The sequence below is a fragment of the Miscanthus floridulus genome, chromosome 5, assembly GCF_019320115.1.
Source record: "Miscanthus floridulus cultivar M001 chromosome 5, ASM1932011v1, whole genome shotgun sequence".
Lineage (NCBI taxonomy): Eukaryota > Viridiplantae > Streptophyta > Magnoliopsida > Poales > Poaceae > Miscanthus > Miscanthus floridulus.
This window is the reverse complement of record NC_089584.1, coordinates 60,915,078-60,987,166: the sequence shown is the minus strand read 5'-3', so window position 1 is coordinate 60,987,166 and position 72,089 is coordinate 60,915,078. Positions and strand designations below refer to the sequence as shown.

Sequence of the window (72,089 nt, the reverse complement as noted above, 5' to 3'; positions counted from 1 at the left end):
CTACCAAAGCGCAAGCTTACTGATGGAGTAAACATGGGTGTTGTGGTACGACAACATCTCTCTATATACATATAATACAAAAAACATAAGGAAAAAATCATTAGAAAAAACGCATATGAAACACTACACCTTGAACCAGCAAGAACCAGCAAAAAGCAATAGAATGTTGCCTAGGCCATATCTTAGCCTCGATTGAGATCCTGACTAGAATAAAATGACAAAGAAACAAAAACTCACCTCAATAAGGATGATCACTGTTGTTCTATGGGCAATAGCTGCTAACGAAGTTGTAACACTGCCTCCTTTCCTTGGCTAGCAACTTGCATGTTATAAGTAAAAGATACTAAGAAGGATATTTATACTCGACGTAGATGCTAACAAATGTTAGAAGACATGAGTCCCCGTTGCGTTACTAATTACTAATAAAATACATTCAGAATACGAGCCATTAGAGTAGTAGTCATAGGGTTGGCACATTTTCCAACTCTGATTATGAGAAAGTCTGGAGCGTTAAATACACAGAGCCATGAACTTTCTTGTTATTAGAGCAGGAAAATACGTCAACCCCTCGACTACTACACTGGCAAATCGAGTAGTAATGGCAATGAGCAATGGGAACATACTCTAGCGATGAGTCTAGCGAGTCGGCGAATCGCCAGAGCACTAGCGAGGAGGAGGATGTTTTTTCTCTTTCTCTGGAAACTCAAATTCCCTTAGAATCCATGACTTTTCTAGGATGAGAAATCCAATAACCCATTTAGTTATTTATGGAGGGTTTTCCATCCCTGGGACCGCCTTCCCCTTGCTTCCAAATTATAGGCCTTAGTTCAAACAGTCGTAGATGCAGTCACACACATAAAAAATGGCAGATGCAGCGCAACAAGCTACAGCGAGTAGCTTTTTTTTGGTAATTTTTAGGTGTCACATTCATGCATCTTTTAATTATTTATTTATTATCATCCCCTTTTAGTTTTATGTTTATTTATATTATTATAAAAAACCAAAAAGGCAACAACTAACTCATCGGATATATAAACAGCTACACAGGAGAAAAAAAAGACGGATATTAGGTAAGTAACATTTTGTCGTAATCATTTCCTATTAAAACACGGAATAAATTCTGGTCTATGCTGAGCACCATGCCTAGCAGTCATGCCAACACGCCCCAAAAATTTGGTTTCGCACCGCGCCAAGCAGTCCCACCAAGACACACCAAAAATTAGACGTCTCTCTTTTGACCTCCACGTAGAAAATAGGTTTACCATGCCATCGATTTCAGACAAGGGCATTTGTGGTAATGTGATAGCCACATAAAAGCACAAATAGTAGCTCAATGATGGTGCAAGCCAGATCTGGATCCCCTACCTCAAAAACTACCATGACTGACCGGATTTGAACCCTAGCCAGAGCCAGATCTGTTAACCCTACGTCAACGCCGACCGCACTAATCCACGACCACGATGACAAGATTGGATTTGAACATGGACATGGAGGAAGAGGTACCCAAATTCCTTTTATGATGTGTGATCTACTGTAGAGGCTGAACTAAGGATATGTAGATAGCGATGGGGTTACATATTTTCAATAATTGAGTGTAGCTAACATGTGCTTTATTGGATTAATGACTTCCATATAAACTATAGTTATGTACTAGTTAGGTTCTTATTTGCATACTCTTTCTCTATTGTGTTGACATTCCATAAAAGCTTTAGTTAATAAATGCCTTTGTAATCTAGAAAGATGGAAGAACTTGGAATACATGTGGGCCCAAAACCTGTGTCTCCAAAGGCAAAAAAGTAAAGCACAAAGGGTAGACACGGTGAAGATTTAGAATATATCGCTAAACTAGGGGGGTAGTTGAGGAATTTGATGTTACAGATGAAATAGATTTTGATTTAGAAGATGAGTCAGTACCCCTAGCAATTGAGGTGCTTGTTCTATCTTGTATTTAGTTCGGAGGGGTACGTAGCAATGCAATGCTTTACTATTTGGATAGCAATTTGTACAAGCTTGCTACTTAAGTTTGTATCTCCAATTTTAGTGTCCGAGTCGAAGGAGCCATAGAGGAGGCTCTACTAGTAGGACAAAAGGTAGCGCTGCCATGAGTCCTGGGCAAAGGCACTCCAAGTGAGTGAATTCAACATGACCAGGAGAGTTTGACCATGGAGTTCATACTCGAAGGGCTGTCACTAGCAAAAGGGTGGAGGTATCAACAGTAGGTGAACATAATTCTCCATCACCATGGATACTTGTACCCAAGGATCAATTGAAACTTCATGAATTGACTGGAGACATTTGTCGGGACAGCTCCCTACCTAGCCCTATGAGAGTGCCCACGGCTAAATGATGATAGCCATGCTAAAAAGGAGCCCTCTGAGCTACCTAGCCTAGTGAGAGACTACCCATGGCTAGATGATGATAGTCATACCGAAGAGGAGCCCTCTGAGCTACCTAGCCTTTTGAGAGACTTCCCACAGCTAGATGATGGTAGCCATGTCGAAGAGGAGCCCTCTAAGCAAACTCCCATCTTCACCCACCCGTAGAACAATGAAAGTTGCCTAGGTTGGTATTACCTTAATTTGCACTAACTATTTGATATCCAAGTTACTTTTCTAACAATCTAAATGAATGAAAACATTGTAGTACTATTGATGGTAGTTAACAATAATTATAAACCATCAATATAACATGTATAAGGGCATAAATATAATCACCAACGAAGGTCTAGGGGTTTAAACTAACAAATTCCATGGGTTTTGGTGAATCTATATTTTTTACAGGGTTTATTTAGAAAACCATCAAGGTGGACCTACATGTCAGATTTAATATCGCTTATCTGTAGCGAAATAGACACTAGAAGACTCTAGAAGACTCAAGAGGACTCCGTGCCAAGGAAGAAAGGTAGAGGCTACAAGGTGGGGCTAGCCAGCTGTTGATGCAAAAGTGGATCTGCAAACACAAAGGGCTAATACCTGAATCGATATCCAAGGCGTGCCAGTCGATTTGACCTGTTAATCGACAAGGATGAAGATACGAGCACTTTGGTCCTGACAACAGCGATACGCCCGGAAGTCACGGCCAAGAGGTACTCACGCGGAACTCGAGGATCGCCGAAGGTCGCACTGAAGCGATGCAGCTCGCCGAATCAATGAGAACTCGTAAAGAGAAAATAATGCAAATTGACGAAGTCGCCGAAAAGTAAGTAGATGCAAATGGGAGTAAAAATTGGTTTTGATATTGATTGATATATCTAATTACATTGCCCCTCACTCCATATTTATACCCTGATCTAAAGAGACACAACCAAACACAACTAGGACACCAAGCCCATATCTAAGGAAACACGTGACTCTTACATGAATCATACTCTAACAACTATAGAAAAGGAAATCAACTCCTATCTATTTCCCTGTCCGCCTCAATTATGATGGAAATCTCACCGTCCTCCTTCCCATCGGCATACCCCCTATTTCATTGGCAATAGTCTTCAAGTCTTCCCTCATCAGCATACTCCTTGTTTCATCGGCAGTACTCCTCAAGTCTTCCTTCATCGGCATACTCCCTGTTTCATCGACAGTAGTCTTCAAGCCTCCCTTCATCGGCATCACCAGCTATCGGCAACCATCTTTACAAGCTGTCTTTCATCGGCTATCAAAGTATACAGTAACTTTCCCCTTGCCGATTAGTCCACTCCGATCATTTTAACACGTGCAAAAAACGGTGTCAACACATGCCCCCCAATTTCGGAGTATAAAACCATTAATGCTCCAAAATTTACTCCAGATTACCGTAACTCATTCTCCAAGCCAAAACCTGATCTGTTATCAAATCTAATCAAATCTAATCCTGATTCACGCACTTCAGTAAATATCGCACAATTGCCAACCACTCTTGCCTTGATTATGGTTAAGATACCGAAACAATAACCCATCGGCAAGATCTTAACATGATAATGCTGTCATTTTCAGAATAAAAATATCCTGTACCGATATCTCTTCCAAGTCATGATTACTTGCCATCAACCCATCTGTACAATCCCCTGATTATCGTGCGAACAGTTACCATATCCATCTGAACCACTTCGACCTACATGTGCGCGGCATAGAGATAAGTCCAAAATACCCCTACTCCAAGCGGCTTATAAATAGATTCCTCCGGAACACTCGTCTTCTACCCTCAGACTCCAATCTTTAACATTTTCTCTTTCTGGCAGCGACTCCGACGAACCACTGCATGACCTCAACCAACAAGAACCCTTCTCCAGCGTTACCTCAAGTCTCCGGCTCGTGCCCTCATCTTCCTCAAGATAATGGCAATCAACTTCGATGTCCCCGCGGTTCGCTCCACTTCCATTGCCTTTACTTTGATTCCCCTAGTTTTTGCAAATCCATACAGTTGGTGATTTTTCCTTTCTTTTGTTCTCCGGACCCTTCAAACTTAGGAACTGCGGAACAAATTAGTTATTCCAACCGATCAGCCGCATGTCCAATGCCTAGGACCAATGGGCAACCCAGATCCAACCGATCTGATTAATGCAGAGGTTAACATAATCCCCTTTAGAGCCCAAAATTTCTCTCTAAATTTATGGAAAGACACATTCCGATCTTGGCCCAAAACCACCAAAGGGTGGAAAGATTGGTACTTGAGGGTTAATAGATCGATGCAAGTATACTGGGTAGAACAGAAGTTAGACCAATGCATTAGGTTATCTATTGCCGATATGCAGAAGAATGAATCGATGATGATTGCAGCTGCTTACTTCTGGTCAGACACAACAAACACTTTTATGTTTGGACATGGCCCAGCTACTCCTACACTTGCCGATGTCCACATGCTCACTGGCTTGGATATTTCAACTGCCGATGAAGGCTCCATTTATGGTAGAAAATCTGAATATAGGGTGAATACCCGCAACATCGGCGGTTGGACGGGATACATTCAAGAATACCAGAAGACTGGGACACTTAACCAGAGGGAACATGCCACATTCTTGAATATGTGGTTAGAAAAATTTATCTTCTGTGGTCGATCAGTAGGACCAACCAACGCCTTCCTCCCCGCAGCTGAACTTTTGGCTAATGGTGTAAGGTTTCCTCTTGGCCGATACCTTCTGAGCTCCACTTATCATCTTCTTCATCAAGTGTCTCAGAAACTTCTGCTTGGCGAACCCATCGGCAACCTAGGAGGCCCATGGTGGTTTATCAACATGTGGCTGAATGCCCATATGCACAAACGTTTGCAATGGGACTTTTTTGCCCAACAATTCCCATGAGAAATTGCTGAAGACTATGTGCTTGGGGATGATGAATCGGCAACACGCTCACCCCTCAATTTTGGTGAAGCCATAATTGTCCTTCCTAGAACAGAGGCCAATGAAGACCAGATTGGTAGATTCTTCCAAAACTTCTACAATGGTCTTTCTCATGATCATAGGGCCTGGGTACCTTATATTGACGAGGAAAACAGATTTCCCCTTCTTTTCAACTTTGCCGATAACACCCTGAATCAGGATAAGGAACTCATGATGGCCATCATTACTCCTAGGGCAATTCCAGTAAATACATTTGGTAGCAGGAAAAACACCAACATTTCATATGAATTTTACAACCCATCGGCAGTATCCCGTCAATTGGCTTTTGGGCAACTGCCAATCAAACTTTGCTTTGCCGATGTGATCAAACCTAGGGAAACAATCACCTGTGGAACAGATTGGAACAAGGTAGTACAACTCTCCCCCGATGCCGATACCATAGATGTTGATATATCCACCTGGACGCCAGTATCCTTCATCACCGAGTCATACAAGCAATGGTGGCGAGAGTGGAAGGAACAACTGTTTGCAACTTCTGCTCACACATATCGGCACATGATCGACCCTGAATATGCCATTCCTGACGACGCAGTAAGTTTCTTTTAACTCCTTTTTGCTTTTTCCCTACATATATCAGTAACTGACTCTCTTATGACAGGCTAACAACCCAGCACCATCAGTGAGCAAAAGTGGGAAACCCTTCGATCTTCAGCCTGTTTCCCCGATATCACCGATCGGCTACAACGCCCCCACCTTAACTGCTTTGACCCACCAGAAGATCCGTACCAAGACCATCACCTCTAAGTCCAAATTGGCTACAGCTAGGGCCACTCCATCGGCTGCTGCTACAACCTTGGTCAAGGCATTCAAGGTAACAACCTTGTTTATTTCTACTTATACCGATTACAAACTGTATTAACATTAATCATCAGGGGGTAAGAGCTGCCACTGGATTGTCATCGGCAATTCCTCCGATATGAAGCACCACTTCTTTTGACAAACCTTCAGAGGTATTCTCTTGACTTCTCATTTTATCCGTTAAATATCATACCTTACACTTGTTTTGCAGCAACAATTGGGTACATCGGCAAGCGTACCAGACGTCCAAGCTTCACAACCAACAAGTGCCGATGCCCCCCAGCCAATCATTGCCGATGCCCAAGCAAAGCGCAAAGCTTTAACAGATGCCAAGGCACAGCCAAAACGACAAAGATCCATGCCGATCCCTACATCTGCCCCAATGTCATCGGTCATCATACCTCAAGAGCCAACCACTGATGAAGTCACAGAGGACATCCCATCGGCAAGCTCAGCCGATCCCTCACACGGCACACTCCAGGTTGTTTCTTCCAGTCAAGCATAGGAAATTGCCTTGAAACAGGTAAACCGATTAACCTAGCTGATTTACAATATTCATACTTATCCTTAACCGACCTCCTTTTCTTTCTCTCAGGAACAAGACTCCCCAAACAGCCTATTCTCCTTCGCTATTGACATCTCTAACGATGATGGAGAGGAAACAAGTTCTTCCCTTGCACTGGGAACAATATCGGCAGAAACTAAGTCCAGGTTGGAAGCTCTCCTGAACTTGCTACAGCAGGATACCGCCCAACTGGTAGATGACTCGGACCCCGCAAAGGCAATTTTCAAAACAATCCGTGGCCAGGTCCCTGCCGATGTTGAAGAAGTACTCTTCCCAGCAGCCCATTTAGAGAGTCGCCAACTACAATATCAACGGGCTGCTCAACGTATTGCCGATAGAGCAGCTCAGGCTCAACTCAAAGAAGAGATGCTACAACTAAAACAAATTGCCGATGAGAAGCACAAGGGCATCGGCAACTTGCAGACTTCGGGTGCTGAACTTAAGCAGAAAATCTTGGATTTATCAGCAAGGAAGATGGCCCTATTGGCTGAATTGAAGGAAATTGATGCAGCCTTAACTCATGCTCAACAAGAAGAAAGCCATCTACCCAATGCCATCAAAACCCTTCAGCAAGAAAGAGATATCCAGGCTCGCAAAGCTTTGGCCATGAAGAAAAAACTCAAGCCTGTGGAGGGTACTACCGATGACGATATCAAAGAAATGGAGGAAGCCGAGTAGATTCGCCTGTGTGCGATATTAGCTATCCAATCCTTGTTGAACTTGTAATCTTGTTTATTGTATCGGCACTTTATGAGACATTGACATCCTTGCATACTTCTAGCCGATAGGACTATTATCGGCACTTATACTTTTATGCATCCATCCAGATACTAGGGTAATATTTCTTTAAATATTTTCCATTTAATGCTCTAGGAAACACAACCCCTTTGAGGGTTTCTAGAATATATGCATTACCAGGAACAGACTGATTTATCTGATATGGACCTTCCCAATTAGGAGACCACTTTCCAAACTTTGAACTTTTAGTCCCAATCGGTAAAACCAATTTCCAGACCAGATCTCCATCGGCAAACTCCTTTATCTTCACCTTCTTGTCATACCATCTGGCTACTCTTTTCTTATTTTCTTCGATGCTAACTAAAGCCCTTAACCGATGACCCGCCACATCTTCCAACTCATCCTTCATAATAGTATTATAATCATCGGCTGTCAGCTGATCTTGAGAACGTATTCGCCTAGAGCCAACTTTAATTTCCCAAGGCAATACTGCATCGTGTCCATATACTAACTGATAAGGCGTTACTTTGGTTGCACCATGACATGACATCCGATATGACCATAAGGCTTCATTTAATACTGTATGCCACCTCCTAGGATTTTCTTCGATTTTGCGCTTAATGAGTTTGATGATCCCTTTGTTAGAAGCCTCAGCTTGACCATTAGCTTGAGCATAATATGGAGAAGAATTTAAAACTTTAATTCCCATACCTACAGCAAACTCATCAAATTCTCCTGATGTAAACATAGTTCCCTGATCGGTAGTGATAGTCTGAGGAATACCAAATCGGTAAACAATATGCTCTTTCACAAAATCAATCATATTAACCGATGTCACCTTTTTCAAAGGAATTGCCTCAACCCATTTTGTGAAATAATCGGTAGCAACCAGAATAAATTTATGTCCCTTACTCGATAGCGGATAAATCTGACCAATGAGATCAATAGCCCATCCCCGGAACGGCCACGGTTTGATTATAGGGTTCATAGCCAATGCAGGCGCTCTTTGAATATTACCAAACTTTTGACATCCCTGACATCCTTTAAAATATTTAAAACAATCTTCAAGAATAGTCGACCAATAGTATCCATTCCTTCTGATCATCCACTTCATCTTAAAAGCCGATTGATGCGCACCACACACTCCTTCATGAATTTCACCCATCAAAGTTTTCGATTCATCACTGCCAACACATCTGAGTAAAACTCCATCTATAGTTCAATAATATAATTCATCATCGAGGAGCACATACTTAGTAGCTTGGAACCTTATACGTCTCTCAACCTTTCTATATGGATCCTTTAAATAATCGACAACCTCCTTCCTCCAGTCATCGGTATCAATTGCCAATGTTAGCACTTCCTGAATAGGCTGATACCCTGAAGCATGCTGAGCTAGTCGATTAGCTTCCTCATTATGCAACCGAGAGATATGTTCAAGACGAAAATCTCTAAATCCTTTCAACAATTGCAAACATCTTTCATAATACGAAATCAAAGCTTCACTTCGGCATTCATAAATTCCAGCCAATTGATTTATAACTAGCATAGAATCACCAAAAATTTCAACAGCATCGGCACGTATCTCCTTCAGTAATTCTAACCCTTTTATCAAGGCTTGGTATTCAGCCTGATTGTTTGTCGATGTAGCAACAATCGGCAATGAAAACTCATATTTCCTTCCTTGAGGTGAAATCAACACAATGCCGATACCTGCTCCTTCACCGCATGTGGAACCATCGAAGAAAAGTGTCCAAGGGGCAATCTCCAGAGAGTCCACTGTATTATAATGCTGAGTAACGAAATCAGCCATAACTTGCCCCTTAACTGCCTTGGTCGATTCGTAACACAGTTCAAATTCTGATAATGCTAAAATCCACTTGCCGATTCTACCACTTAATATCGGCATTGACAGCATGTACTTGACTATGTCGTCTTTGCATATGACCGTACATTCGGCAGATAACAAATAATGTCTCAATTTGACACAAGAAAAGTATAAACATAGGCATAATTTTTCGACGGCCGAATACCTTGTCTCAGCATCCACTAATCTTCTGCTCAGATAATAAATAACACGTTCTTTCCCTTCAAATTCTTGAATAAGAGCTGAACCAATAACAGTATCATCAGCTGACAAATACAACCTGAAAGGCTTCCCGTGTTGAGGTGGAACCAGCACTGGAGCATTTGTTAAATATTTCTTAATTTCATCGAGGGCTAACTGCTGCTCAGCTCCCCATACAAATTCCTAATCGGCCTTCAATTTAAGTAATGGACTGAAAGCCTTGATCTTACCCGACAGATTAGATATGAATCTTCTAATGAAATTAATCTTACCGATCAAAGATTGCAATTCAGTCTTATTGGCAGGAGCAACCACCTTGTTAATTGCATCAATAGACTTCCTACTGATTTCGATGCCCCACTGATGCACCATAAAACCCAAGAATTGACCTACCGATACACCAAATACACATTTATTAGGATTCATCTTCAATCCATGCTTCCTTGTACACTCCAGTATCTTTCGTAGATCGGCTAGATGTTTTGTGATATCTCCAGACTTAATCACCACATCATCAATGTAGATTTCCACTAATGTGTCGATGTATTCATGAAAAATAAAGTTCATAGCTCTCTGATAAGTAGCACCAGCATTTTTCAAGCCAAACGTCATGACTACCCACTCAAACAACCCTACATGACCTGGACATCTGAAAGCAGTCTTGGGAATATCTTCTTCAGCCATGAATATTTGATTGTAGCCTACATTACCATCCATAAAGCTGATAATTTGATGTCCGGCTACAGCATCAATCAATAAATCAGCAATCGGCATTGGATAGTCATCCATCGGTGTGGCTTTGTTGAGATTCCTAAAATCAATACAAACACGAAGTTTTCCATTTTTCTTATAAACAGGAACCACATTAGAGATCCACTCTGCATATTGACACTGCCGAATAAACTTTGCCTTAATTAATTTAGTTATTTCGGCCTTAATATCAGGAAGTATATTAGGGTTGCATCGGCGCGCTGGCTGCTGATGTGGCCGAAATCCAGATTTGATAGGTAACCGATGTTCAACTACCGATCAGTCTAATCCAGGCATCTCAGTATAATCCCAAGCAAAACAATCTTTATACTCCTTTAACACATCAATTATTTGCTGCTTACACTTGGAATCTAACTTAGCACTAATAAAAGTAGGTCTTGGCCTATCGCCATCACCGATATCTACTTCTACTAAATCATCTGCCGATGTGAACCCTTGACCTAATTTTCCATCATCGGCAAACCTATCCATTAAAATTCTTCTTCAGAACCGACTGCTTGGATCGGTGGAATTTCATAATCAGCAACTCTAAGGAACTCTTTTTCCCAAGCTTCTCCTGATATGCATTTAGTTCGCTCATAAGTATCTAATTCTGCCGATGCGATGATATAAGAAGAATCACCAGGGACAACCTCAATCTTATCCCCAATCCACTGTACGAGGCATTGATGCATTGTAGAAGGAACACAACAATTAGCATGAATTCAATCCCTCCCTAGAAGCAGATTATATGCACCCTTGCCGTTAATAACAAAGAACGTCGTCGGCAAGGTTTTGCTGCCGATGGTCAATTCAACGCATACTGCCCCTTTAGCCGGTGACACATTGCCTTCAAAATCTTTCAGCATCATATCGGTTTTGGTCAAGTCTTGATCTCCCTTACCAAGTTTCTGATACATCACATAAGGCATAATATTAATCGCAGCCCCTCCATCAATAAGTACCTTAGACACAGGCTGCCCATCAACTCTGCCCTTCACAAACAAAGCCTTAAGATGCTGTCTCTCGTCATCGGTAGGTTTCTCAAAAATAGCCATCATTGGATCTAGTGTCAACTGAGCTACTTGATCAGAGAGAACAACTTCTTCCTCATTATCAGATAGTGCCAAAAATTCCATCGGCAACATGAATACCATATTAACATCTGCCGATGGACCCTTATTTTTGTGTTTTACCTGCCACTGCTGATGACCGGACCTCTCATTGGAGGAATTTTCCTCTTGGTATAAATCCTCCTGACGCTCACGTTGCATCCTCCTTCTCTGTGTCTTTGTTAGACCCTTCGGGCACCATCGAGGAAACTTGGTTTTCCAAACCGGCTGATAACAGGTCCTAGTCGATTCTACACGGCGTATATTAGGGTCCCTGTAGAATATTTCCTCATTGGGAACTCTTGCATTTGCCATTTCCTCAAGCTCCTCTTGATTCCTTGGAAAATATCCAGCACGTTTACCAAGCCTTTCATGTACACTAAGTCTGCCCCCCAGCCGATCATGCACTGATGCTCTGCTTCTGATCGGCTCATTGATAAATAAACCCTGATTGCCAGGTTGAAATCTTCTTTCTGACCGATTAACCCCATAATAACCATTGCACTCAGGGCAATTTTCAACAGTTGGCAATTTAATACCTTCTTCCTAGCAATGGATAAAAAACGGGCACCTCCAATGATCTTTATGCCAATGCCACTCTTCTCGACGTCTTTCTTCTTGCTGTTGTCGATATCGATCATTATGCTGACGCCAACCCTCCTGCTGCCTTCGATGAGTAATCACAATGCCAGGTCGAGGAGGTTTTTTGGAACTACTGCTTTCTCCCAGCAAACCCTTACTTTTTGCATCATCAGTAGTTATCCGATGTTGGGGATCCACTGATGCATTTTTCTCAACAGCCTCGAACGTCAATACCTTGGTCTTCCCTTTGGCCTCCAACGTATTTGCTGGAAAAGGGTGTTGATCAATTTTCATCGGCCTTTGGGCATTGGAAGTACCAAACTTAATTCTCCCAGATTCAATAGTCGATTGTAACTGTTGCCTAAACACCTTGCACTCATTTGTACTGTGTGAAGTTGCATTGTACCATTTGCAGTACAAGATCTTCTTCAACTCTTCTGCTGATGGGATCACATGATTAGGTGACAGCTTAATTTGGCCCTCTTGAAGCAGAAGATCAAATATTTTGTCAGCCTTGGTGATATCAAAGGTAAACTTTTCTGGCTCTTTTTGACCAAAGGGACAAGATATCGGCTTTTTATTCTTAACCCACTCAGCTAAGCCGATAACTGGTTCTTCATCAGAATCAGAATCTCCTACTTCTTCAACAAATGATACCTTTTTACTCCAATTCTTTTTAGGTTCAAAAACCCTAGTATCTTGATCAGAGATCCTTTGCATAATATGACTGAGGCTTTCAAACTCCTGAGAAGCATATCTGTCTTTAAGAAGTGGCAATAACCCTTGGAAAGCCAGATCGGCAAGCTACCGATCATCCAGCACCAGATTGTAGCACTTATTTTTTACATCTCGTAGTCTTTGCACAAAGCTCTCTACCGATTCATCATTGCGCTGTCTCAATCTTACTAAATTGGTAAGCTTCTTTTCATGGATTCCAGCAAAGAAATACTTATGAAATTGTTTTTCTAGATCAGCCCAGGTAATAATAGAATTTGGTGGTAATGAAATGAACCACGTAAACGCCGATCCAGACAAAGATGATGAAAATAATCGAACTCTTAATTCATCTCTGCTAGCTGCCTCTCCACATTAAATAATGAAGCGATTGACGTGTTCCATTGTTGATGTATCATCCTGCCCGGAGAATTTAGTGAAATCTGGTACCTTGTACCGATTTGGGAGAGGAATTAAATCATATGCAGGAGGATATGGAGTCCGATAAGAATAAGTATTGACCTTGGGCTTTATCCCAAACTGATCCTTCATAATTTCTGCTATCCTATCGGCCCAAAAAGCATCAGCTTCCTGCTGACGAACTGGCTGAATTTCTACAGGAGGTACCTGCCGATATCCTTCCACATATCTTTGTGGCCCACGATCTCCAGCAATCGGCATATTTGCCGTCACTTGTGGTCCATTAACCTGTTGGAAAGGATTCATCGGCTGAGCTGCCGATGCTTGATTCTGGACACCAGCTTGCATATAACCTTGTTGAATCCCTGCAATCTGTTGATTTTGCTGAACTGTATGTTGAACAGGTAACTGTCCTAACCAACCATTATTAGAACCCATCGGTACAAAACTTACCGATGGCTGGTAATTTGCTGACATTGTTGGATAATTATAACCAGCTTGAGGCATAAACTGAACCCCAGTTTGACTCATAACAGGGGCTTTCTGCTGCATCGGCAGTAAGCTTGCCAATGGATTTGAACTGGGCGTTTGAACCAAAGGCATCTGGAAACCCCCTGGAGTTGGTTGCATAGTAGTTGCTGTGGCATATTGAGGCACTTGGGCCATCGGCGAAATAGCCGATGGTATAGGAGCTTTTCCTACTACATCAAACACTTGAGGTAATCCAGGATTGAAAGCAGATGACTCCGGAGGCATACCATATTCCCACCAATTAGTAGGAATCTAGCTATTCTGAGACATAGGGCCTGACATAGCTGATGCCGATAGATCTGTACTAAGCTGAATTCGTCCTCCTGGTAGTACCGGATCTGATCGTATCGGTGTAGATTGAATATTATGTAAGCCTGCCGATACTGGAGAAGAAGTAACTTCTGTACCCACAACGGCAGAGGGAGCCGATGAAGTATTGACAGATGTCGGCTCTGGTTGGTGATAGGTAGGCCCAACATAATGCGGTGACGCTTGTCCTTCCTTGAGAGTTCGAACCACAGCATTATGAACAGTATTGGACAACACATTGGAATGATTAATCAAAGCATGATTTACTACAGAATTAACCATCTCTTGAAGTTTACCAGGATTGGAGTCAAAGGTAACCTGCCGAGGCAACGACAAATCTTGCTTTTGGATGACTTGTCCACTCTTGTTCAGGCTAAACGATTTCAGACAAAGCTGCCTGTATTCTTCTACGGCCTTTTCCATAGCCTGCCTCTGTTCTTCCTTAAGATCTTCTTCTGATACCGCGATAATGTTCCCCGCATCGATCTCGGAATTGAACATATTGATTGGATTGATTTGTCCCACTGGGCATGCCAAAAGATGTGTTGATGCAAAAGTGGATCTGCAAACACAAAGGGCTAATACCCGAATCGATATCCAAGGCGTGCTAGTCGATTTGACCTGTTAATCGACAAGGATGAAGATACGAGCACTTTGGTCCTGACAACAGCGATACACCCAGAAGTCATGGCCAAGAGGTACTCATGCGGAACTCGAGGATCGCCGAAGGTCGCACTGAAGCGATGCAGCTCGCCGAATCAATGAGAACTTGTAAAGAGAAAATAATGCAAATTGACGAAGTCGCCGAAAAGTAAGTAGATGCAAATGGGAGTAAAAATTGGTTTTGATATTGATTGATATATCTAATTACATTGCCCCTCACTCCATATTTATACCCTGATCTAAAGAGACACAACCAAACACAACTAGGACACCAAGCCCATATCTAAGGAAACACGTGACTCTTACATGAATCATACTCTAACAACTATAGAAAAGGAAATCAACTCCTATCTATTTCCCTGTCCGCCTCAATTACGATGGAAATCTCACCGTCCTCCTTCCCATCGGCATACCCCCTGTTTCATCGGCAATAGTCTTCAAGTCTTCCCTCATCAGCATACTCCTTGTTTCATCGGCAGTACTCCTCAAGTCTTCCTTTATTGGCATACTCCCTGTTTCATCGGCAGTAGTCTTCAAGCCTCCCTTCATCGGCATCACCAGCTATCGGCAACCATCTTTACAAGCTATCTTTCATCGGCTATCAAAGTATACAGTAACTTTCCCCTTGCCGATTAGTCCACTCCGATCATTTTAACACGTGCAAAAAACGGTGTCAACACCAGCCCCACCTACAGACCGCCCGACCCCCTGGACCCACATGTCAGCCCCTCCTTCGAATATCGGTTCTCCACCACCTGCTAGGTTGCATCTATGCTGTCCTTTAAGTCAGTTTGATCCAAGGACTCATGTTGGATGCTCTAGGCTATATATATCAGCCCCTGCCACCCCTAGGCATAATCATAACTCCAATCATCAAGTCATTTGAAATGACGGAAACCCTAATCATCCTTAGAGCTCCACCATATTCTAGGGCATAGCTAGTTAGGCTAGGTCTAGAGGGAGGCAAGCAGGCTTCGCATGGATTCCCGATCTTGTCAAGAGCGTGGTTTGGTATAATCTTTATACTCCCTCTCTTTTGTACCTCCATTATTTTATATTAATTACAATTGTTATGACAATATTAGTATTCATCTTATTCATGTTCTTTGTTATAATGTTCATCATCTACTTTGATTATATGCTTAGTATAGTTAGATTATCATCATGTTCATGGATAAGTTCGTATAGCGCTCACTCTAAGGTACCATGGGTGAGTGGTTGACATTGTGTAAGGGGGTGCTTATACGTTGTTTACCTACAGATACACCCTATATTATTGGTCATGTGGTAGATCGCGGATGTGACACTCCCATTGAGTCCTTTGTAGTCCACTCCCTGAATATAGGCACACATAGGGTCCGGTTACGAAGGAGGAACAAGCTCTGTTCTTAATCTTCCTTAGTAATATCACTTACGTGTAGATATGAAGATGATCTTAGCAATGACTACTAGGTATAATTGCACTAATCAATGTATGCTTTGACTTGTAATTAAGAATGACTTAGGAATTATTCCTCTAATATTCTATCTGACCATGCTAAGGCCATAGAAAGGAGTGCTCTGAGTGATTTATTATTATCATTGATCAATACTTATCATATATCTTATCCTATGACTTACCCCTATTATGAGTAGAATATTGGTTATGGTTTATTTGTCCATCAATAGTATAAGTTATGAATACATGTCCGTGTCAGACCTTCCTTGTGGTAAAAATATAAATAACGATACCTAGAATACTCCTGGGTGAAGTGCTACAATGGTATAATTATCTGTATCTATTCTTCCTAGTCACATAAATAAATAAAGAACTACTTAGTATTATTATAGTAGTAATGCTATATAGTACAAACAAGCATTTCTGGCACCGTCATTAGGGATGACAACCTAGTACAAGTGATGCTAGGAAATGTAGTCATATTACTGGTGACTACTTAAAACAAGTGACAAGTTAATAAATACCAACAAGCATTTCTGGCACCGTTGCCGGGGTAGGAAGCTAGGCAAAGGAAGTATTGATAAACTTATACTTATTGATGTGATCGAAATAACCATTGACCTCTGCTCAAGCAGAGTTACCCTTGTTTTGTCTACTTGTGTATCTTATGCAGGGTAATGTATGACCGGTTTTGACCTTCTAGCAAACTACGTTGAAGATCTAGAAGCATTAATCTAGAGGACTAAGGCTGGACTGAAGAAAGTTCTAGCTTTAAAGTCAGAGAACAACCATATAAGGCGAAGCTTATAACCTGAATTTGAAGCCATGGCTAACAGGACTCTATGTGAATTCTCTGCTCCAACTATAGCCAACATCCGTACTAGACCGACAGTCAATGTCGAAGACAATGGATTTGAGCCCAAGCTAGCCCTCATCAACATGGTGCAAGCAAGCCAGTTTAGTGGAAAGGCGCATGAAGATGTGAGTGCACATCTCCAACACTTCATAGAGATCTGTAGCACTTTCACCATCAAAAGAGTAACCCAAGATGCCATATTACTTTGCCTCTTCCCATTCTCACTCTTGGGGAAGGAAAAGCAATGGTTTTACGCCAACAAAGATAGAAATACTACATGGGATAACTTCTCCACTACCTTTCTAGCAAAGTTCTTTCCCACAAGCAAGACCAATGCTCTACATGGGAGAATCTCAAGCTTTTAGCAACAACATGATGAATCTATCCCTAAGGTGTGGGAATGCTTTCAAGATTACATTGCAGAATGTCCTCATCATGGGATGGAGAACTGGCTACTCATGCAGACTTTCTACCATGGGTTGACCAACAATACTCATGAGACTATGGATGCTGTTGTTGGAGGTGCATTCCTGTCACTACCATACCAGCTGCAACAGCTCTTGTGGAGAAGATGACCTCCAACCAAAGTTGGAATGAAGAACGTCTTTAGACCCACAAGAGAGGTGGAGGTATGCATCAACTCAAGGAGGTAGACATGTTATCTGCCAAGATGGACCTACTGATAAAGAAGTTTAAAGATCGAGCCAATGAGAAGCAAGAAGTCATGCACATTCATGATTCTCGCATGACATATGAAGAGTGTGGAAATACTGAGCATTCAGGGAACAGCTATCCTAAAACCCAAGAGGATGTGGACTTTGTCAACAACAGCTACTACTTTCATCCACAGCAGAATCAAGGATGTAACCAGCAATAGAGATCGAACTACCAAGGTAACCCTCAAGGTAATAATTGAAATAATTTCAACCAACTACCCTTGAGAGAATTAATTGTTGGCCAATCCAAAACTTATGGAGGGATTATATAGAAAGGTAGCTACTAATGATAAAATTCTAGAGAACATAAATAATAGAATGAATAGCTTTGCTTCTACCATTAAGAACCAGCATAGCTTTAATAAAATGATAAAATCACAAATAGCTCAGTTGGCAGCTATTGTTCCTCCATCCAACAAAGGTAAGATTCTGGGGCAACCAAAAGATCTAGAAACTGCAAATCTTGTCGATATTCATAATGTAGCATGATATTATATACAACCATCGACGTGAAGGTGGACAGACTATACCTTGCCTAAAAAGAAGAGCGATCTAGGGAGACCTGTCATCCCCATCGTCATTGGACCTCACATTTTCTAAGAAGCTATCTGTGACTTTGGAGCAAGTGTCAACATCATGCCTAATCTAATTTATGATCAAATTAATGGAGATACTTTGTTGGACACAAATATGCATTTATAGCGTACAGATCAGTCAATCTATTACCCCAAGGGAGTTCTTGAAGATGCCATTATTCGAGTGGGACAATCATATGTTCCCATAAACTTTGTGGTTTCAGAAACAGTTGGAGATGTAAGGGCACCCATTATTTTGGGTCGACCTTTCCTAAGCATAGCAAAAGCCATCATCTACGTGGATAGTCCCAAGATCTGCTTCACAATCAAGGATAGAAAGGAGAAGTTTTCTTTCAAGAATCACATCCTGTAATCTCCTAGACATCCACAAATGCCATACCTGCCCGAAGAGACAATAGTGACCAAGAAGAAGAACAATAGAAGGAGGAAGAACAAGACTAGGCAGCCTCAAGAAGAATCAGTTAATATGATCAACACACTTCGATCAGAGTACAACCACCTCCTTGCTTCACCATTCCTTGCTAAGAAGGATGATCCAGGTGTCCCACGATCGAGTGTACCATTGGACAAAGAATATTCCATAAGACCTTCTGCGACATTGGGTCAGGTGTTAACATAATGTCCAAGGTAACATATGAATCCTTATTCGGTGATGAACCCTTGTTCCCTACATATATGCAATTGCAGATGGCGGACCAATCAATCTGATTTCTGGAAGGAATAGCAAAAGATGTTATGGTAAGAATACATGATCACTATGCCCCTGCCAATTTCATGGTTCTAGACATGGGTGAAGAAGAAGATGATACGCTCATCATTCTTCCTCAACACTACCAATGCAATCATCTATGTTGGATCTGGACAAGTCCACTTCCAATTCCCTAGAGAGAAGGTATGTTATTATTTTAATAGTTATACCACTTATGAGTAGCCAAAAAAGTCCCACTCTAGGACGAGACGTCGATGATCCTAAAACCAAAAGAATCAATCCCCAAAGAAAAGTTGGGAGGAAGATAAGGAACCTAAAGAAGTTATAAAAGAGAAACCTACTCTACGTAAGTCAAGTCCACAGACCAAGTAGGTATGGAAAAAGAAGGTGACATCACCATCAGAGACACTATCACAAGATGTGTAGCCATGTAGGTCTCCATCGCTAAGACCGGATGATGCACCTGAAGAATAAAGGGCTTTTCTCTAGTCAAGTCTGTCCGGAGGACCTAAAAATTCCGAACCCTCACCGTGAGGTAACATCGATAATTATCCATATTTACTTTCTAGTACTGCATGACTTACTTTTCACTTCAGCATATTTACTTTTCTGCATTAGCATTGCATTTAGAAAAGAAAGATAAAAATGTTTCATGACTGCATTACATCGTTGCATCATAAAGCCTAAGCCCCATGTGAAAAATTTTCTCAATGTGTAAAAGCCCAAGAGAGTATTCACTATGGTGGAATAAAAAATATAAATATATATCATGCATGCACATTTTCTTTTTGTATTATATAAATAAGGAAATCTAAAAATATTAAATAGACATCCTACTAGAACTTTGCCAATTAGAAAATCTATCTAAACCCCTAAGGACAACAAATCTCTGAATGGCTGACCGCTAACCCCTTATCCTAATCCATGTCATGAGTTTTGGTGTTCTTGTTGGAGTATTTTGTAGGATGATTAAGAGTAAAGCCATCCATCCGAAGTATATTTTTCTGAACCGCTACTACACCCGCTGCATAAGGAACCCTACTTCTAGACGGATGAAAAAGACTTCTGCTGGTAGACTCACTCTAAGAAAGACCACGACAACATCCAGCTTGGGGGAGGAGCATCCCCCATGTATCTAGCTAAGTATTTCATTCCCTTTTGGTTTTACTACTTTTAAGTCTGCTTCATATTTGCTAAAAGAAATAAAAAGATGCATAACAAACAAAAGCAAAATGAAAATTTATCTTAGCTAGTTATATACATAGTAAGGTGTGATCTTAAAAATGAAAAACAAAATAAAAAGTGTGTTTCTAATTTTCTATTTTTAGGAGCTGAATAAATGAACTCTAAGGATAATCTCTTGCAATGGAAATGATGAATAGTTGCTCTATCGTAATTCCTTTCAAGTACCTAGTTTTCAGCCTTGAATTCTCCCAAGTTTTGGATATGACTGTTTTGATATAAGAATTTACTCTGAACTTGAAACTCGTGGGTATCATATGCTTGATCTAAGTCTAGGTAATTGACAGATATTATATGAGAAGGTCTGAGCTGCTTTTTATCTTGTTCCAAGTGATACTAAAGTTCTAGAGATTTATCTTTTGAAAATATAAAAATGTTACAAGATGAGCTCTAGTATGACAAAACTTGAATTCCTACCAGAGCCATATATGATATTTAGATTAGGAAAACTTCCACATATTTGCTGCTTGCATTGCATTGAGTTTAGTCAAGCTTTGTTGACCATTATGAGAGGTTTGTCATGCTCTTAAAATCTATATCACATACACACCACCCACGTATGCACTACTCCTACACTAGGGGTAGGCGCAACAACATGCCATTTCATCTAGATCCACCCAAATAAATTTTACTCCTACACTAGGAGTAAACACCAACAAATATTCTTGATAGGATATCCACCAAATAAATGCTCTAAGTTCTTATTGCTATCTCTCAAAAGTTTTGTTGCATAAAAGAAGCATGTGGCTATGCAAAAGTTATTCATAAAAAAAGAGAAAAAGAAAAAAGAGATGAGAAAAAATGTACAAGTGTCCAAGATATTTAAAACAATGGGTACTTAGATGGCCGCCAAAAAAAGAAAGAAAAGATGAATAAGATAGCCCATGTTTTCTTGCAAAGTTGTTTTTAAGTTTCAAAAGAGAGATACGTTTTCAAGGAGCATAGTAGAAATAGGTTAGCCATCATATATATCCACCACATACACCCACACACATGCACTTCTTGATTTGATTGTATGACTCAACTCACTTGGATCTGAGGTTTGACTTTACAATATATGTATTACAAGTATGCTCTTTTATGCTTTCTTCACTCCTATGAGCTCCACATAAGCTTTAGTTGAGGAAGAAAGAAAGGCATGACATCACTTTTGCCTTGGTGAGGATCCATAAATACCACACATATTGAGAGACTTGAGAGTGTCAGACAATGGAAGCTCTGAGTTTTATTTTGAAAATCTATAAAAACTATGGAATAATAGTTGAGCAAAGAACTTGAGACAGTGCTTGACTTGATCATTATGTCTTTCAATTGCTCAAGAGCCAAGTGAAGGCTAAAAAGCCCTATGGTTGAAGGTGATATGGGTAAGTTTGAAAGTCATATCGGTTCATTCTAATCTGGAGGAGAATTCTTGTTTGAACGCATGTGTACTTTTGAGGAGTTGTGTTGATATTTTCAAAATCCTTAACCTCCTGATCTATTTACTAAGTTTAGCTTTGCTAAGGGACTAGCAAAGGTTAAGCTTGGGGGAGTTTGTTGATGATAGTTAACAACCATTATAAACTGTCAATATAACATGTATAAGGGCATAAATATAATCACCAACAAAGGTCTAAGGGTTTAAACTAACAAATTCCATGAGTTTTGGTGAATCTGTATTTTTTGTAGGGTTTATTCAGAAAACCATCAAGGTGGACCTACATGTCAGATTTAATCGTGCTTATCTGTAGCAAAACGAACACTAGAAGACTCAAGAGGACTTTGAGCCGAGGCAAAGAGGCAGAGGCTACCAGGTGGGGCCGACCGACCCCACCTGCATGCTGCCTGACCCCCTAGGCCCACATGTCAGCCCCTCCTTTTAATGTTGGTTCTCTAACACCTCCTAGGTTGCATCTACGCCGTCCTTTAAGTTGGTTTGATCCAAGGGCTCACGTTGGACGCTTTGAGCTATATATCAGCCCCTACCACCCCCAGGCATAATCATAACTCTAGTCATCAAGTCATTTGAGAAGATAGAAACCCTAATCATCCTTAGAGCTCCACCATATTCTAGGGCATAGCTAGTTAGGCTTGGTCTAGAGGGAGGCAAGCAGGCTTCGCTTGGATTCTTGATCTTGTCAAGAGCGTGGTTTGGTATAATCTTTATACTCCTTCTCTTTTGTACCTCCATTATTTTTATATACTACATACAATTGTTATGACAATATTAGTATTCATCTTATTTATGTTCTTCGTTATAATGTTCATCGTCTACTTTGATTATATGCTTAGTATAGTTAGATTATCATCATGTTCATGGATAAGTTTGTATAGCGCTCACTCTAAGGTACCATGGGTGAGTGGTCAACATTGTGTAAAGCCTGGTGCTTATACGTTGTTTACCTGTGGATACACCCTATATTCTAGGTCATGTGGTAGATCATAGATGTGACACACCCGTTGAGTCCTTTGTAGTGCACTCCCCGAATATAGGCACATGTAGGGTCCGGTTACGAAGGAAGAACAAGCTCTGTTCTTAATCTTCCTTAGTAATATCCCTTATGTGTAGATATGAAGATGATCTTAGCAATGACTACTAGGTATAATTGCACTAATCAATGTATGCTTTGACTTGTAATTAAGAATGACTTAGAAATTATTCCTCTAATATTCTACCAGACCATGCTAAGGCCATAGAAAGTAGTGCTCTTAGTGATTTATCATTATCATTGATCAATACTTATCATATATCTTATCCTATGACTTACCCCTATTATGAGTAGAATATTGGTTATGGTTTATTTCTCTATCAATAGTATAAGTTATGAATATATGTTCGTGCCAGACCTTCCATATGGTAAAAATATAAATAACGATACCTAGAATACTCCCGAGTGAAGTGCTACAATGGTATAATTATCTATACGTTTGCATATTCCTTTCATATATATATATATATATATATATATATATATATATATATATATATATATTCATAACTATTTTTCCTAGTCACATAAATAAATAAAGAATTGCTTAGTATTATTCTAGTAGTAATGCTATGTAGTACAAACAAATATTTTTGGCACCATCATTAGGGATGACAACCTAGTACAAGTGATGCCAAGAAATGTAGTCATATTACAGGTGACTACTTAAAACAAGTGACAAGTTAATAAATACCAACAAGTACCATTGCCAAGAAGTGTGAGGAAGCCAAGGCCTCTAACTCATGGAATTTTGCTTGACAAAATGAGCAAATCAATGGGAGGATTGAGGATGCCCATCTCTGTTGTCGAGGGGAACAGAAGGCCACATGATCTAGTGCAAGCTGCCAAGTTTGCCTCAGAGGCAGGTGTAGTAGTCTGGCATAAAATACCAATTTTGACACATTAGAAACATTGCAAGAAGCCCTCCGGTGTCATCCATTATAGGAATTGTGTGGAGAGGCTAACTGTATGTATGGGTATCTTCTCTTGACATTCAACTCTACTTTGAACAACTTTAATGGATTTACTTTTCATTCATACTACTCTGTGCAGTCAAGGCTAGACATTGACAAGGCTCACCCACCAACACAAGAAGCTTGCTGGAATGTATTGCAGTGTGGGGTACAGCAGGCACGCTATAGGTTGAAGCAACCCTACTTCAATGGCGTCCCTGCTAATTAGATCCATACGACCTCTCCTGTCCCTTGCATGAGTGATGCACAGTGGTGTGAACATGTCAAGACTTGGTCTAGTGCTAAGAACAAGGTGTGTGTGAACCTATCAATTTCCTATCTAGTCTTGCTATGGTCTACTTGTGCTGCAGTCTAACACAAACGAAGCTAAAACATCTAAGATGAACAAGTGAAACCATGCAAAAGTGAAGTACCACCAGTCTATAGGATCTCGCTCCTATGTTGTCCAGCTGCAAAAATTTGTAAGTGATGGTTGTGTTTTATTGTTACTCTTGCCTTTGTATATATATAAATAGAAACTCGTGTGCAATGTGAATAGAAGGAGAACAAGAGAAAGGTTGTAGAACACGATCAAGGACTTGATAAACATGGTCAACCTAATGAAGATGTTAATGATGTGGAAGTCTTCAAGGACTTCCATACCAGTACAAAAAAGGGCCTAAGCAATGCTGCAAGAGCAACCGTTGTAAGTACCTTCATTTGCTTTCCTTGAAATCTAATGAACCCATTGCCATAAAAGAAGGAAACACAGCAGGAGCCAAATGTGGCAACATCATTTAATTTTGTAGTTGCAATTTTACACCATTCTATATGGTACATGTACATTGTGCTTATATAATCTCTATTAGAAGTAGGCTACAAAAGACCTATGCATTGTGCTTATGGAATCTCTGTCAGCAGTCATCTAAAGAAGTCCTATGCATTACTTGTTATGAATTAATCTCTTGGGTTTTTAGTTGAAGTCCTCTTCCACTATTTGTAACCTAATGTTTTACTGATTGAATTTCATAGGAAGCTATGGAAGCTATGCAAGCAAAACCTGTTGCTGATGGGCAACAACCAATGACTAGTGCTGATGCTATTTCCAAGGTTCTTTGCCTCTACTAGGGCAAGCGCCCCTCCTAGGCAAGCAGCAAAAACCTTTTTTGAAGAATGTTGGTATCCTAAGGAGCTCCACCAGAGCAGAGACATCGGTGGAGATGATGTTGGTATTTATTAACGCACACAGAGAAATCCATTAGCGCACGAATACCGATGTAGCTTTCACCCAGAAGTATTCTAGGGTATCGTATTTATCCATAGGGAAGCAATGGTAAAGAAGGTGACAATTAGCCATCATGTATCTAATAACTAGTATATCAACTAGACTAAAGTGGGGGTAAGTGATATATGATAAGAGTTCTGGATAATGACACACATAGGAGAATTCATTGGTGAGAGGACAAAGGGGGAGTACAAGGTTCCTATGCACTTCTCGATAACTATGGTTCTATTCTAGTACACATCAGAGGGGATAACTAAGGAATGGATAAAACATAGTGATCACACAATAACACTTTGGAGCAATAGTACCTTCTTGACCCTCGAATGAGGTGAGAAAGAATGGTCGGGGGAAGGCTACCAAAAAGCTCTATGAAAACACCAATCTGAACATGGTGGATTACAAAGGCCTTATAGAGCTATCACCTTTGGGGCTACCACAACTATCTATGGGATTGGGGGCAAACTCAGGTAAACACTAGCCTAGACACCATGTCTACGCTAACAATTACTACTCTAGTCATGATCTATAACTAAAGCACTCAATGCGAGTGGAGATCCCATTCTAAGGTGAAATACAACTATAATAACCACACTTTAGCTAAACAACTAAGGCATGAACTAGATAAACATGAAAGGCATACAAGTAAATAGAGAAGATAAATATATTAAAGCAAGAATCTTACAAAGGAAAGTTATAAGAGCATACCAGATCTTCGATGACTCCTCTGGAACCCGAGATAGCTCAACTCTCCTTAGCTCCCAACTCACTATTCTACTTCTACATCTTGAGAAAGTAGAGAGAGCTTCTCTTATGGTGTGTGTTACAAGTGAGGGATCAGGGTCCTATTTATAGCCTAAGGTGGAGTAGGGGCTACTCCAGCGCCACCTCAGCGATCCACGTGACGTCCTCTCCTTGCCCTTAGATCAAATCGCCAATGAAACCAACTTAACCAATGCTTGGGATGGCTTCCACATGTGCATCTTTGCATGTTGTCCAAAGGAGAGGTGGTGGAGCCAAAGTGGGGCTCCAGGCGGCGTCCTTGTAGGGCTGACCGGCCCCCTATGATAGGTTGGGCCTCCCCCTTTCTTCTAGAAGCTTGACCACATGTCATGAGTGGTTTGGGTGGCTAAAGATGTTTGTCACATTGGTTATATTGCCATGATAGGTCAGCGATCCATGTGATGCTCCATTCGAGCCCTTGATGTTGAACCGACATTGAATCAACATTTCTCAATGCTCTAGGCCACCTTCCCATGGATCAATGACATGGCACCTCACTAGGTGGGGCCAGGCGGCACCACCATGGCATAGAGAAGTGCCCCTTATGGGCACTACCTCTCCTGGCCACGTGGATGGCTTCTAGAAGGCTTGGTTTTGCTCCTCTTTGACTATTTTGTCCTTGCAAGCACAATTCTCCAAATACATGTGGAACCAAGTAAAATCTAAACATAAAATGTTGCTTCTTGCTTGATTTTATACATTTTATGACCAAGTGTTGTTGGCAAAAGAGGGTGTTAAGAGCCATCAACAAGCTCCCCCACACTAAACCTTTGCTCATCCCGAGCAAAGTGAGAAAACAAACATCTAGGTGTCATTTCATATGAAACAAGACTTCAAAAAGATGTGATGCTAACATAAAAGATATACCAAGTCATACCTCATACCTTGTGGATTTTGAAGTGTCTACCATGTCACCTTGAGCGGTTGAAAAGTGGAACGGCATTGACACCAAGTCATCACTATCCCCTATGAAGCATACTTAGAGTTTTTATAACCTTTGCAATTGAAAACTTAGCTCATACTTCTCCTCAAATGGTACTCTCAAATCACTCAATGGTGTTTGTATCCTGACCAAGGCATTAGTGTTTTGCCTTATATCCTACTTCTAATAGGCTTATGTGGAGTTTTGAGTAGAATAAAAGTAAAGCACACTTGCATTGCATATATTGCTAAGTCAAACAAAGGATCCATGGAGAAAAATATCATACCCCTAGATCAAGATGTGCATGTGTGTGAAAAGATGATGATCATGATTACTTCATAACATGATATGATTCTTTCTCCACCTTTTATTTGAGAGCATGGCTATGTTTCTCTCTCTTTTTCTTATTTTCTTTTTTCTATGGACCTTCTTGTGTCCACATTTTTTTTCTTTTTTTTTATTTTTCAATACTTTTTTATAGCCCATGCCTCATTTGCAAGCATTGTGGAGAAAGATCATGCTTGAAAACATGGAGTATTTATTTGGTGGAAATGGAAAGGCATGTATCTGCTTACTTCTAGTGTAGAAGTATAGCATATATTTGGTGGAGTGTATGTGATCTTGATCTTGGGAGCATGATAGAATTCTCAACACAGGTCAACAAAGTTTGACAAAGCTCAATACAAAAACAAGTAGCATATGTGGAAGGTGTTCAACATATAACATGGTATTTGGCTTTGGTAGGAAATCTCACCATTGAGGAGAAGTGAGGCTATTAATTTTGATGTTTTATCAAAACAGAAATCTCCAAGAGCTTACATAGATAGATAGGATTTCTTTAGTCTTTACCATATCTCACTTCACAACAACTTGTTGACATGTTTGCCTAATATAGATATGTCTACAAGTAACAAGCATCTGAACTAGGAATAAAGTTTATGTTGGCCAATCTTTATAAAGTCAAGTTCATAGTTTGGCATGATTCATATTTTAAGTTTTGATTTTAGCATATGGCATTTTTCAATCATATCAAACTTAGAAGAACAAAGCAAGAGTGGGTAGAGGGAGTGCAAACTAGCGTGCCAAATTGGCGGAGGCCTGAGAGGAGGAAGAGAAGAATCGGGCAGCCTCCCCCACACTAGGACTTTTACGTCACTTGACATTAAAAGCCTAGTGTAGATGTTGGGACATCCCTTAGAGTGTACTCTAATGATGTCTTGTTCAAGTTGTTGCCACCTTGTTGTTTTGATCCTTCATCATTTTTGTGTTCAACCTGAAAGGTTTAGTGACAAATACCCGAAGGATACAAGTTCTACAAGATGCTTTTGTTCTCACATTACAAAGTTACTTCTTTTTCGGGTGAGAACAAAGAGAAGAGACTAAACATGATTTATTTTAGAGAGCAAGGCAAGGGGCAACATCTCTAGCTCAACATAGAATTTAGCAATAATGGATCAGGAAAAGATGTGCTCCCCCACACTTGGACTTTTGTGCAATAAAAATCCAAGTGTAAGTGTTGGAGTATATCTTGAAGTATCTTTCATTGTCAAAAAGTATCAAGATGTTAGAATTGATGCAAGAATCATGTTCTTGGACATAGTACTCCCCTTGTTCTTTGAAATCTTAAACCAGTTAGTGAACAAAGATACCCAAAGGGAACTTGCCCTAGAAGAATCTTCCTCCCTCATTGTTTTTTTATTAGGAGAAGCTTTATTAGAGGAGTGGTTGCAAGCTTTATAAAGAAACAATGCAAGTAAATCTTTATTTTAAACCTAAGATAAATTTTTCTAATTTATTATGCATGAAAGAAAAGAGACTATATTTAAAGCTAAACAAGCAAGAATTTAAAATTTAAAAGTAATACAAAAATTAAATATGGGATAAATATTGATTTACCTATCGGCAAGGGCTCATTATTTCAAATCAATTGAGCATGACTTCTCCATTGAATTCATTCAGCTTAAATTTGCATCTTCCAATCTTGGAGATGAGGATATAGATTTTGGCCCATCAGGACAGCTTTGGACTTGGAGGTGTATGCTTCACCTCCTTCTCGATCACATTTCATTTCTCATCCCTACAAAGGTTAGTGAACAACACATACCCAAAGGAATTCTCAAAGAAACAAGGGTGATTGTTGTCATTGGGGCCAAAGGTTTTGTTCTAGAAGCTTGGCCACATGACATGAAAGGCATACAAGTAAATAGAGAAGGGGCTAAACAACTAAGGCATGAACTAGATAAACATGAAAGGCATACAAGTAAATAGATAAACATGAAAGGCATACAAGTAAATAGAGAAGATAAATATATTAAAGCAAGAATCTTACAAAGGAAAGTTACAAGAGCATACCAGATCTTCGAAGACTCCTCTGGAACCTGAGATAGCTCAACTCTCCTTAGCTCCCAACTCACTATTCTACTTCTGTATCTTCAGAAAGTAGAGAGAGCTTCTCTTATGGTGTGTGTTACAAGTGAGGGGTCAGGGTCCTATTTATAGCCTAAGGTGGTGTAGGGGCTACTCCAGTGCCACATCAGCGATCCACGTGACATCCTCTCCTTGCCCTTGGATCAAACCACCACTGAAACCGACTTAACCAATGCTTGGGATGGCTTCCACTTGTGCTTCTTTGCATGTTGTCCAAAGGAGAGGCGGTGGAGCCAAAGTGGGGCTCAGGCGGTGCCCTTGTAGGGCTGGCTGGCCCCCTATGACATATGGGGCCTCCCTCCTTTCTTCTAGAAGCTTGGCCACATGTCATGAGTGGGTTTGGGTAGCTAAAGATGTTTGTCATGTTGGTTATATTGCCATGACACATCAGCGATCCATGTGATGCTCCATTCGAGCCCTTGATGTTGAACCGACATTAAATCACCGCTTCTCAACATCTAAGCCAAAGCGGTGGGGCCGAGCGGCACCACCATCACACAAAGTGGTGCCCCCTTGCGGGCCCTGCCTCTCCTGGCCATGTGGATGGCTTCTAGAAGGCTTGGTTTTGCTCCTCTTTGACTATTTTGTCCCTGCAAGCACAATTCTCCAAATACATGTGGAACCAAGTAAAATCTAAACATAAAATGTTGCTTCTTGCTTGATTTTACACATTTTATGACTAAGTGTTGATGGTAAAAGAGGGTGTTAAGAGCCATCAACAGATGACACTTCAGGAGCAGCATGCTAGTGAATAGGAATGTACATCTGAGCTCATCAAACTAGTGGATGAACTGAAGGTGAGGACAAAAAAGGCTGAAAGGGAGCTTGAGGAATTCAAGCAACAGCAATAGGAGCATTACAATAGGCTTAGTGAGCTAGTCTTGTGCTTAAGCTCTCCTGGTAATTAACTCTCTATCTTCAACTGAACATTTGTGGTCAGTTATGTGGATGCATGTGATTGTTTGATGTTGTGATACTCTGTCAGTGGTTCGCTGCTGACATGTGAAATGTTAATTGTGGTTATTTGATTGACAGGCTAAATTGTTATGTAGTCAATCTATGCAGCAGTGATGATCTCAAATTACTTCTATGATGAATTGATTGTACTCCACGCGATAGAACAAGAATAGACCATGTCATCAAATAAAAATACGACACGTGGAAGAACCGGTGCATGACACATGAAATAGCCAGAGCATGACATGTGGAAGGATGTTGTCAAGCCACATAGCTGAGTAAAAATGTGAAACATGGATGAACAATGTCATGATGCGTGGTCAAACAAGAAACAACCAAGTGGACCAATAAAAATACGCCACATGGTCCAATGAAAAAGTGACACGTGATCCAACCACAACATGACACGTATGCCCATAGAAAACTGACATGTGGAACAACAGGAACACGACACATGGTCCAGTAAGAACCTGAAACATGCAAGAACTAGAGATGGCCATGTTGTGCAATAAGAAGGTGACACGTACCCGAGCCATCTCCAATGCAACCGGCTATAGCATGTACATATGGAAAGCATCTCCAATGGAAGCACCCACCAGCGTGGCAATCCCCCTGTCACTCATGCTAAAATAGTTCTATGACGTTCTATTTTCATCACAGATCAAGCCACTTCTATGACATTTTGCAAAAATCATCATAGAATTTGAAGTGTGATGCGACTTCTATGACGAACTGGTATTCATCATAAATTCATCATAAAACTGAAATTATAACAAATTTGGCTCATTTAGTGATGAAAGTTGATCATCGTAGAAGTGGATATTCCTACTAGTGGTTTGATGTTTCTGCTTGGCCACTTGTCTGAGGGTGTTATAGAGTAGCAACATTGTGATGGATCCCATGTCTTAACAAGTAATTGTGAAAGTTCTTGTTAGTGAAGTGAGTACCTTCATCACTAATCACCATTCTTGGAACTCTGAAACGTGGAAATATTGTCTCTTCAAACATCTTCTTGGAGTTCTTAGCATCAGTAGCTTTGCATGGCATGGCTTCAACCCACTTGGAGACATAGTCAACTACCACCAAGATGTATTCACAGTTCTTCGATTTTGGAAATGGTCCCATGTAATCGATTTCCCAGACATCGAAGAGTTCGATCTAGAGGTTGTTGGTGAGTGGTATGGCATCTCTTGAATTGATGGTCCCATGCCTCTGATATGCTCCACACCTTCGGATAAAGTCCTTCGTGTCTTTATCATGGTTGGCCAAAAGAATCCACTTTGCTAGATCTTCGAATGAGTGCGGAATGCACCATAATGCCCTCCATATGGTGATGAGTGGCATCACTCAATGATCTTGATGCCTTCTTCTACTGGTACACATCTCCTAAGTAGGCCATCAGAGCAGACTCTGAAGAGGTACGACTCATCCCATATGTGGAGACGACTTTCATAGATAAGTTTCCTTTTGTTCTCCCCTAGTGGTACATAACCTGCAACTATAAAATTGACAATATTTGCGTACCAGGGGTCGGATTTTGTGATCTTAAAGAGCATGTCGTCCCATAGAAAATCATTGATGGGCAATTCCTATGGATTTTCAAACTGCATTCTAGACGTGTGATCGGCAACAGAATTTTCTACTCTCTTTTTATCTTTTATTTCTAAATCAAATTCTTGGAGTAGCAAAATCCATCTTATAAGTCTAGGTTTAGCATTTTCTTAGTGAGCAGGTATTTCAAAGTAGCATGGTTAGTATAAAGAATCACCTTAGCTCCTACTAAGTAAGATCTAAACTTATCAATAGCAAAAACAACAGGTAGGAGTTCTTTTTCAGTTGTTGCATAATTAAGTTGAGGTCCTATCAGAGTTTTGCTAGCATAAGCAATGGCATAATGCTTTTTTTCTTTTGTTTGTCCCAAAACTGCCCCCATAGCATAATCACTAGCATCACACATAATTTCAAAAGGTAAAGACCAATCAAAGGGTTTAATGATTGGTGCAGACATAAGTGCTTTCTTAAGAATTTCAAAAGATTTTAAACATGCATCACCAAAATCAAAGAGAACATCCTTGGCCAAAAGATTTGTTAGAGGTCTAGCAATATGTGAAAAATATTTTATAAAGCGGCGGTAAAACCCCGCATGACCAAGAAAACTACAGATCCCTCTAATATTTATGGAGTAGGTAACTGCTTGATTACTTCAATTTTAGCCTTATCTACCTCTATCCCATATTCTGACACCAAGTGTCCAAGCACTATGCCTTCTCTTACCATGAAATGACATTTTTCCTAATTAGGGACTAAGTGCTTTTCTTCACATCTTTGCAAAACCTTGTCTAAATTTTCAAGACAATCATCAAAAGTTTTTCCATAAACAGAAAAATCATCCATGAAAACTTCCATGATTTCTTTAATTATATCAGAAAATATAGACACCATGCACCTTTGAAAAGAAGCTGGAGCATTACATAGTCCAAAGGACATTCTACGATAAGCATAAGTTCCATATGGACATGTAAAAGTGGTTTTGCTTTGGTCATCTGGATGGATTGGTATCTGGTGATAACCTGAATACCCAACAAGGAAACAGAAGAAAGAGTGATTTCTAGTCGCTCCAACATTTCATCAATGAAGGGCAACGACAGAAAATGATCTTTCTTTCTTGCCTTGTTAAGTTTTCGGTAGTCAGTACACATCCGCCATCTAGTGATGGTTCTTTGGGGGATTAATTCATTCTTTTTATTTTTAATAACAACCATGCCTCCCTTTTTAGGCACAACCTGAACAGGGATAACCCACTCACTATATGGAATGGGATAGATGATCTCGATGTGTAGGAGTTTCAAAACCTCTTTCTTAACAACCTCCCTCATCACATTATTAAGCCTACGCTGTGGCTCCCTAGAAGGTATAGAATTAGGATCTATAGGGATGCGATGGGTGCAAAGAGCAGGGCTAATTCCCTTAAGGTCTTGGAGCGAGTAGCCAAAAGTAGAGCAATGCTTTTCTAAGGCAATTAGCAAGCGTAGAGATTCTTCCTAGGAGAGTTTATCACTTATGATCATAGGATAATCCTGATCATTATTGAGAAAAGCATATCTAAGACCAAAAGGTAGGGATTTAGGTTCAATGGTGGGCATAGGTGGTTCTAGCAATTCATCTAGAGGTCTAGGCTCTGTAGAATTTTCCTCTTCTTCTTTGATGAAGAACTAGGCATTGTCTTCAAGGTTGGGTTCGATCAAGTCATCAAGAGATACAACATTAACCTCTTCCATTAGGTCTTCCTCTGGAAATGGCTCAGTCTCAGCATTTAGAGAGTGAGTAATAGGTATAGAAAGTTTAAAGTTTTTCCCAAGACTTATTTTTAACATCCCCATTTGTCCTTCTTGGATAAGTCTTTCAATTGGTTGTCATATCAGCAGGTCGAACTCTATGATATCAAAGATATAAAAGCTCAAGTGAACCATGGTTCCTTGTAACTAGATAGGGAGAACATACAAAATTCCCAAACTTGGGAGAATGTGCCTTAAAAGACTTTTCAATAACTTTGTTGTTCGGGTTAATGGCATATCTTTTAATAAATCATGAGCAAAAGATGCAGACATGATATTAACACCCACAACTAGATTATAAAGAGCATCGAACGGAGCTTTGTTAATTTGGCAACGAATGGAAATAGAAGGTGAGTCTAGATGAATCACATCAGAGGAAAGCTCTGATTCTTCTAACCATTCATTGCTTATAATAGACACTAGCTCTTTTGTAGTCTTTTTAAGGAAAGCTTCCTCAAAAGGATCTATGATTTCTTCATTGGATGATGATTTTCTAGGCTTCTGGGGTCTGCTCATCGTATGATAATTCGAGGTATCTCCGTATTCATCAAAAAGTTCATCCTCGAATTCAAGCATGAAATTTGAAATTGGAGTTTCATCCTTTTCTGATGGTTCGGGATTTGGGATAGCTAAAGTTGGTGATGGGTTAGGCAAAGAGTCTGGTTTAGCTATCTAGGATTCCTCCTCTAGCGGCTTCTTTTCTACTTCTTCAGGGGTGTTCTTTAAGATTTTAGTAAGAATGCTTCTCCCCGAATTAACGAAGACATGCAAGAATGAACCTCCTAGGGCCGCATCTAGACGCTTCGAGGTTTTCCTATCAAGACACATATAAAAATGTTGAAGAACGGGTCCTGAATGGTAAGGTCAGGGTCAGTATTAATGAGAGCATTAAAACATTCTCAAGCCATGCCTAGAGATTCTTTTTCTTCTTATTTAAAAGATAGAACCTCTGAAAGAAGGCTGACAACTCTAGAGATGAGAATGAATTGCAAGCAAAAGCTAGAACACAAGGCTTTCCAATCTGCTTGTCTACTCTCTATGGTGAGCTTGTACCAACGTTTGGCTTTTCATGTCAAAGAGAAAGGAAAAAGCTTCTATCGTAATATCTCGTCTGACATGCCCACAATACATAGGCATGCACAGGTCTGCTCAACTCATTTAGGTGGGAATAAGGATTTTCATCATCTTAGCCTGGAAAGGATTGATCCTGGACCATGTTGATTAAACATGGGCACAGCTCATAGCAAGGTATTAGGATAGGCTTTGAGCATTCTAGTGGCTCTAGGCGTGCGCTTGTAGGTGCAGCGTATGGATGGATAGGGGTGGATTCTAAATACATGGTAAAAGAAAAGAATAAAAGATAAAAGATTAAAAAATAATGATACAAGGTTAAGCTAGGTTTGAATTTAACTCAGCAACCGTTTTCCCGGCAACGGCGCCAGAAATACTTGTTGGTATAAATTAATGCACACAGAATAATCAGCAAGCGCACGGATATTATACCGATGTAGCACTTCACAAGGAGTATCTAGTTTTATATCGATCTCAAGGAAACGTGTGTGAGAATAACTGAATCTAACTTAACCCAACTTCACAATCAAGGCTAGATAATAGGAGTATTCACAATCAAGGCTAGTTCTAACTTCAGTAAGCTTTGTCTTCTATTGTTTAATTCTGGGGATATTACTAAAGAAAACACAGGCAGAGTATGTTTTCTATAGCAACAAGGTCCTGCCAGGCCTACTAACGGGGGGTGAACTACAAAGGATTCAATAAGGCTATAAGAGTTACCCTCGTGAGCTACCACCAATCTAGAAAGTAAGGTACATCCACGAGTAACCGAGTCTAAGCACCACGCTTACACTACGAATACTACTTTAACCTAGGAGCTACAAGGATTAAAGTACTCAAAAGAGAGTCACAAACCTGAAGAACAATATGAACAAGATGCTTACTTAAATTTAAAGTTGATTATTAGAGAAATCTCAGAAGCAAGCTCCTAAAGAACTTGATTCTACCAGGGTACAAGTCGTAGAGAGAGTACCGACATGCTGGGACTCCTCCAAAACTCTTCCCTCTCACTCTATCTCTCTATCTCTTTATCTCTATTACAAGACTAGATCCCGTTGAGCACTAATCTTCTCTTGATTGCTAGCTTTGATCCTGATGGAAATATAAATTAGGGTTTCTGGCTCTTAGACTCTCAGGATCAAATGCATGGCCTCCTGGAGGGGGGTACAGGTAGATATATATACAAGCATCCTGGACCCTCGGATCAAACCGACTTAAAAGGATGGCATAGATGTGATCCTTGAGGCGGCGGAGAACCGACATAGCAACGGAAGGCTGACATGGGGGGCCCACAGGCCGGCCGGCCTGACAGTAGGGCCGGACAGCCCCACATGTCATGGACACGTGGCCTGCTTCGGTGATTCGTCTTTTGGAGTCTTCTAGAGTCTTCCTATATAGATATCATCATGGATAAACGTGATTTCCTTTGACGAATATGTCCTCCTCGACAGTTTTCTGATTAAATCCTGCTGAAAACACATATTCACCAAAACTTGTGGAAATTATCAATTAAAACCCCTAAGTCTATGTTAGTGATCCATTTTAGTCATTTATGCAAGGTATACTGACGGTTTGTGATTAACATTAACTAACGTCAACTCCCATGCTCAATGGTAATTCTATGCGGTAACGTGTCAGAGAAAAATGCCCATGATCAGATCGTATATCTTCATGCTTAGTCTACATACATCCATGCACTCATAATTTTGCTTCCTTTTCATTGTTATATGCACTGCTTGGTCACCTTAGAGCCTTGGGCCACCATCTCACACGTGTTGTTATTGTGGGGCACTATTTTGGTACGAAGAGCGTGTTAAGCGAGACCGACATGCATCAGCCCCCGTATACACCAAATGTTGCAAAGAGGGGGAGTCTCATGTTGCCTCCAGAACCTCTACGTGGGCTTCTCACAGGAGTGGAAAGATCACTATCAGCTCATTTCTTCGACAGCATCAGGTATTACAACTCTATGTTCGCCATTACATCAATGGGCGTTCGTGTGATTGATTCTATCAATGATGGTCGAGGCCCATATGTGTTCAAGATAAGTGGCCAGCTCTGCCACCGTATTGGATCACTCTTACCAAGAGAGGGCCACAGACCTGAATATGCTCAGCTATATATATTTGACACAAGCAATGAGATTAGAAATAGGATGAATATTACAAGCTATACAGCGAGCAGTTTTAGTCCCAACCCAAATATTGTTGCTGCGCTTATAGACATGTTCAACGTGCATAATCCAATTGTCCAGCTGTTTAGAGCAGCTCGTGATAGAATAGTTGGAAGTAATGGTGACAGGTATGTCATCAGATTATTTGGTGACCCTGATAAGCATGGTGACATATTTAGTGCTCCTGTAGCCTCCGAGGTTGGGTTGGTGGTTGGTGATGTAGGTCAAAGTGATGGTGGCCGTGATTTAATTGTGTAAGATCAATCTGGTCAGTTGCAAAGAGTTGAAAAGAAGCACCGCAAGTTCATGGCAATGCAATATCCTATTCTGTTTCCATATGGAGAGGATGGCTACCATGAGAAAATCAGTTATCATCAGTGTCGTCGATCCCAAGCTATCAAGAGAAAGGATGCTACTATGCTTGAATACTACACGTATAGGCTGCATGATAGGACTCATCACCATTGCGCTGCAGAAGAGGCACACAGGCTTACTTGGTTGATGCCTATTGTTGCGTCGAGGAACCCCAGTTAGCCAGAATCGTTCCAGCAAAAACATAGATCTGTGTCATTCAAAGAAATCCGTGATAGTGTCGGTAAGGGCATCACACATGCATCACACGCTGGACAAAAAACCGTCCTACCTTCTTCCCATGTTGGAGGACCAAGATTTTTGTACCAAAATTACCTTGATTCTGTTGCGCTTTGTCGAACCTATGGCTGCCCTGACCTATTTATCACTTTCACATCAAATCCTGCATGGTTAGAAGTTACAGAGGCATTAGCTTCAATCCCAGGGCAACACTCAAGTGACAGACCTGACATTGTTGACCGTGTGTTCCATATTAAGCTGCAGCTCTTAATCGATGACATCATGAAAAGAGATTTTTTTGGCCCTGTCATCGCAGGTACAGTATGCACTGTGTGGTATTTACGTGCAGTGCTTTGTTGTTCCTAAATACGCTATAATTCTTATAGTGAATCCTCTTGCAGCTGTCTACACAATTGAATTTCAAAAACGTGGCCTTCCACATGTTCATATAATAGTATGGTTACAAAAGAATGGACCTCTAGCAGCTTCTGATGTCGACAAACTCATATCGGCACAGCTACCAGATCAATCTATTGATCCAGTTGGGTACGAAGCTGTCAAAACATTTATGATCCATGGTCCTTGCGGTTCTGCTAACCCCAAGTGTTCATGTATGGTTGATGGTCAGTGTTCAAAGCACTATCCTAAAGAATACTGTGAGAAGACAGTAATCTTGCAGAATGGCCATGTTCGGTATGCCCGACCAAATAACGGAATCACTGCAAAAAAGAACGGTGTTGACCTTGACAACAGATTTGTTGTTCCTCACAATGTTGACTTATTGATCAAGTATCAGGCCCACATAAATGTTGAGAGAGTTAATCGTGATGGAATGGAAAAATACCTATTCAAGTACATTGCTAAAGGCTTTGATTGTGCAAGAGTAGGATTCCAACGTACGCGACCATCCAGAGAACCTTCTGTACAAAGATTTGATGAGATACGTGCCTACCTGGAATGTAGGTGCATAGCTCCAAATGAAGCAGCATGGCGTCTACTTCAATTTGATGTTCACTACACTAACCCCGCTGTTGAGCGCCTTCAAGTCCATATGCCATTTGAAAATTGTGTTGTATTCACGGAAGATGACTATCTAGAGTAGGTCTTAGAAAATCCGAGAAATAGGGTTACAAAGCTTACAGCTTGGTTTGATGCAAACAGAACATTTCCTCAGGCTTCTCAATATACATACGTTGAGTTCCCTCAGCATTTTACTTGGCATGGAGATGGAAAATATTGGGATACTGTTAGAATAAATCTACTGCTTCCTTATGTGAACATACAGTAAGGGGAAGACGACGCCGAAAAGGCCCCCTACTATGATACTGTAGCCGCTGCAGGTGTAGGCGCCGAACGGCTCACTTGCAGCACTATAGCCACATGCAGAGGCCGGCGCAAAGTCAGCCCTACCGTGTTATCTAGTTATTGTTGCAGCATGTGCGCTGTACTAGGACTAGATGGATGGAGTTGTATAAATAAACTACCATGGCAACTCAGTAAAGAGAGTTTAGATTTGTCATCTCCCATACAGGGCTTCGGCCAACGCTGGTGTCCTGTACTGTGTGTGTATGCTCTGTTCTCCCTCTTTTTCAACCTCTAGCCATAGTGTGTGGGGACGGACAACGCTTGTTCGTGGTCGGCTTAGCTAGCGGGTGCTCGGCAAGACCGGTGAGTGGTTCACTCACCTGAGCTGGTGATCCTGTGGGCTAACAAGTGGTATCAGAGTTGTATAAGCGTTGTCACCAGACTAACCGCTGGCGATGACGGGCGGTTCGGAGATGGGCGACAGCAGTGGCACTGCTGTGGCTGTCCAGCCACGACCGGAGGTCGTTATTCGCACGGTGCGGGAGGTCAGCGGCACCAGTTGGCCGACGCTGACTCGCACGAACTATGGAGAGTGATCGGTGACCATGAAGGTCAAGCTCAAAGCCCGACGGCTCTGGAATGCTGTTGACAAGGGCACCAATAATGAGGAAGATGATATGTCAGCGTTGGAGGCTATCCTCGCTATTGTACCGATGGAGTATAGGGAGCCGTTGGGGGCGAAGAACTCTGCTAAGGAGGTGTGGGAGGCTACTGCGGCGATGCACGTCGGTTCTGACCGCGCAAAGAATGCGACGGCCCAGCTTCTAAAGCAAGAGTACGCCAACCTCAAGTTCAAGGATGGTGAAATGGTGGAGGACTTCTCTCTCTGCCTGTAGACGCTCATCAGCAAGCTGAAGAGCCATGGCGTCACCATCGACGAAGAGGAGGTGGTCTCCAAGTACCTCCACTCCGTATTAGCAAAGTACATCCAGATCGCTCTCTTCATAGAGACGATGTTGGACTTGTCTACCCTCACCATTGAGGATATGACAGGCCATCTACGGGCGGTGGACGAGCGCCTAGAGTAGGCAACATCAACGAAGGACAGCGGCAAACTGCTGCTGACGGAAGAGGAGTGGGCTGCTCGGAGGAACTCCGGGAACGCAACCTCCTCCAGCCACGGTGGCGATGGCAAGCGCTGTGGCAAAACTTCTTCGGAGAAGAAGAAGCAGGTTGACCACAACGCTTGTCGGCGCTGCGGAAAGATGGGCCATTGGGCATGGGAGTGCCCAAACCGCAAGCAGGAGAAGAAGGTTGAGGCTCATCTAGCACAAGCTAATGATGAGGATGAGGCCACTATCCTGATGGCGATGTTCTGTGCACTGCACGGCATCAAGGTTGAGGAGAAAGAAGAGGCGACCACGGTGGAAGGACCTAGGAAGGCCCTGAAGACTGTCAACCTCGACAAACCATGCGCCCAAGTCCACCTCGGATGCGTGGGCGCCGACCAGGAGCAGCGGTGGTATCGGGACTTTGGTGCCAGCAACCACATGATGGGCTCCAAGGCATCCTTCTCCGAGCTCGACGACGATGTTACCGGTACGGTGAAGTTTGGTGACAGCTCAAGGGTGGCTATCCAAGGGCGCGACACCATTATATTTAGGTGCTAGAACGGGCAGCACCGCGCGCTAATGGATGTATATTACATCCCGCAGCTGCATTCCAGCATCATCAGCATTGGTCAACTGTATGAGCATGGTAGTGAGGTACTGATCAAGGAGGGAGTCCTTAGGATCAAGGACTGGGAGCAGCGACTTCTCGCCAAGGTGAAGAGGTCTCTGAACCGATTGTAACTGCTCGACCTGAAGGTAGAGTAGCTGGTGTGCCTAGCGGCAAGGCACTCTGAGAAACCGTGGATGTGGCATGTCTGGTTCGGACATCTCAGCTTCGACGCGCTTGGTCGGCTAGAGAAGATGGTCTGAGGGCTACCCCACATCAAGCACGGAGGCAAGCTGTGTGATAGCTGTCTAGTCGGGAAGCAGAGGAGGTTACCATTCCTAAAGGTGGCCAAGTATCGCACGAAGGACGCTTTTGAGCTCATCCACGGCGACCTCTGTGGGCCGACCATGCCAGCTACAAATAGTGGTTGGGGGTACTTCCTCCTGCTCGTGGATGATTGTAGTCGCTACATGTGGCTGCAACTCCTGACGAGCAAGGACGAAGCAGCGGCAGCGATCAAGAAGTTCAAGATACGCGCAGAGGACGAGAGTGGCAAGAAGCTCTACGTGCTAAGGACTGATCACGACGGCGAATTCGCTGCGTACTGCGTGGATTAGGGTGTGGTGCGACACCACACCACGCCGTACTCACCACAATAGAATGGCGTGGTGGAGCGATGGAAGCAGACGGTGGTCGGCATGGCCCGATCCATGACGAAGGCCAAAGCCATGCCGACAAGGTTCTGGGGGAGGCGGTGACCACGGCGGTGTTCATCGTCAACCGTGCTCCGACCAAAGCCCTGATGGGCAAGACGCCGTTCGAAGCTTGGTATGGGCGCAAGTCGAGCATGTCCTTCCTCTGGACATTCAGCTGCATCGGCCACGTCAGGAAGATAAAGCCGAACCTCACCAAGCTGGAGGATAGGAGCACAACCATGGTGTTCCTGAGCTACGCGGAGGGTACCAAGGCGTACCAGCTCTATGACCCACGCGGAGACAAGGTACTTGTCTCGCACGACGTCATGTTTGATGAGAAGGCAGCTTGGGACTGGAGCAGTCCGAGCACAGTGGAAGCTAGCGGCTTCACCAGCACCTTCATTGTCGAGCACTTGGTCATCCACAGTGGTGAAGACGCTGGGGAAGAGGTGCCAAGCACTTCAGGAGGAGTGCCCAGCACTCCAACGGTAGAGCCGAGCACTTCGGGAGGGATGCCGAGCACTTAGGGAGGAGTGCCGAGCACTCCTAGAGGGATGCCAAGCACGCCAAGAGTGGCACCGAGAGGTTCTGCAGTGGTGGCGACCACTCCAGGAAGGGTGTCGAGCACTCCTGTGACAGAGCCAAGAAGTCTTGCAGTGGTGCCGACCACTCCAAGACTGAGGCTGAGATGTCCAGAAGTAGTGCCGAGCACTCTAGGTGTTGTGTCGAGTACTCTGGCGGAACAGGAAACTCCATCAACGCCGATCGAGTTTACCTCACCTCCCGGTGACTTCACTGAGTTCGTGGATGCCTTCCACGAAGGTGAGGAGGTGTGGTTCCGCAGGTTGGACGACATCGTTGTCAGCACAGGGCCCTCAGGACTGGCGGGTAGGCTGCTCAATGACGTAGAGCTGCTGCTCGTCAGTGCAAAGGAACCACCCACGTTCACGCTAGCCGAGCGTAATGGAAACTAGTGACGGGCGATGTTGGAGGAGACGAAGGCGATCGAGGAAAACAAGACATGGCAGCTCGTCGAACCACCTCTAGGATGTCGTCCGATCAGCCTGAAGTGGGTGTACAAGGTCAAGCGGGACGAGCTCGGCGCCATTGTCAAGCATAAGGCGCGCCTCATCGCTCGAGGCTTTATTCAGCGCGACGGCATAGACTTCGAGGAGGTCTTTGCACAAGTAGCGCGCATGGAGTCGGTCCGTTTGCTACTAGCTTTGATAGCAGCAAAGGACTGGCATATCCATCACTTGGACGTTAAATCGGCCTTCCTCAACAACGAGCTGGCGAAGATGGTCTTTATTAGGCAACCTCCAGGTTTCGCCGTCAAGGGACAGGAGCACAAGGTGCTCCGACTACGCACAGGCTACGGTAGGCCCAACGAGCATGGAACGCCAAGCTTATCGCCACGCTAGGCGAGCTTGGGTTTCAGTGGTGTGCAACCGAGCACGTGCTCTATACTCAGTGACGGGGGAAGGAGGAGCTCGTTGGCGGTGTGTATGTGGACGACTTGATCGTCACCAGCGCACGCACGGATGACATCAACGGCTTCAAGCGCGAGATGGCGGCTCGTTTTTGAATGAGCGATCTCGACGCACTCTTCTACTACCTCAACATCGAGGTGAGACAGGAGAAGGAGGAACTCATACTCGGTCAGAGCGCGTATGCCTCCAAGCTATTGGAGCGGAGCGGCATGGCTAAGTGTAAGCCATGCGTGACTCCGATGAAGGAGTGGCTGAAGCTGACGAAGGCCAGCACCACGACGAAGGTAGATGCAACACTCTACCGGAGCATCGTCGGCGGTCTGTGCTACCTAGAGATCCCAGAGAGGATCACTAGGCTGCAGTGAAGCGGCTACTGTAGGCTACGTCAGTCGCTTCATGGAGGATCCCAGAGAGGATCACTGGGCTGCAGTGAAGCGGCTACTGCGCTACGTCAAGGAGACGGTGGATCAAGGGATCATCTTTCTCAAGACTGACGAGAGTAGGCTGCAGCTCACTGTGTTCAGCGATGCAGACATGGTGGGGGACATCGACGGATGGCGGAGCACCTCTGGAGTGCTCGTCTTTCTTGGGTCGGCCCTAATTTTATGGTTGTCGCTGAAACAGAAGGTGGTGGCGCTATCTACGTGCGAGGCAAAGTACGTAGCGGCGGCCACAGCACCGTGCCAAGTTGTGTGGCTGCGCCGGCTGCTAGGCGAGCTGACCGGCGTGAAAGCTCACCCACCAGCACTGATGGTGGACAACCAGTCCGCCATCGCCCTCGCAAAGAATCCGGTTCTGCACGACCGGAAAAAACACATCGACGTGAAGTTCTACTTCCTCAGGGACGTGCCGATGGAGGGCAGATTGTCATCGAGTTCGTCGAAACTGGTCGGTAACTCGTGGACGTCCTCACCAAGCCATTCGAACGTCTTCGACTCACGGTGTTGAAGGAGATGATCGGCATGGAGGGGGTACAAGGGATAGCAGTAGGATTAGGCAAAGAATTGTTAGAATAAATCTACTGCTTCCTTGTGTAAACACACAGCAAGGGGAAGGCGGCGTCGAAAAGGCTCTCTGTTGTGATACTGTAGCCGCTACAGGTGTAGGCGCCGAACGGTTCACCTATAGCACTATAGCCACATGCAGAGACCAGCGCAGAGTTAGCCCTGCTGTGTTATCTAGTTACTGTTGCAGCATGTGCGCTGTAATAGGAGTAGATAGATAGAGTTGTATAAATAAACCACCATCGTAACTCAGTAAAGAGAGTTCAGATTTGCCATCTTCCATACAGGGCTTCGGCCAACGCTGGTGTCATGTGCTGTGTGCGTATACTCTGTTCTTCTCCTTCTTCAACCTCTAGCCATAGTGCGTGGGGACGGACAATTCTTGTTCGTGATCGGCTTAGCTAGTGGGTACTCGATAATACTAGCGGGTGCTCGACAAGACCGGTGAGTGGTTCACTCACCTGAGCCAGTGATTCTGTGGGCTAACATATACCTGAAAAAATAATGGGAAGAAGATTAGGAGGCTACCAAATATTGGCCCTAACCAAGGAGATGCATATTACCTCCGCATGTTGCTGCAGATTATTAAAGGAGCCAAATCTCACTCTGACCTTCGAACCATTGAAGGACATCTATATCCAACATTCCAAGATGCATGCCAAGCCTTGGGTCTCCTCGGTGATGATCGTGAGTGGTCCTATGCAATTACTGATGCATCTCATTGGGCTCTTCCCCATCAGCTTCGTGAGTTATTTGTCACAATCCTTATTTTCTGCCATGTTGCAAATCCGCTCAATTTATTTGAAGAACATATGTGTGTCATGGGTCAGGATGCTTTACGCCACATGTATCGTGGTACAGCGCACATGGATTTGTCTATGACCTCTTTAATGGATTACATTAGATCCTATACCCTTGCTGAAATAGATAGATTGCTTAAAAATTATGATCACAGTTTGAGCAGCTTTCATCTACCTCAGCCAAACATAGCAGCCATCTCGATGGTACACAACAGCCTTCTAATGGATGAGCAAGTATATGACATGGACCTGCTATCAACGGAGGCATCCGAGCAACTTAGTAAATTAAACCTGAATCAGAGGCATATATATGACGCTATTCATCAGTCTGTAGACAACAATAGTGGGTTCACATTCTCTGAATCAGAGGCATATATATGACGCTATTCATCAGTCTGTAGACAACAATAGTGGGTTCACATTCTGTCTATGGTTTTGGTGGCACTGGAAAAACATTCCTTTGGAATACACTATTGAATGATGTCAGATCCAAAGGAAAAATTGCTTTGGCAGTTGCCTCTTCTGGAATAGCATCTCTTTTACTTCCGGGTGGTCGCACGCCCCATTCACACTTCAGGATTCCATTACATACATGAACATTCTGTTTGTTCCATTAAGAAGAACACTCACATAGCTCAGTTGGCGCAGGAAACATCTTTAATAATATGGGACGAGGCCCCAGTCAATCATAGGCACTTATTTGAAGCCCTGGATCGAACATTAAAGGACATCATGTCATCTATACAATATACATTCATCTCTCTCCAGCCAGCAATTTGGAGGTATCACGGTTGTGCTTGGGGCGGATTTTCGACAGACACTGCCAGTCTTGCCAAATGAAAGAAAGCAAAAAATCTTATCTGCATCCATCACACGATCACATCTATGGCAAGCCTGCAGAGTTATGCGCCTTACAGAAAATATGAGACTTCAGTGTCCATCCCTGTCTGATGCTCAGCGGCAGAACCTCCAGCAGTTCGCTGAATGGTTGCTCCAAGTGGGTGAAGGAACAGTACCTGATTCTTCTCCTGTTGATCAGGGCGATGCTTCTTGGATTAAGATTCCAGAGTACTTGCTGTTGCCACCAGAGTCAAGAACCCTTCGGAGTTTGATCTCATTTGTATGTATATGATGACTCAGACAATTTCGACCCAGCTGCCTACCATTGCGAGCGAGCCATTCTGGCGCCAACCAATGAAATAGCTGCTGGAATAAATTCTCAGATGATTGCAAACCTAACAACAGAGGAGATGTCATACTACAGCTCAGATACAATTGATGATGATACAAGCAATCGTGCCACGCTTGAAGCCCTTTATCCTACTGAATTTCTTAACACATTGCAACCAAGTGGCTTGCCAGACCACCGCCTCCGACTAAAAATAGGAGTGCCAGTCATGCTGCTTTTTTTTTAAATAATGGAAAATTTTTGGCTTCAGCCTTCTTGTAAAAAGAAGAAGCATCAGTCCAAACTTATTACATTAGCACACCTATAATTAAAACTTATTACAGGTTCAAAACTAAAGTCCAAGACGGTAAATGAAAGACCATCTATGCCATGCGAAGAACTCCATGGCTCTCGATTCTAATAGCTTGTAAGCGTCAACAATTCGTTCCTTACCGTCATCTGAGCGCTTATCAAAAACCACATCGTTCCTTGTGATCCATATTGCCCAGCAAAACACCGCCGCCCCAATCAATAAAAGATGATTATGGTTCGAACCTCCTAGCTTAGACTAACTATTGAAAAGATGGTTCGTGTTCCTTGGAGGATTAATGCCAAACAAAACAAACACAGCACGCCAAAGAAAACTAGCATAATGGCAATAAAAAAACAAGTGTTGGATAGTTTGAGGTGTGCTACAAAAACAAGCCTTACTACCATTCCAATTCCTTCTAGCAAGATTGTCTTTTGTTAGTATCACCCCATTCTTTAAGAACCAAAGAAAAATCTTAATCTTCAGGGGCACTTTCATATGCCAAATTTCCTAGGTAACCTTAATCCCGTTATTGATTCGGTATTTGTACATGGATGTAACAGAAAACAAGCCATTATTATTTAAGTTTCTGATGAAAGTATCCCAACCCTCATTTAAGTTAATAAAAGCAACTCTCGCAACTAGACTTTGTCATTCCAACAGCTTGTTCCCAACTAGTGCCCTTCTAAAAAGACACATTGAGAGGGGTGGAATTAAGTACATCAGCCACCGTTGCTTGTTTCTTTCGCACTATATTAAATAAATTCGGGTATTGGATTTTCAAGGCTTGGGAGCCCAACTATTTATCTTCCCAAAATCAAATTTGAGTTCCATTGTCTAGTTTAAACTTACCAAGACTTAAGAAAATGTCTTTGACTCCCAGCAAACTATTCCAAATTTGCGAAAACCTGTTTTTCTTTTCAATTTGACTAAGAGTCTTGTTCTTTAGGTACTTTTCCTTATTAACTCCTGCCAAGTGCCCTCCTCGTTGCAAAGTTTGAAAAGTCATTTGCTTAAAAGACACTTATTTTGTAAATCTAGATTTTGAATTCCTAAACCACCTTGCTCTTTTGGTTGGCACAAAATATTCTACTTTGCTAGTCTATATTTCCTTTTGTGCTCATCATTTGGCCAAAAAAACCTTAATCTAAAATATTCAATCTTTTTTAGAACACCTCTCGGGACTTCAAGAAAAGGCATCATGAACATAGGTAAGCCTGACAAAACAGAATTGATTAACACTAATGTACCCCATATGATAAATGTTTTCTTTTTCACCCACTTAATTTCTTTCCAATTCTTTCTTTCAATTAATTTCCAATCCTTATTATATAACTTCCTGTAATGCATAGGAAGGCCCAGATATCGAAAAGGGTATGATCCCATTTTGCATCGCAACCTCAATCCATCAAAGGGTCTTTGCAATGGAACTAGGCTCATAGTTACCCAACTGACCCACCGTGTAATTGAAGGAGTGATAATTACAGGAAAGGCTAAAGGTTGCACAGCCTATATACCAAGGATAATGACGACTTCAGTTGAGAAAAGAGAAAAAGTGGCCTTTCAAAATAAAGCGGCCCCAGTTTCCCATTCGAGTTTCATATGCGATGACCATCAATAAAAGCCAGGGACAAACTCTCAGTAGGGTCGGTGTCTACCTACCCACTCCGGTGTTTTCACGTGGGCAGCTATATGTAGCTTTATCAAGAGTGACATCACCTAATGGTTTGCGTGTCTTAATTGAAAATAACCCTCCTGAGCAAGCAGACACTCACAATGTTGTCTCTAGAGAAATCTTCAACGATTTGGCACATCCCTAGCACCTTCAGACAAACATGTTCAAGGTAATCCAGACACGTAACCATTTTTTCACTGGTTGACTTAACCTCAACAATACCATATGCATCAGACCTACACTAATGCTACACTGCACATCCTCGGTAATCTCATGGTTTCTTCCATCCTTCTGCTTTCCTTGTTATCATCGTGCTAATCGGTGATGCTTGTGAACAATCTGCATTCTTTCGCCGCATTCTCACCTACATGTCTGTACATGCACAACAAAGTTATTAACTGTGCCAGACTATTGTAAAGGTTCAGCACCATTTATAAGCAACCCGATTATAACCACTGCACCATTTGTAGGCACCGGACCTTGGGGCCTGTTCGACTGGTATTAAAGCTGGTTAAAGTTGATTTGTTGTGAGAGAAAAATACTGTAGATTAGCTGATAAGTTCAAGCGAACAGGCCTTGCTAATTATTAGATACACCAAGGTACTGCAAATCAGCCTGTTCAGCACGACTTGTCTCGCTTGTTTCAATTTGTTTCAGTTTATTCTCTCTCACAGAACACTATTGAATTAGCTGAAACCAGCCAGAACCAGCCGATAAACAGTAGTTTTGTGTACCAGCCGAACAGGCTGAATGTCAGGTCAGTGTCTTCATAGTTCACTGTTTTATATGTTAATCAGTACAATACAGTACCAGAGCTTTACAGCTATATTCGAAGTCCCATCTGTGTTCTGCCTAATTTCCCATGTACAACTATCCAACCATACAGGCATATGAACTAGCTTATTAACTCTTCATTTAGTTCTCAGTGTGCTTACTGATTGTTCAACTTCTTTTGCAGATATTCAGATTTTATTTCAAAACACAATCGGTAATCGTGTACAGAAGCAGGCAGACCCCTTAGTTACCTTCATTAAGGATTATTTTGCTCTCATCCATAACCATCAGTTCAAGTAACACCAGAAGACAGCAGCCTGGAACCGGTCAAGTACGGATACAAAGAATGACTCCACCAACTAACTAGTTTTAGACATCTATCACGGCTAATGAAGCAGTAAATCAGTGGCATGGGAAGGTCAGATTAATATTTTCTAGGGAAAATTGGCTAGGAAACACTGTAAAAACATGTCTTTTGCTATAGGATACCAAAAATACTTGTCCTTCCCAATAGACACTGTAATTCAGTGTTAATTTGGTGTAGGACACTGGACCTATTATTAAGTGGGAAGCTATGGGAAGTGACTAGATTACCATTACCTGGCCAACACCCGACTCGATGCAATCGATCCCAAATCGATGAATGGATTCGCATCGTCCCCCGCTGGAACACGCGACAAAGACCAGGCGAGGTTTGCGGCGGCTGCCCTCCCCCGGCTATGGCATGCCTGCCAACACGGCTGCAGTGGTGGGGCTCGTTCCCGGAGGCGCCGGCTGCCGGAGGCCCGCGGCGCCCGCCTCCGGAGGTGAGCGGATGCGGCTATTGGCGGCGCCCGACAGATGGTAACCACCAGGGAATCACTCTCTTCGGATGTTTTTTAGGAGCGCGGAGTGCGGAGCTTGTTGTCCTCTGATTGCATGTTTCTCTTTGCAGACGAGGGGACATCTCGGCTCTACTCGCCGTTTTGGCCCGAAGCCTAATGGTGGGACAGAAGTCACAGAATGGGGTTTCTTGATTCTCGGATTGAAGGCCAGTGAAGTGCCTAGCTTCTCGTGCTTAAGAAATTCATCGCTCGTCCATTTGCAACTGCAAAATTTGGAGTCCAAAAACCAACCAAATAGCTCTGCGGGACAATGAGCTTGTTGTTTCTGATGTCGCCGGTCTTAGCATACTTCGAGGAACGAAACTGGGTGTGAGTATGCAGGACACTAACTACAGTGGCTTTGTTGGCATCATAGAAGGTCTGACACTCTCTGAAGCTTTTTCTGCTGCGTCTATGTTTGTAATTCGATCATGACCCGATGCTACTGCTGCCTGCTGAAGCATTGGTCTGAAGGGGATAGGGGCATACTAGTCTATTTCAAGTGCGTTCTTACCTGTTGGGCGAGGAAATGTTATTACGCAGTTGAGACCCGGCACGTTGCCGCGGGAATTATTGAATGAGTTGAACATGCAGTTGAATACAAACGACATCGAACAATTTCCTTCAATAAACAGCTGAGAAGCATAGAACGTTAAACAAAATCTAGGGATAGAAAATTGTGTAGATTCGGTATCGCAGATGTGCAGATGTGTGATGAAGTAAATCGCTGAAAAAGTCAGAGTCAGCATGATAGTTTGTCAAGTACCTCGACAAGATGGTAGCAAATGCATAGCCCAGAGGTAACCGAAGCTTAATAGAGTATACACGTTGCAACAATTGAGATATATTACATAAGCTCTCCGCTGGATTCTATATTTTCTTGTAGAAAGCAAAGCGCTGGAGCTAACAGTGTATCTGCATACATATAAGAAGAAAGTGCGAGGAATACTGGAGTGTGGCTAGCTGATTTGAGGAGCAGCAATAAATAGTGGGACTATAAAGGGTGTACATTACTAACTCGGAATCTCATTGCGAAACTACTACTTATGGAGATCAAAACTAAATTGGCCAAGGCACGCAACATATTTTTAACAAAGTAAACAACAAAACAGGAACCAAGTGTACAATATATAGTAAGCTGGCATATAAGTGCAGATAAGCAAGGTTTGATTTTATCAATAGGTGTTGTAAGCTGATTGTCTAGGAAATCATGGCACCGATGCAAATCCAAGCAGGGAAAAATGTGAGACTGCAGCCTGGCTAGCTGTTTTGAAGTGCAGTACATATTGTAGAAGAATGGAAAAATTGCTCTTGAGACTGCAGCCTGGCTAGCTGAGACTGCAGCCTGGAAACATTCACAATGTGATCTTATGGATAGGGTAAGACAACTATGCATGGAAAAAATGTTCTTGAGAAGAAAAATTGCTTATGTTCCATAACTTACAAATGTTTCCACCCATAACTTACGTATTTAAACGACTTGTAGTGCTACACCAACTAGAGCCATCACTTCTGTTCCTACAACAAGCCCTGTGACAAGGAGGTACATTATGACAACTTTAAATCTTCTTTTTTTAAAAAAAACTGCACATGTGAATGTTTCTTTCTATGCCAATTTTGCATGCTTCTACATCTTTGCAGTATGTCAAGGAGGTTGTTGGAATATGAAGCATCTACACTGACTAGAGCCATTACCTCTATTTCGACACCAAGCCCTCTCACAAGAAGGTACTATAGCTTCAATTTTTATGCCTTAATGTCGGTCATCTCCGTTTATTTGACACAACTCTATATCCATTTACAGCCGTAAGAGGATGCTAGAGCTTGAAGGTAATATAGAACATGTTCAATGTCTTGCTCTATCTCCAGATCCTGCCCATGAGAAGGGAAAGCCAAAGAAGTTGAAGGTTCTCAGATCCAAGAAAGCTTAGACCATTTAGTACCATGTTCTTCTAATGTTGTTGTTCAAACCATGATCTTGTGATGTATGGATCTGGTACTGTACTAGATAGCCTAATGTGGCCGGAACATGTTGTTTTGCTGGACCAACTACTTTAGTTTGAACCTGCTGTTCTACTATGGTGAAATATTGATGAAAATCAATCTGTTTTGATGCTGAAATGTTCCTTGTCATGCTCATGTATTGTTGCTGTAATGTTGATCTAAAGGGGTAAGGGTATTCTTGTCCAAAAATCATGTTTGGATAACTGTTTGATTGAGAAACATTATTATAAGAGCTAGTGTCCATCATCATATTGCCATGGTTGAAGAGTGTGTTATAGCACAGCCACACTTTTTTAATGGCTTGTAGCAAAAGCCACGGTTGAAGGGTGTCTAGGAGCTAATTTTCCCTATTTTCTAAATTTTGTTCCTGCAAAATTTCTCTTAACATGTATCTTGCTTCCCACAGTGCAGTGATGTACCCAGAAAGTAAAAACAAAGGCTACCTCCATACCACACTTGAGGTGTCATCATAAGTGCTACGGACCTGCATCTGTCATCCGCATGCTCACGATGCCAAGCCATACCTATTGTAATGCCCTACTCAGCTTATTTAACTCATACATATCTTCATTTCGTCATCCATATGCTAACATGTCAACACGTCCTGTTCTGCGGCGTCTCTGCTCTGCTTTCAAATTTCCTTTTCCCTTTGTACCACCGTTTGCCTTCGCCACAAACTTAGCTCGGCACACTGACTTCATTCAGCACAGATGCAAAATTATACAGTGCAATAGCCAAATCATTCGCCTGAACGCAGCGAAGCGCGGGCTCCACCTAGTACTAGTACAGTGAAGTACCGTTACGATCCCCTTTTCGTTAGGCCATCTTTTAGGAGTGGCATGGGGAAAAATCAATTTCTTGAAAGTATCCAAATAGAACGTCCACTCGTTCGACCTCCATAGTGCTAATAAACAGAATAACAAACCACAACGCAGCGTGAACTATATATATTGTCTCCAAACCAAGAAATTCAAACTACTCTCTAAAGTAATCACTCTAGAGGTCACATCTGTTCTATGCGAAACCTTGCTCTCTATCTATATATTTTCCGATTATGGCCTTGTTCACTTGGCTGATAAGTCAGGCTGAAAAGTATTATTGACTGATTTGTTACAAGAGAAAACACTGTTCGTTCGATGAAAAAATACGACTCATAAGACAAGCGAACAGGGCCTATATACGAAAGGGACTCACAACATATAACATAATTATTTCTTATGCAAGAAACTAGCTTGTTCAGGAGCACGAGTGACGACATGGATCACGGCATAGCTAGCCTAAGGTCGTCTGCGTACGATGCTTGTGTATGACAGTGCCATTGAGCGTTTGTGGCCAAATAAAATTAACTCCAATCATGAAAGGAAAAACATTAATGGAAAATGCCATATATGTATTAGCGGACGGATGATTGTTCGTTCTCCATCAACAAGGATTGGAGATAGATAGTAAAGGTTTTCAATGTTTAAAACAATTTGCCTACATTTATTTTCAACTCCAGCACAGAAAACTGTTTTTTTTTTTGAAACGAACCGGCAGGAGAGCTGCCCGCTATATTAAAAAGAAGAAACGTCCAGACGGACACTGTACAACTCAGTCAACTCGACTCTGTACACAACTAGAAAAACAAAAAACACAATAATCACAATTTAAAACTAGGAGAGAAGTTGAAGGAAAGTAGAAAGGTGCTTTGCTCCCGCCAAGATCCACGGTCTCGCCTCGTCTTTGATTCTCTGAAGAACCATAACATTGGTCGACTCTGTGTGCTCAAAAACTCTCGAATTCCTCTCCTTCCAAACTTCCCAACAAACTAGTATAATGAGCGAACGTAGGCCTTTCCTCCTCGTACTCGGCGCATTTGACATTGCCGTCCACCAGTTCTCAAGTGTCTCGCTATGTGGCCATGCACTCGGGTGTAGGTTGGAGTTTTGTGTCCAGGTGGCAATTTCCTTCTAGAGGCGCTTCGTGAATCTGCAGTCCCTGAAAAGATGCAGGCCTGTCTCCGCATGAAGCCGGCATAGTGTGCAGGTTCCTTGGTTTGGCCACCTCCGAGCTTCCAATCTATCAGCGGTCCAAACTCGGTTTTGAATCGCAAGCCAACTGAAGAATTTGCATTTAGGTGGTGCCCAAGGTTTCCAAATGAGTGCCTCAAAGTTGTTTTTGGTTGCACCAATAAACTGGGCATGGTAAGCAGAAGATGTTGTGTATTCACCATTTTCCTCAAATTTCCAGGAAAGGTTATCTGGCGTGCCCGTTCTTAGAATTATGCGCCTAGTTGCTTGCCATAGATGTGTGTATTCAGCTAAGTGCTGGGCAGAGAAATTATGATGCTGAAGGTTGATGTCACGAATCCAATTATTATCAAGGAGTGCCTGCTGCAGAGTTCTATTTTTCCTTCTGGAGATGGCAAATAGGTGCGGCGCTACGTCGCATGGCCGCTGACCGTCTAGCCATGCACTCGACCAGAACAATGCTCTTTTTCCGTCTCCTATTGTTAAAGTTGTGGATGCCGCAAAAAGGAGCTGATCGGTCGTGTTACATGGGGTTTCCTCCCCAAGACTACCATCAGAACTTGCCGACCATTGTCGCCATAGCCATCTCAACCTTAATGCCCTTGCAAACTTCCCTAGATGGAGGATGCCTAAGCCTCCAGAATATTTTGGTCTAGCTGACCTCGGCCAATTGACCTTACATTTTCCTCCTGTTAGCGTCTCGGCGCCTGCCCATAGGAACCTCTTCCTCTGCCGATCGATGTCCTTGATTGTCGCTTTTGGTGCACGGAGGGATGTGAGGAAGTAGACTGCTTGCGAAGTAAGGACCGCTTTAACCAGAGTCGAGCGACCTGCTGGGTTAATTTGGCGCCCATTCCAAGCAGTGAGCTTGCTAACCGTTTTGTCTACCAGAGGCTGGAAGTCCACACGCCTTAGGCGCTGATGCGTTAACGGTAGGCCTAGGTATTTGGTTGGGAAGCATGAAATTTCCGTTGGAGAGCCAGCAAGGATTTCATTTAGATTTAATCCTTCACACCGTACAGGGATGATTGTGGATTTCTGAAAGTTGGTTTTCAGCCCTGAAGCCTCGCCAAACAAGGTTAGGAGCTGAGCCATAGCTAAGATGTCTTCCCTTGTTGGCTTGACAAAAATGGCCGTGTCGTCAGCATACATTGAAGCTCTAATTTTAGTTGTTCTTCCCCTCAGCCTGGACAAATGTCCTTTCTCGGTTGCTAGATCAAGCAGTTTTTGCAGTGGATCCATTGCTATGACAAACAATAGAGGTGACAGCGGATCGCCTTGACGAAGCCCTCTGCCATGTTTGATAGGCGCGTTCGGGATTCCATTCAATAGAAACCTCGTCGAAGAGGTGAAGAGAAGTGCAGCGATCCAGTCTTGCCATCGACTAGGAAATCCAAGCTTATTCAACAGAGTGAGGAGATATTCCCATCTGACTGAATCAAACGCTTTGGCGATGTCGAGCTTGAGCAATATTGTTGGGAGCTTAGAATTGTGGTAGCGTCTTATTGCATTGCGGACGGCCATGTAGTTGTCATGGATGCTTCGTCTTTTGATGAAAGCACTTTGCGTTGGGGAGACAATGGAACTCATATGGGGCGCTAGCCGTAAAGCAAGTACCTTGGCGATTATTTTGGCAAAGGAATGAATCAAGCTGATAGGTCGGAAGTCTGTAATAGCTTCAGCACCATCCTTTTTGGGAATCAAAACCACGTTGGCTGAGTTGAGGAGTGCAAGACTGTTTGTCCGTAGTGAATGGAAGGCATTCGCCGCATTGACGATATCAACCTTGACGATGTCCCAGCATGATCTGAAGAAGGCGCCAGTGTATCCATCTGGCCCCGGTGCTTTGTCAAACGGCATTTGGTGGATAGCATGTTTTATCTCCTCTTCAGTGAATGTTGCGTCTAGTCCACTAAGATCATGGGATGGCAGGTTCAGCTCATCCCAGTTGATGTCGTACTACCGTGCTGGAGGGTGTCCCATGAATTTTGAGAAATGGTCCTGTATTACAGAAGCTTTGTCATCATGGTTTATTGCCCAGCCATGGCCATGTCGCAATCTTTGGATGTGGTTTTTCCTTCTCCTCGCATTTACTTTATGGTGAAAATATTTTGTGTTAGCATCGCCCAGCTTGATTGACGACAGTCTCGATGCTTGTTTACACCTAGCTCTTTCGATCACTGCTAGCCCCAAAATTCTTTTCTTGAGCTTAGCCCGTAGAAGTAGCTCAGCAGCCGTGAGACTTCTATTTTCTTGGGCGATATCGAGCCTTAGGATGATCTCTTGTGCCATGAAGAAAAGTTTTTTGGCATCAGAGTTGATTTCCTTGCTCCATGCTTTCAGTTTTTGCGAAGTAGAATGCAGTTTGTGGCACAGGACATGAAACGGCTCATGGTGGTCCGTTGTAGTATCCCATGCAGTCCTGACTACATCTTTAAATCCTGGGAGTTTGACCCAATAATTTTCAAACTTGAACGAACTTGGCCTTCTAGGTCCCGATTGGTTGGATAGCAGTAGAGGGCAATGGTCGGAGAGCGATGTTGAGAACGCATTCAGGATGTGGTTGCTGAAGGTAGCGTCCCATTCTGCGTTACAGAAAAAGCGGTCGAGTCTTGACATTGTGGGTCGTTGCCTCTCATTGCTCCAAGTGAATTTCCTATTCTGAAGGCTAATTTCAGACAGATCACACTCATCTAGCGCCTCACGGAAGTGGCGCATTAGGCGTGGGCTTAGGTTCATGTTGTTTTTGTCAGCAGCTCTATAGATGAGGTTGAAATCGCCCGTGATGAGCCACCGCATGCTTGGCGCTGGCTTTAGCGCTTTTAATTCATCAAGAAAGCGTAGCTTGTCTGCACTGCAATGCGATGGACCGTACACCACTGTAAGCAGGAAGCTAGCGTCCGAGTTTTTTAGCTGAACTTTCGCCGAGACGTGGAATTCTCCGATGGTGATGTCAGTGCAGCTTACACGACATTCGTTCCATAGTATGATGATGCCCCCACGCGTTTGAGAAGGCCCTGATGCCGGCTTGCAAGCAAACTGACTCAGGCGATGGCCACCAAGGTACGAAGCATCATATTGACAGATTTGGGATAGCTTGGTTTCTTGTAGGCATGCAATGTTGCATGACGTCGCTGCTATTAATTGATGGACGGTGTCTCTTCGAGCTTGCTGATTTAGGCCTCTAACATTCCAGGACAAGAGATCAATGCTGTGCGCACTCATGGAGAGGTGGTGAAATCCTCAAATTGGTGCATGATGGCCGCCTGCAGGAACATTCGTAGGATTGGAGAAAGATCGCCGAAGACTGATCTACATCTCCGGGCATTCAGGAGCAATAAAACAACTCTAGACGCATCACCCGTGGTTGAGAAGCAAAGTTGAAGCATACTAAAAATAGTCTTCGGCGTACACAAATCATGGTGGCCCGACAAGTCTGCAATCAGGCCTACAGCGTGAATGATGACGGTGGAATGTGTGAAGTACTGGTACAAATTCTGATACAATGTAGCTTGATACATATTAAGCGTTAGGACGCAAGTTGTGCAGTCTGCAATGACCGTCAGGCTGCTGCAGTCAGGATGGCTGCGTCGCGGAGGTCTTCGACTCCCTCACCCACCATGCGAAGCAGCACATCATCAACTTCATTTGGCTCTTCGGTGCCCAGGTTGAACATCTCCGTCAGCGCGGCAATGATGTCCGTCGGCAGCGGGCCATTGAACATGGCGATGTAGTCCTGCAAAGCGGTTTCCACAGGTTCAAGATCATCATGCAGGAGACCAAGTTTTCGGCAAAGGTTTCTCTGAGCACGCTGCATCTGGGACATGGGGCGAGCATTGGCCAGGCGAGCACTTTGCCGTACCGCAGACATGTCGAAGGCACGCTGGCATCTGCGGCGCCTAGCCCCGCCAGAGGCCGATGTTGGCGTAGTAGCAGCTGCGTGCTGTGGTTGTTGGAGCAGTGGCGCCATCGGCTTGCTGAAGAGTGTCACTACACCATCGTCACCCTGAATTGTGGGGCTCTCCACTGCAGCGAGCTCGATGCGGGCCAATGCTTTCTCGACCGCAGCAATGGAGTTGTGTTCCACTGCTTCCACTGCTGCATTCGGTGGGAGCGTGTTGAGGATGCGGTCGAAGATGTCACGCACTGGTACCGTGGCGTGAAGAGCTCGGCCTGTCGGAGCTGGCTGGGGGGGGCGCTTGGACCGGGCTTCATTCCCGGCCTCGTGCAGGTCCAGCCTAGCAGCTTCTGGGGGGCCTTGAAGCAGGCACCCAAGCCCCTCAGCTAGCGCCGAAGCTTTGTCGATGTAGTCTTGCATGAGAGACTTCAGCAAGGAGGCCATCTCTCCGGTGTGCTAGACGCCCGCCCGCTCCACGATGCGCTGCATAGCACCTTGGAGGGCCATGGCGTGGGCTTTGAAGAGGCGCTGCAGCTCAACCTCTTCAGTCACCTGCAAGACACTTACTTGAGGAAGCTTAGCCGGCAGCAGGAGCTCAGTTGGTTGCACCACAGCATGCTCGAGGGCGTCGAGAGCCCTTTGTCGACCTCCATGCCTGCTGCCATGTGCCCAGAGGCGACGTGGAGGGGAGCGGTCGCGTTCACGGTAGCCACCAGCACCGCTGTGATCACCCCGGCCATACCTGCCAGGGTCATCTCGGCCACCCCGGCCATAAGTGTCGTAGTCGTCGTCGTCGTCGTGGCGCTTGCCACAGCCCTTGTAGAAGTCAGGGTGGTCGTTGTTGTAGCGCCCCTTTGTCCCCTTAGAGGACCTGCTATCAGGCCACCTGGTGCGCGGCTCCTCCTTGTCGGTGCGCCTAGGTGGTGGTGGGTGGTGTGGGAACTCCTCAAAAGCACGAGCAGGAACCTGCGCTCCGTCAACAACACCCAGGTGCCATTTAGGGAGACGTCTTTTACCTGGGGAGATGTTGCCTTTGTCGTCGATGGTGGAGGCGGTGTAGTCGTGGATTTCTTCCAGGTGGATGATGACAGCATGCCTGGTGCCTTGTTGCCAGTGCTCCGGCGGCGTCTCAGTCACCAGGATTGACTGAAGCTTGGCATCTTTGGCGTGGTTGGTGAAGGTGAGCCAAATTTTCTTGGGGATTAGGCTCGGGTTCGCTGTCCAGACCCAGAGATTAATGGTTTTTGTCTCAGCTGGGTGGAGCAGGTCGGTGTCGATGGACTCCAGTGCACAGCGTCTCCCAATGATGCGCTCAACGATGCCATCATCCCAGGCATGTCTGGGCACACCATCGAGGCAGAGCTTGACACGGAAGAGGAGTGACACACCTAGGCAGTTGGCGAGGCTACGCCACTTGACGAAGTGAATGTCGATGCCGTGGCGCTTGGCGAAGCCCTGCTGCAGGGCCCTGCTGCAATGATGACGATGATGGAACTTGATGAGGAACGCCTGAGGGTGATGCCTGGTGACGACCACCTCGCCTTGCCGGAGGCGGAACTCGTCACGGATGGCCGCCTCCACCTCCCTGGGACCGGTGTTGGGTGGCCCGGACATGGCCCAGGAGACAGCAGCAGTTTCCTCCCACTCTCGCCGGCTTGCCTCAGTGGCAAATGAGGTTGGGATGAGGCATTCGTCCTCATCAGGCCTCGTCTCTGGGTCTCCGAGTCTCGCCATAGCAGCTTGTCCCACGCGCGGCGGCGATGGCGGCGGGGGTAGGTCCTCCTTGCAGGCGCGCCGCGCAGCTGTGCTCGAGCGTTGGGTGCCAAATCGCCTGCAATCTCTCTCTCTCTATGGCCAAGCCCAAGACAGCGGAAGCAGCGGATGGGGTCTCGGCAGGATGCGGCACGGTGGTCAGAGGAGAGGCACTTGAAGCACTTTCCTTCGGTTTTGAGGCGAAAAGCGCGGAGCGCAGGCGATGTAATTGCAGCCTCAGCGCGCAGCTGGCCACGAAGAGGATGCGATGCACGATTTGACGGCCTGTGGCGTTGCAGGGCTTCAGTTGTTGACCCTTGTTGCAGCTTGCGCCACCAGTGCTTCACCCTGGCCTCGAACCACTCTGCTTCAGCCGAATTGAAGGCGCGCGTTGTAGGGGAAGTAGGCTGCCGGTGCAGCGCCGCGCGGCGAGGTGACGGGTCGTCATGGCGGCCTCGGGGAGCGTCGTCCGTGCGGAGCCGACGAGACGGCTCGTCAGCGAAGGCACGGCCGTAGTAAGTGCATCCCCTCGGCGTAGTAATGGCGGACTGGAGGGTGCGAGCCGTTGGTTGACGGTGTAGGTGCGCCTTCATAACTGTAGAGTTGTGCCGCTTGGCGATGTCCGCGTAGGAGGGCTGCAGGATGCCAGAATCCGGCGTGGCTGGGATCAGCAGGTCGTCGTCCAGCGCTGGCTGGCGTGTGTGGATCGGTGGCAGCGGCGATGGGGTCTCAACTGGAGGTGCGCTTCGATCTCCCGAAGCGGGCCTGCTCTCAGATTCGTCGCTGTACGGAGGCACGCCGGAGCTGTTGGGGGTGACCGGGATGGGGTGGATCTGCGGGATGGGCTCGCCGCGGCGGAGGATCTGGGGCTGCATCGGGGCGGCGGGGGCGGGTTCCGGCAGCGTCGCGCCGACCTGCACAGAAAACTGTGGGATGCATGTATGTCGTTGGGGATCCCTAATGGCTTGTCTTTCAGATTTCTACATGATCATCAATAGACTGCAGCAGAGTCCGACTACAGAACCCTACAGAAATTAAATGAGCTGCTTACTTGATCGAGCTAGCTTGTTTAGAGCAACCACAATATGTGCAAAAAAGCAGTTTATAGGACTTAAAATATTCTATACTGGCTAGTTGAAACATTGTGGAGCCAGTCTATATATGAGTCCATAGCGAAAGATACCCATAAACTTATAGACACCATGAGGAATAAAAAATGTCAGTGCAGAGGAAGGAGATTGATGGTCGGCTGGTTATGCTTTTGAATGAATTTTTTATGTGTTAGTGGACCCATTTTTTACCCATTTAAACTATTTATATGGACTACAACACTATGGCAACAACAATAGAATAAAGTCTACTGACACAAAAACTACCCTTATCGACTAACCAATCTAAATACATTATGGTTGCCCTTATGCCTTGTTCCAAAGCTCTTTTTCCCCGGCGATTGCATGCAATGCAACCTGCAAACGTTTGGATTTGGAGCGCCGGCCGGGCAAGCGTTTCACCGCTAGCTTGATCAAATGATCAGGAGAGAGAGAGAGATCAAGGAAATGGATGCTACCGTGATCGGAAGCCCACGAACACTCGATCGCTTTAGTGAGTGACGGATCTAGATGAAAGTTCAGGGGACTGAAAATTCATCTTCAACCTCTAGCCTCTCCTTCTCAAAGCAATCATGGCAAAAATTTCTTGGAGGGGGCTCCATGGTATCAGCGGTGGTAGGGGGCTTCAGCCCCACTGCCCCACCGCTAGATCCATCCCTGCTTCAGTCAGCCGATATGACGATGGATCGATGGCAGCCCATGTGGGTGTACATATAGTAGGACGCCAAGAATAAGGGTGGGTTGGGAGCCTTGTTGCAATCATCCGCTACCAAGAGCAACGCCGACTCCTATTTTCAGCTGTTTGGGTGATGCCAGATGCAAGTGAGCGCCTAGCTTGGGTGCCGAAGCTATGTTTCCTTGTATATATAGAACCAAAGCTTGGGCAGCTAGCTCGATCAATTACCTGCTTTGACATGTCTTCGTACTCCTCCTGAGTAAAATCAGCATAGCTGTATGGACGCAGGAGTGGCTGTCATTCCCCATTTGCTATAGTCTGGTACGTTTGTTTGGTGGAAGTGGTGGGAGTTTGATGAGTGCTGACCATGCGGTTGAGCGGTTCTAATTTCCTAGCATGTGTGCGTGAGGGAAAAGATAAAGTGCATAGGTAAAATTGTCTTTTGACTAGAGGAATCAAAACTTTATACCACTCTAGCTCTATTTCATGACTAAGTGCCTATGCGTTACTACGAGATAACTAACAATTTATACTAAAAACACACGGATCGTATGATAAGATAATAATACTGTAAAAATTAAATACCAACGTTAAAGTGACATTTAATCTAAAAAGTAAAGTTTATGAAATTAACACAGTCACGGAGTACGCGGCGTCGTAGGCTCACAAACTCTACTTTATATACCTTTTCATGACGCGGCTAAGATAATGTTTTATATTGGCAGAAAGAAATCTCCGATATCCATTTCTTTCATTGTAATCCATTATCTAGACAATGTTTGAGGTGAGGGCACGGTTAAAGTTTTTAGTCGCTTTGCGATATTATCCGAAGCTATGAGATGATTGATGTCTTGCAATAATCCTTTCATTAATTTAGTTTTCTATCTATGTTTAATTGTTTATTCAGTCTATTTTATAGGCACGCCGGTAGATAATGGATGACAAAATTCAAGCATCCATAATTTGACTTTGAGCATGAGTTTTGTTTTTATTTTTTAATTGATATATTGTTCTTTTGTTTTTACCGTAGCGTTAGCACGGGCATGCATGAAAAATGAAGATGTCTTTACACTGCAGAAATCTTTCAAGAAGATCATGCATAGATTATTCTTGTATTGAATATTATATATATACAATCACCTAAATATTCTAATTAAACTACAAAATTTTGAATTAGGATACGAGGTAAGACATGCAAACAGATATTTCAAAACTACCTGTAGAGTCCAAAGAACTTAATAAATAAATCCTTCTGAAGGCAATGCAAATTCTCTCTAATCTTTCATTTGGTGTAGTTAGTGTTATCATAATACCCGCATGTATTCATGACAAATAAATCATGGACAAAACGTGAACACTTTTTGGTGCGACATTGCAACATGGGTCCATCATCCTGCCAATATTCTTGAGGTAGATCACATAAAGAATGAGAGTCCCTCTATGAGATTGCTCACAAGAGACTCAAACTTATATCTGATCGTGGTAATGTTGAATTGTTTTGCATCAAAAGAATCGGCAATGATAAACGGGGACATAAGTTTTAGTATGCATAGTGGAGAAAAACTCAACCTTGACCTTCTCAGCAGCTTTTCTGAGCCTTTACAGTGCTAACTTGTCCTTACTTAGATAATCAAGAGGTGCAGCATAAAATTATGCACCACTAAAAAAAGTGTCACCATTGATTGCCTTGATGTGAAAAATGTGTTGAAATTAAGAATTACAACATCTAATTCAACATCTTGGAACAGACACTCAAGTGGATACCTTATTCTACAATATATGTCTATGTGAAATAATCCTAAAGCCACACATATTTATACGGTGAGTATAACATACTTTGTTTTAAAATTTTATGAGAGATTTTTTAAAACACGGCAGTATTATTCACGTGACAGGTATTAATATTTACATATATACTCGAACTTGTATGTACATGATTATATGGAGATGCAGCGGAACTTATTCATGGATTTATTGGCGCATGAAAAAAATGGATATCGGAGAATTATTTATGCCGATATAAAATATTATTTTAGCCATATCACGAAAAAATCTATGCAGTAGAGTTTGTGAACCTGCGACGCCGCGCTCTCCGTGACTATGTTAATTTCACGAACTTTGCTTTTTGAATTAAATGTCTCTTTAACGTCTTTATTTAATTTAACAGTATTGTTATCTTATCGTGTGATCCGTATATTTTAGTACGAAAAAAATTTAGTTATCCCGTAGCAACGCATAGACACGTTGCCTAGTCTATCCCCAAACTCCCAAAGGTTGCAGCTCGTGCGCCACACACGGACATGAATCTTCCCCCACCTCGGATGCAGTGCCTACCCTGCGGACCGTCCACCAGCGCGCCCGCTGCGCATGCCGCGGCCAGGAGCGTCAGCCGCCGGAGGGTTGTCGTCGAGGGCGTAGCCTCGGCAACCCACGACACTGACGACACCGAGGAAGCGCCTCCAAGGTCTGACAACTTGTTTCCACCCACCAGGATGTTTTTTTTTTCTTTTGGGCGACAAGATTTTGATTGGCAGAATCAAGCAGTTCTGGGTTGCTACATACTTTGCTCGTGTTTGTACTTGGTGTTTGCATTCCAACTTTTAATTCTCACTCTTTTTGTTCGTCTCCGTGTAAAGTGTGCTGTGCCACCTGGTAGTTCCGTACTTAAGTTTGGCATCTGATAAGTGGTTGTGGTTCACTACTACAGAAATTAACTGTAGGGGCGGCTCAAAAGCCTCTATAGGAGCGACTGCGTCAGCCGCCCTTCCCAGGGTGTTCCTACAGAGGGTGCCTCTGTAGGGACGGCTGGTGTTTTCAGCCGCCCCTGCAGTGACCTCTGTAGGGGCGGCTGGTGTTTTCAGCCGCCCCTGCAGTGCCCTCTGTAAGGGCGGCTGGTAATATCAGCCACCCCTGTAGTGGACTTCTGTAAGGGCGGCTGTATCACCAGCCGCCCCTGCTGTGTATATTTGTAAGGGCGGTTTAATCAAGAACCGCCCCTACAGTGGATTTTCCAGCAAAAAAAAAATAATTCAAATTCAAATCTGACCATATATATATATATATATATATATATATATATATATATATATATATATATATATATAATTCAAATTCGAATCTGACCGCCACAAATATACATATATACATCCACAAAAATTCAATGCGTAACCATTGCTGCATTCAATTCATAGAGCAAAAAGAAGTACCACTAAAATTCTGCAGAATCATCCACCAATAGCACGCAAATTATTTGTACGCAGCCCCAGAGGCTTGCCGCATATATACAGCTACAGCCCCGCATTTCAACAACAGAGCGTTAAACACTACCGCTTGCTGCATATATAGCTACAGCCCCACATTTCAACAACTGGGCGTTAAACGCTACCAGGTCATAAGTTAAGAGTGAAAAAAAGTTCTGCAATCCAAAGTATGTACAGGAAAGCAGTCACAACATGGTTATGAGGGCGCTGATTCTGCCCCATCATGGAGAGCGCAGCACACGGTGGCCTTGTGATGACCCTGGTACACCCTGATGGCCTCTCCGGTTGACATCGTCCATAGCCTCGCTGTGGTGTCTGAAGAAGCTGCAAGAGAGAACAGACCGATTAACTGTGCAACTGATAAATCATCGGGGAAGGCAGAGGGCAACACGGTGTAGTTCATACCTGTTATCAGATAAGCACCATCGACCGAGAATACACAGTCCCAAACCCAGCGCTGATGGCCTAAGAAGTTGATTGCCAGTGATGTTTCAGGATCTCATTCGGAAACATAAGATGAGTATGAGATGGAGAATTGTTAAAAGAAGACTCCAAACATTACCGACTAAAGTTCTTTCCAACTTGAAGCCATCAACATTCCAAATCTTTACAGTGTGGTCAGATGATGCTATGGGCAAGATACCTGCAAACAAACCCAAGAATGTCACATGGAACCCAAGAGGACACAATAATACACTGGAAGAACCATGAAAATAGCCTTTTAGACCATTATTACATTACCTGTTAGGATCGCAAAATTCTGGTGAAAGCAGGCACTTCAGAATGTAGCCATCATGGGCTTGCAGTTTGTGCAGAGGTTCAAAGCAGGTAATTGTCTACATAACATAATTTGAAAAATTCAGAAATCACAAACTCTATATTTATACGGTTATTTGCAGAATAGACTGACCTGAGTACCCTTAAGTAGGCGCCAAACGTAACATGTCCCATGGTTATTTGCAGCAACCACCATACTCCCATCCCACATGACTGTCAGAGATCTTACAGCAGTATCAACCTCCGGTACCTAAATAATTGGAACCAACAGATCAATTGTTTTCTTGCATTACCCTTTCCACAGAAGTACCATAATACTGGAATATGAGTATGTGACTCACCAACTCACAGCTGCATGAGTTAGCGGCCAAATCCCACACACGTATGTTTCCATTCTGATCACCAGATATTAGCTCTTTCTGAAAAAAAACAATGTTTTGAAATTTGGTGGAAAGAAACAAAAATAAGTAACAGAGGAGAATAGCCAAAACAAAAACTATCTGACTCAACCATCCAAGTTAAGAATACTCACTATTTAATCAGTACTAGAAAATAAAGTTCTACAGGAAATTTGAGAAACAAAGAGTGAGACATAGGCCAAGCCATCTCTACAGTTTGAGACGAAGGCTAGCCATATGAAAGTTCAGTTCACTCTCTCGAGTTGATTTCAACTAGGGTATCACAATAAATGAAACCTATAAATTCACAGCTACATGCAGTCAAATTGTGTTTTGTCAGCATTTTTGCATTACAGATTTGTGAGTCGGTTCATTTCAAAATGTTCATATCTTTGCCCTTTTAAGTTTCCCTAAAGTTTAATCCAGTTAAAGTAAACCCGACGCAGTTAATTGTAGCAAATAAAAGTCCAAGCAATGGCATTCCATGTATTTATAATTATACTACTGTCACTTTTTTATTGGACCACTCATCTAAGGTTATCAGTACATGGCAAATTGCTCTCCACAAACTGAATCTATGCAATCAACGGATGCTACTGTCATCCATCAACGTGTGAACACAAATCATTGAATGCTACTGCCTATGCCATATTGCTGAAAAACATATTCAGAAGATAGAGGAGATGAACTACAGACTGTTTTTTTATTGGACCACGCAAACTGTTTTTTATGGCAAGTAGTAGCAGAACTACAGACATCTTGGTTGGGCAAATCCATCTTGCAGACGTAGTAGGAATAGCAAGGGAAAATAGAGGAGATGAGGGTGACCTGGAAGACGAAGCAGGTAGATCTGAGGTTGGGGTCGGAGGATTAGAAGGTGGAGGCTCCATCTGTGCTCGACGATGGATCCCCGTGCGCCCGCCGCCGCACAGCGTGGACGAGGTGGTGCCCACCGCAGCCTCCCTGCGAGCGCCTCCGGCCTCCCTGCTCGGCTGCTCACGGCAGCCCACCGCTACGCTCTGCTCGCTTTGCTCGCTCGCGACGAGTAATTCCTCGTGTCCCTCGCTCGGCAGCTGCTCTGGGCCCCCGTCGCACAGCGGGCTCCCTCTCTTTCTCACCGGCGTGCAGACGCCTGGGCACGGACGTGCGTGGGGCCGTAGGCACGAGCGCTCGCGTTCGCGCTCAGCTGTTGCTGCCAGGTCTTCGCCGTGCCGCGGGCTCCCTCTCTCTCACCTGCTGGCCGGCCCTCCCGACGCGCGAGGGGGCTCACCAGGTGCCGCTGCCGCCGTCGCTACGTGTGGAACGGGAGAAGTGGAGGAGTCGGAGGAGGGATGAAGAAAGAAGCTAGGGTTCAGGAAGCCGGGACGACCCAGGTTTTGACCGGCTAAGGGTGTGATGTGAGCCGTCCGATCTAATCAGACAGTCAAGAGAGCTACACGGACGAGTGGGCCAAACAGGCCCAGGTAGGGGGAGATGGAGGGCTAAGCTAAATAAGGCCCGGTCAATATATTTTTTATAAATATTATTTCAAAATATGATAACTTTGACAGATTTTTTGGATAGCAAATGACTTCAAATGAAAAAGTCATAAACCACAAATTTATAAAGCTCATCAAGATCTACAACTTTTATTTTGGCCATTACTCCATCGGACTTTGTTTGAACAATTCAAATTTTGAATTTCAAAAAATGACTACTTCAAACAATATTTGGAAATAGCAAATGATTCCAGCTAAAAAAGTCATCAACAACAAAGTTGTACAACTCATTGAGATCTACAACTTTTATTTTTTTATAGATATATTTACATATACAATAACTAAAACAACTACAACAGTTTAAAATTGCAAAATTGAACCTTTAAAAATGGGGAAAAAATTTTAAAATCAAAACTATTAAAATAATTTTGAGACACCAAATGATCTCAAATGAAAATTTGATAAACAACAAAGTTGTTCAACTCATCAAGATCTACAACTTTATTTTGGTTATCTTGTCATTTGACTAAATTTGAACCTTTCAAATTTGAAATTTTAAAAAATGACAAGTTCGAACCAAAATTTAAGACCCAAAATGATTTCAACATAAAAAGTGATGAATACCAAAGTTGTTCAACTCATTAATATCTACAACTTTTATTTTAGTCATCTTGTCATTTGACAAAATTTGAATATTTCAAATTTGAAATTTTGAAAAACGACAAGTTCGAACCAAAATTTGAGACCCAAATTGATTTCAACATAAAAAGTGATGAATACCAAAGTTGTTCAACTCATGAATATCTACAACTTTTATTTTGGTCATTTCTTTATTTGACAAATTCTTAGCACATATTGTTCACTAATCTTACGCATGTCTCATATCGTTTATAAAACCTTACGAGAGATGTGTCACATTTGTGAACAATGTCATTATCACTTTGTCATATGAAAAAATAATCAATATAAAAGTTGTAGATCTTGATGAGTTATTCAACTTTGGTATTTATCACTTTTTCAGCTGAAATCATTTGGGGTACCAAAATCTTGTCTGAAGTTGTATTTTTTTAAATTCAAAATTTAAATTGCTCAAACTTTTCATATGTATATATTGACAAAAACCAACAAAATAAATTGATAGAGAATGATTTTAGAAAATTTTAGGAAAAAAATCATCAGATTTAGAGTTAGTATGAGGAAGAAAAACTAGTTACAAAGTTGACCCATAGATTAAAAAGAGAAATCACACTGTTCACTATGATCATGTAAGGATCATCTAGAACAGTGTGATTTTTCTTTTTAATCTGTGGGTAAACTTTATAACTAGTTGTTCTCCCTCATACTAACTCCAAATGTGATGGTTTTTTTCCTAAAAATTTCTAAAATCATTCTTCAGCATTTAAGTTTGGTCAAACTTAATTGTGACAATGTTTTACGCATTTTAAAATTTGAAATTTGAAATTTGATAAGTTCAAACCAAAATTTTAAACCCTAAATGATTTTATATGTAAAAGTGATGAATACAAAAATTGTTCAACTCATCAAGATATAGAACTTTTATTTTGGTTATCTTGTTATTTGACTAAATTTGAACCTTTCAAATTTGAAATTTTAAAAAATGACAAGTTCGAACCAAAATTTGAGACCCAAAATCATTTCAACATAAAAAGTGATGAATACCAAATTTGTTCAACTCATTAATATCTACAACTTTTATTTTAGTCATCTTGTCATTTGATAAAATTTGAACTTTTCAAATTTGAAATTTTGAAAAATGACAAGTTCGAACCAAAATTTGAGACCCAAATTTATTTCAACATAAAAAGTGATGAATACCAAAGTTGTTCAACTCATGAATATCTACAACTTTTATTTTGGTCATTTCTTCATTTGACAAATTCTCAGCACACATTGTTTACTAATCTTACACATGTCTTATATAGTTTATAAAACGTTATGAGAGATGTGTCACATTTGTGAACAATGTCATTACCACTTTGTCATATAAATAAATGACCAATACAAAAGTTGTAGATCTTGATGAGTTATTCAACTTTGGTATTTATCACTTTTTCAGCTAAAATTATTTGGGGTACCAAAATCTTGTCTGAAGTTGCATTTTTTTTTTAAATTCAAAATTTAAATTGCTCAAACTTTTCATATGTATATATTGATAAAAACTAACAAAATAAATTGATAGAGAATGATTTTAGAAAATTTTAGGAAAAAAATCATCAGATTTGGAGTTAGTATGAGGAAGAAAAACTAGTTACAAAGTTAACCCACAGATTAAAAAAAGAAATCACACTGTTCACTATGATCATATAAGGATCGTCTAGAACAGTGTGATTTCTCTTTTTAATCTGTGGGTAAACTTTGTAACTAGTTGTTCTCCCTCATACTAACTCCAAATGTGATGGTTTTTTTTCCTAAAAATTTCTAAAATCATGCTTCAGCATTTAAGTTTGATCAAACTTGGATGTGACAATGTTTTACACATTTTAAAATTTGAAATTTGAAATTTGACAAATTCAAACCAAATTTTAAAACCCTAAATGATTTCAGATGTAAAAGTGATGAATACAAAAGTTGTTCAACTCATCAAGATGTACAACTTTTATTTTGGTCATCTTGTCATTTGACAAAATTTGAACATTTCAAATTTGAAATTTTAAAAAATGACAAGTTCGAACCAAAATTTGAGACCTAAAATGATTTCAACACAAAAAGTGATGAATACCAAAGTTGTTCAAATCATTAATATATACAACTTTTATTTTAGTCATCTTATCATTTGACAAAAATTGAACCTTTCAAATTTGAAATTTTGAAAAATGACAAGTTTAAACCAAAATTTGAGACCCAAATTGATTTCAACATAAAAAGTGATGAATACCAAAGTTGTTCAACTAATTAATATCTACAACTTTTATTTTGGTCATTTCTTCATTTAACAAATTCTCAGCACACATTGTTTACTAATCTTACACATGTCTCATATAGTTTATAAAACTTATGAGAGATGTGTCACATTTGTGAACAATGTCATTACCACTTTGTCATATAAAGAAATGATCAATACAAAAGTTGTAGATCTTGATGAGTTATTCAACTTTGGTATTTATCACTTTTTCAGCTGAAATCATTTGGGGTACCAAAATCTTGTCTGAAGTTGTATTTTTTTAAATTCAAAATTTAAATTGCTCAAACTTTTCATATGTATATATTGACAAAAACCAACAAAATAAATTGATAGAGAATGATTTTAGAAAATTTTAGGAAAAAAATCATCAGATTTGGAGTTAGTATGAGGAAGAAAAACTAGTTACAAAGTTGACCCACAGATTAAAAAAAGAAATCACACTGTTTACTATAATCATGTAAGGGCTGCTATTTATTTGTGTGCCATCAGTAGGGGCGGCTGGTGATTCAGCCGCCCCTACAGTCTGGCACTGCAGGGGCGGCTGATGATTGAGCCGCCCCTACAGTGGGCACGGCAGGGGCGGCTGGTGATTGAGCCGCCCCTACAGATCAGCCTCAACTGTAGGAGCGGCTCAGGTTACTAGCCGCCTCTACAGTGCCAACTGTAGGGGCGGCTGGGCTGCTGGGGTCCGAGAACGCCCACTGTAGGGGCGCCCCAAACCCCAGCCACCCCTATAGTAAAAATGTCCTCGTTTCTACAGTAAAAATCTGGCGTAGTGGTTGCTACAAGATAAGAGCGTGTTCATGTTCTGTTATATTATATAATATATATAATACCCGACATACCATTTCTACTTCTTCTCACTCTCTGCAGTTGCTAACGGTTTGCATAGACTTTAGTTTTATCATTTGATTTTACTTGTTAGCTGGTCACTGGATTCTTCTCTTTATTTTTGTTTCCGAATCTTCCAGGTCAATGAGGACAACATGTGATCTTGGTGCAATGTCAAGCAAAGCCTTATTGCTTGTGTCAAAGAGGAAGCTTATTGCTTTGTCAGCCTTTTGTCTTAGCTTACATTCTTCAAGGTACTTTCCAGGTTCGGACCAAGTGACATCGGTAATTTAGGTGTTCTTAGAAATACTCTCAGTATCTTTCACAGTGACCAGACAATTTCCTCTTTGCAATAGGTTGCTTTTTAATTGTCCATGGTATATGGTCTCTTTTAATTTGGCGTTTTCTTACTGCAGCACTTGCTTTGGGTGATACATCTGTCAAAATCGAGGATGTGACTCCCAAGATTTTTCCATCTGGGCCATTATTTCCAACTGAGGTCAGTGTTCAGTTGGACCTACTTGCTTGATTTATCGTATAAGCTTGTTCTCAAGATATCTTTACGCTTCTTTGGGTCATGCTCCTGAATGGCAGAAACGGATCGCAGAACTATTCGAAACAAATACTTACTCAGTCGTCAACATTTTTGATGCAACACTACGGCCACAGCTTAATGTTACTGGTGTTGTGGAGGTAAAGAACTACATGCTCTAAGTTCAGACTCAAGAGTATTCTGTTCTCATCAGTATCTTTTGCAGATAGCGTTTAATGACAGATTTTTAATAATATAAAGGTGTGAGAAGCACTTGATTGAGTGAAACTTTTCATTCATTTTAGATCCCTGAAGGAAATGGTTCTGGTGTAGTCACTAGTGGAGAAACAGGCTGTACTCCCGGTTCTCAACCGCCTTCAGTCCCGGTTTTGAAACCGGGAGTACCAAATCGGGACTAAAGGTCCCCACCTTTAGTCCCGGTTTCGCGTCCAGGATTAAAGGTGCACCTTTAGTCCCGGTTGATAAGACCAACCGAGACTAAAGGGCCTCCCGGTCTGGCCACGTGGGGCGGCCCTTTAGTCCCGGTTGTTATTACCAACCGGGACTAAAGGTTTCTTTCTTTTTCTTTTTTTTTGTTTCTATTTTCAATTGATGATTCGTTTTGGTTTTCGAATAGGTTTTCGAATACGCATTCTACGCTGCTAATAATATATGTATTCTACACGTTTATAATGTTCGAACATTTTGTACAAACTAAAATATGAAACTAACGTATATATTACATGCATATACATATATTGTATGTTATTTTATGTACATATAATATGTATGTATGTGTGTATATATATATATTACAAATAAAGGTTGTATTGTATATTCTATCATATCCTTGGGATAACAAAATCACTCCATCTAGTTTGGCTTCCATATTTCATTGACGTCATTGTAGAACTCGCCGGCAGGGTTGAGGACCTGGTCATTAAGAAATCCTGCTATGGTCTATTGAATTGCTTTTAGTTGGTCACGTCGTACGACTTTTTCCTTCAACCATAGAGTCTTCAATAAAAGTTAAAGGAAAAGTATTAATATATATATATATGTGTGTGTGTTGGTCACTTGATTACTTATATATATGAGCAACAAAAGAAATTGTGAATATATGAATATATTTATATAACTACTTTGAGGATCTCTTCAGGAGTTCTTTTTGTGTACGCCCCGATAAACTCGCAAACATAGTATCCGCAGTAGTTGTTTCCCTGTTCTTGCCTCAGAACCCACTTTTACGAGAAAAAAGATCCGGTGAATTGAAAACATGCATGGTGTTAATTGAATTATATATATATATATATATATATATATATATATATATATATATATATATATATATATATAAATGTAGATAGTACTTACTTTGTGTGCGATTACATCCAGTGACGCTTTGCAATATTTCATGTGGTGATTCTTAATGAAACTTTTTCAAACACTACGCCCAATAAAATAAAACATTAATTTGGTCTTTAATAATTGTTGCAGTT

At 42.6% G+C, this 72,089-nt stretch overlaps 1 protein-coding gene, 1 long non-coding RNA gene, 1 other non-coding gene and 4 pseudogenes across 4 annotated transcripts; 4 read left to right on the top strand and 3 right to left on the bottom strand.

The window, feature by feature from the left end:
- Window positions 1–17,248: 17,248 nt before the first annotated feature.
- On the bottom strand, window positions 17,249–17,357 carry LOC136455662 (small nucleolar RNA R71). The gene has a single exon (XR_010759146.1). It is a non-coding gene; the product is annotated as a small nucleolar RNA R71 (small nucleolar RNA).
- Window positions 17,358–36,107: 18,750 nt separating this feature from the next.
- Window positions 36,108–38,111, top strand: LOC136454685 (uncharacterized; annotated as a pseudogene).
- Window positions 38,112–38,191: 80 nt separating this feature from the next.
- Window positions 38,192–45,079, top strand: LOC136454684 (uncharacterized; annotated as a pseudogene).
- A 3,708-nt stretch (window positions 45,080–48,787) lies between these two features.
- On the top strand, window positions 48,788–51,064 carry LOC136452234 (uncharacterized). 2 transcript variants are annotated; one of them, XR_010758777.1, is made up of 6 exons: window positions 48,788–48,923; window positions 49,015–49,322; window positions 50,126–50,322; window positions 50,430–50,486; window positions 50,585–50,671; window positions 50,748–51,064. It is a non-coding gene; the product is annotated as an uncharacterized lncRNA (long non-coding RNA). The 2 variants fall into 2 exon arrangements; XR_010758776.1 differs by having other exon boundaries at window positions 49,015–50,322.
- Window positions 51,065–56,518: 5,454 nt separating this feature from the next.
- On the bottom strand, window positions 56,519–60,631 carry LOC136454683 (uncharacterized; annotated as a pseudogene).
- A 2,958-nt stretch (window positions 60,632–63,589) lies between these two features.
- Window positions 63,590–65,034, bottom strand: LOC136454682 (target of rapamycin complex subunit LST8-like; annotated as a pseudogene).
- Window positions 65,035–70,197: 5,163 nt separating this feature from the next.
- LOC136454681 (protease Do-like 8, chloroplastic) lies at window positions 70,198–71,009 on the top strand. Its single transcript, XM_066455022.1, has 4 exons — window positions 70,198–70,323; window positions 70,475–70,557; window positions 70,653–70,751; window positions 70,896–71,009. Exons 1-4 carry the CDS (start codon window positions 70,203–70,205, stop codon window positions 71,007–71,009), a joined length of 417 nt encoding a protein of 138 aa, XP_066311119.1. The 5' UTR covers window positions 70,198–70,202.
- Window positions 71,010–72,089: the final 1,080 nt, after the last annotated feature.

What these genes read in the sequence shown, in the direction of transcription:
- LOC136454681 (XM_066455022.1), top strand. Translation starts at nt 70,203, where the DNA reads ATGAGGACAACATGTGATCTTGGTGCAATGTCAAGCAAAGCCTTATTG. An exon ending in GGCCATTATTTCCAACTGAG is followed by an intron (nt 70,558 to 70,652) that starts GTCAGTGTTCAG and finishes CCTGAATGGCAG; the next exon opens with AAACGGATCGCAGAACTATT. An exon ending in ATGTTACTGGTGTTGTGGAG is followed by an intron (nt 70,752 to 70,895) that starts GTAAAGAACTAC and finishes CATTCATTTTAG; the next exon opens with ATCCCTGAAGGAAATGGTTC.